Raw genomic sequence first — 60,948 nt, forward strand, 5'->3', positions numbered from 1 at the left:
AACTTGGTCGATCTAAGTAACATGTTTTTACACGTGTGTTTCGCCTTTTTCAAGCTTTTACCTTTCACTGGATGCACTCTTAGGTCATCCGAAGGACAAAAGCCTCAAGTAACTAGCATTGTGATTGGTCACTGGAGTGGAGTGAACTTTACCTGGTCCAATCACAAGAGGTCTAAGTAAACTCAAAACACGAGTCACGCGAAACACCAAGGAGTCAAGTACACGTGACTCCACACGTGTAGTACAACACCTCATTCTCAAGCCACAAACATTCTGCACATACCCAGAAGCGGTTTATTAAGTACGCCAAGTGCCGTTTCACCCGTTTGAGCAATTTGACATGAAATTTTTTTGCAGCAGTTGGCGTTTGTTCAGGTTCAATTTTTTGATTAATTTATTGTTTGAGACACCAGTTATGGTCACACGGCTATGAGGAAAGCCCCGTTACTTCGGAAATCTTACCATTACGAACACCTCGTTAATATGGACACCCCGCAATTATTTCTTCCGCTACGAGGTCTGTTTCACAGGGAGGTCCCGATCGGTCCTACATTGGGCTGGGCCAGTTCGCTGGTCGTTTTCCACTCGGCAGTGTTTTTCATGAGTACACCGCCTAGCAGCTTGATGCTGGCTTGTGAGGTAGTTCCCACAGGACAGGATACGATGAAGACGAAGGTTAGGACAACAGTGATAGTAACCTGCATTTTGCAGGCTGCAATCTAGTCTTCGACTTCCGCAAGGTTATCCTACAGTTACGTAATTACCGTGAGTGCAGCAAGAGAGGACGGCAACCATCAACTTTTTTTTCAAAGTTTTCGACGGAGTTAACGCCGTCTTTATTACGATCGCATCATACAGCTAAAACAGTACCACCAAAAAAAGTTAGGCTAAAAAGATTTTGATGGCATAGACACAGTTTAATCAACCCTTTGTTGTAAGTGTTATCTTCTTATTAAGATTAAATCACCGTTTGATTGCAATTGTTTTCTTGATAAACTATCTATCTTCGTCCTGACCGCAGCAAAGTACTGCTCGGTACGGTCATTCAACAATTACTCCTGCGAAATCGCGCGGAATCATATCGCCTAATGCTTTGCCGGCGAGGCCGTAGGCCGAGTTAGCTAAAATCCGGGGAATATTTCGCAAGATTGAGGCGGGTAATTGTTTTATTATTCATCACATTGATAGCAAAGAAAAGTTTTACTGCAGAAAAGCCGGAGACGATCTTTCTTTTGACATTTTTTTTCCCTGACACACGAAAATACGTATATTGCAGGATATCTGTTGGCTTTGGACGATGAATATTCAGTGCCCCATCACAACATATTTGGGCAGTGTTACAATGTGTTGAATAAACAACATAGAATGGCCACCCTTACGAAATTTATTCATTGACTCAAAAGCTAGAACCACTTTGAACAGCATAATAAACTGTGTCACTGGAAAATACTTTTAGAGTGGTCACTCCAAGGCCACATCATTACCACTGCAAAATACGCCTTAATATAAACAGCTTTCCATTGCATTTTTGCAATAGAGAATTTCGTCAACAGACTAAACAACAGCACGGAAGTACTGCTCTTTAGCTTTCATTTGAGTATTCACACTTTAGGATTTCATCCTATGACTCAAAACGTCAGGGAACCACTTTGAAACAACGTTAGCACCAGGAACGTACACATCGGTAACTTTCATTTAATCGGTCAACAGTTTAGGATATTATCGACATGCTCCGAGTATGTAGAACTACCTTGTACAGTTTAGGGAGCAGTACCACAGGAAAGCATGCTCAGTAGCTTTCATTTAAATGGTCACACTTTAGGATTTCATCCACAGACTCAGAAGTTAGAACTACCTTGTACAGCATAACAAAAGCACCAGAGGACTAGTACTGCTCAGTAGCTTCCATGTAAATGGTCACATTTAAAGATTTCACTGATTCACTGACTCAAAAGTGTTGACCAATGGTCGCACTAATAATTTCATTCAACGACTCAAAATTAAAGTGTCAATGGTCACACGTAAAGATTTCATTCTGACTCAAAAATTACGCACGTAGGATCACACTGTCAGGATAATAAGACAGTATCACAGGAGAGCACTGCTCAGTAGTTTTCATTTGAGTGCTAACTTAAGGGCTTCATTCACATACTCAGAAGTTAAAACTAATCATGCTGACTATAGTGCTGTTATAAAAAATGGGTTTTCAGCTGTAACCAATTAAAGCTAAAATCAGGGGTGTTTTTAATATCTTACACTGTTGCTATCATGGTAGCCTATTGTGTCAAGAATTTACCATAACTTGTTCACCAATGATTAGGCATTTTTTTTGATACCAGTGTTGTTGCATCAACTGATAAAGAGTGGTAATATTGTTCTGTCAAAGTGTAAGTGTTAGAATTTTCTGGAAACAAGGAAGCATGGCAAAAAATGGGAGGGAGCAGGCGTTTTGGAAAACAGTGTTGCTATGATAGCCTATTGTGTCAAGAAATTACCATAACTTGTTCATCAATGATTTGGCATTTGTTTGATACCATCATTGTTGCACCAACAGATAAAGAGTGGTGGAATTGTTCCATTAAAGCATAAGTGCTAGAATGTTCTGGAAACAAGGGGCCCTGGAAAAAACTGGGAGAGAGCGGACGTTTTTGAAAACAAATTTAAGGAAGGACGTTGAGATTTTTTTTTTTTGCTTGAGGGGGGAGGGGGCTGCTGTATTTTTCATATGATTTGTTTTCGGAGGGAGGGAGGGGAGGGGGTGCAAAATAGGGTCAGCTAAGATGTTTGTCAAGACAACAGCAGCTGGACAATTTGGGTGATTTTGCTGATCAGCGGCTAGATGCACGAATCGAAACCCTCTTAAATTTTAACTTAGATGTCTCCTAAATATTGCTTCTTAACAATAGATTATTTGTAAGAAACAAGGCCTAGTTTACACCTTAACTTAGGGGGGTTTTGGTGAATCTCTAGTGGCCCCTGTTTCCCAGGGTTTTCTGTCACTAAAGGAATTATCCCAGAAGAACTGTGTTAGCTGACACGTTAGCTTTTAAAAAGGCCCTTAAACAATGTGGATAGACAGAAAACATATTGTATAAGTATTCTGAAACTTGTTCTTGTGTACCCTTCAACATTTTAGCCTAACTGTTAGGCATAGCAGCATGGAACTGCTACATGAAAAATTGGACTTTTTAAGGGGCAGTGTCACCCATTGTTTGCCAATAGCCAAACAATGTATTTGTATCAAAGGTAAGGTTGACTTAATAGTCCAGTTTGTGTACAACTTCTCTAAGGGATACAGAAACTAGTATAAATCATGTTTGGCTGCAGATGGCTAGGCTGGAAGTGGATTGCAACTTGAACAAATTGGCCAATTTGTTTAAGTTCAATTTATTTCTTCTTTCATCAAGAAATCAACTAATGTTTTCCTCTTACTACTCTAAAAGCAGGTTCATGTTGGAACAAAGTAAAGGTCTTTGTTTAACATTTTGTATAGTTTTGGACAAAATAAAGCAGGTAAAATTCCCCTTCAATGTGCCTATCAGGTTCCTGAGAAATGGATGACCTTTGGATGACCAAAGGTAGAGATACAATTTATTTAAGTGTCAGTTAATTTTTTTTTCATATTTATGTCCTAAAGAAAACCATTATTCCCAGTGTGAGCTAAAGTAAAAAAAAAAGTGTTAATATTAATAGATAAAACGCGCGCAACTGGGGAGCTGAAAACAATATTTTAAAATTTCATCAAGAGGGAATGTGATGCTGTTTGTCTTGAAGGGGGGCATACTTTTCTTGTGGATTTTTACATTTCTTGCCAGCCCTCCCTTCCTCCCCCTCATGTGTTACAAATGAATGGTCCCTTAAAATTTTATTAACAAATTAAAGTTAGAACCACCTTGTACAAGATAATAAACAGCAGCACAGGATTCATTTGAATGTCACACTTTAGGATTTCATCCACTCTAAGCTGTACAAGGTGAAAGGTACCATAGGAAACTTGTACTACTCACAGTTTAGAAACTAGAGCCATCCTGTACCTTGTGGGGCATAAGAAACAGTACAGGATTTAAGCACTCAGTACGCTCAGCACCTTTTATTTGAATGGTCACTCTTCAGATTTTCAAAAGTTAAGACTATCATAAAAGGCATAATCAATAGTACCACAAGAAGGAACTACCCAGTAGCTTTAATTTGAATGGTTATACTGTAGGATGTCAAAAGGTAGGGTTGACTTGCACAGCATATATAATAAACAGCACCACAGGAAAGTACTGCCCAGTACCTTTCATTTGATTGGTCACACTTCAGAATTTCAAAAGTTAGGGTTATCTTGTACAGCATATATGATAAACAGCACCACAGGAAAGTACTGCCCAGTACTTTTCATTTGAATGGTCTCACTTCAGAATTTCAAAAGTTAGGGTTATCTTGTACAGCATATAAAATAAACAGCACCACAGGAGAGTACTGCCCAGTACCTTTCATTTGAATGGTCACACTTCAGAATTTTAAAAGTTAAATCTTATACAGCATCACAGGAAAGTATTACTCAGTAGCTTTCATTTGAATCCACTTTAGGCTTCAAGTTAGAATCGCCCTGTGCAGTATAATATACAACACCACAGGAAAGTACTGCTTAGTATCTTTCATTTGAATGGCCACACTTCAGAATTTCAAAAGTTAGGGTTATCTTTCACAGCATAATAAAAAGGACCACAGGAAAGTATCGCCCAGAACCTTTCATTTGAATGGTCACACTTCAGAATTTTAAAAGTTAAATCCCGCACAGCATAATAAACAGTACCACAGGAATGTACTGGCCAGTACCTTTCATTTGAATGGTCATATTTCAGAATTTCAAAAGTTAGGGTTATCTTGTGCAGCATAATAAATAGTACCACAGGAATGTACTGCCCAGTACCTTTCATTTGAATGGTCCATACTTGAGAATTTCAAAAGTTAAGGCTATATAACTTGCATAGCATAATAAACAGTACCACAGGAAAGTACTGCCCTGTACTTTTAATTTGAATGGTCGCACTTCAGAATTTCAAAAGTTAAATCTTATACAACACCACAAGAAAGTACTGCTCAGTAGCTTTCATTTGAATAGTCACATTTCAGAATTTTAAAAGTTAAAATCTTGTACAGCAAGATAAACAGCATCACAGTAAAGTAGTGCCCAGAACCTTTCACTTGAATGGTCACATTTTAGAATTTTAAAAGTTAAATCTTGCATAGCATAATAAACAGTACCACAGGAAAGTACTGCCCAGTACCTTTCATTTGAATGGTCACATTTTAGGATTTCAAAAGTTAAATCTTGTACAGCATAATAAACAGTACCACAGGAAAGTACTGCCCAGTACCTTTCATTTGAATGGTCACACTTCAGAATTTAATTCGGTTTCAAAAGTCAGAGCCACTTTGTTGAGCATAATAAACAGCACAATCATGTAACGCAGGAAAGTACTACCCAGTAGCTTTCATTTCATTGGTCACACTTTAGGATTTCGTCAACAGTTAGAACCCCCTTCTTCAACATAGAAAATAGCACCACAGAAAAGTACATTTCAGTAGCTTTCACTTGAATGATTCAAAAGATAGAGCCATCTTGTACAGCATAATAAACAGTGGCACAGGAAAATACTGCTCAAAAGATTAACAATACACAAGATATCTCTTACCTTAGGAAGGCTTTGTAAATCTTGCCCCAGGATTTTATCTGCGTCATCAAAAGTTGCAACTACCTTGTGCATCATATAAGCAGGAAAACGGGAAAGTACAGCTCAAAAGCTGTGCCCAAATCGTAATACTTCGGGATTTAATGCCTTAAAAGAAAACATAAACACACTATGCAAATAACAGATTTTTCTGAATGGCCTCAAGTGTCCTCCGGGGCACGAAGAGGATAAGTAAGTAAGTCAGTATACAAGTAACAAGGGCATGTTGAAAACATTTGATTTTTAATCACGTATTAAACAGCCTTTTTCCCAAACGTTTTTTCTATAACAACTATATATTACCTTCTGTTTCATAAATATACCTAATTTTAATGCAATATTTACAAACTTTACAAACTGTACACATGTGTAATGAAACTGTATCTGTGCCCCAGTCATTGACGCCAAGGCCAATATAAACTAAACTGATGGATACTCAGTGATGTTCTTTGTTTGATGTCTTTCTCGTTTATCGATTGTGGTTGTATTTTTTCCTTCACCGCCGTTCTAAAACTCAAAATACCAAATGGATAAAGGGGGTAGTTTTTAAAGAAACTGTGGTGATGCGTCGATGGGGAGTAGAAACGAATGTTTGGTTTATCAACAGAGTTGATAACTAAAGGTAAATTGATCACCGTAAAGAGATTCGAGTGTTGACGTTTCGAGCGTCAGCCCTTTGTCAGAGCGAATGACAAGGGACTAACGCTTAAAACGTCAGCATGCACTCGAATCTTTTTACGGTGGCTAATTTACCTTTAGTTAACAACTCTGTTGATAAGCCAAACAATAACCCGAAATACCGTATGTTTTGCGGAACGTTTTAACGTTTTTTCGCTTGGATGATTTAGTGATGTAGCAATTTCATGATTTGTGGCCTTGGTTTGGGACATATCCCGGATATTCCAAAATCAGAATACCTCGACCAATTAAATATACTCTTTTCTGAAACATTAATTTCGATTCTTTTAGTTTGGCCACTTGGATAGTTTTCGTTACCGGGCAACAGATACAACAGAGATGTTCTAGTGTATTCCTTTTTTTTAAGAATACACAGAATATGCCCCAAAGTGTCCTAAACGCGCCCTGATAGCCAAGTGTTATTACCTAAGTCGTAATATCCATTCGGTAATTTCTGAAGAGGGGAAAATGATTACCAAAAATGTGTATGCGAACAACTTTCCTTTACCTATCGCAAAATATCACTTAGTTAAATAGAATCCTGTTGAAAAAATCTCATCATACGGTTATCATCTTTACGACTGAGTCGAGTTTCGGAAGAAACATATTTTGCAAATACATACAATTTAAATACAAATACATACATAGGTTTTTCATTTACAAAATACAAATATTATACATTTATAACCGGTTTGGAAATACAGCTAGGCTGTGTGCAACGTCGACGTATTCTACAAGCTACTTAACATTGGAAGCTTTCCTTTCTTACGAATGGTTATTCAAAGTGTTACGGGGTATTAGGGGTATAGCCTGGCCATAACTCTTAACAAATGCCAAACAGTTTTGAAACTAAATTTAATTATATCGTATTTTGGTGAAAGGAAACTTAAAAACGTGCGGAAATATAGCCCCACGCAGTGTCCCCGAATACATATTACTTCCAGAGATTTGTTTTAAGGACGGTGCCTCTTAAACAAGAAGTTCCGCTATGAAAGGCTAAGCCTCTCCTTCATCTCACACCTTTGTGGCCGTGAGATGCAAATTTAGACGCCGTTCAGTCGTGGCAGGTGCTGACTGAAGCGTCCTCTGAAAAACTATGCCTCGAAATTTCATAATATCACCACAGCAATATAAGATATCAAGTTCTAATTTGTTTAACAGGGTTTATTCTGAAAACTAAGGCAATTTTATCAATAAGGGCTGTAGACAAAGACACCTGTTGTTTGTCAGTTGGTTACGCTCCGATGGTTGATTGACAACTGAAGGTGAAAGAATGGCCAGGCCAGGCCTCATTTACACCGGAACTTCCTGTTTAAAACCGAGGTATTTTTACATACTTATGACTATGCCAGAAACGCAGGTCTTAGGAAGGGCCATTAGAATCCAAAATGAAAATTGGTGGTAACCACTCGTTTGTCAGAGATAAGGGGGATTACTTTCTGAAGATATTGTGGTGGTACTTCGGTGGGGGAGTGGACACGACTCTGTTGATAAAACCAAACATATAGTTCAGAGATAATTGAGCAAAAACAATTCTACAATACATAAGAATGTATGGTATTTTTCCCAAATCGAAGCTTAATCTTTGAAAAATGCGTGGTTACACCCAATTTTCTCTTTGGATTCCAACAGCCCTTGCCAAGATCTGCTTTCCCTGCATAGTCATAAGCCACACAAAAATACCTTTGTATTAGTTGGCACCGTCCTTCAGTTAGCCGAGAGGCACAGAACGTATGCGCATTAACAAAAGGAGGTACCGTCCTAAAGTGTTTCGACCTGTTGAAAACTGACCACACTAGCCAACCCCGAAAATATACACGTATATGAAGGGCTGTGCACTAGTCTGGCTTTCAAATAAATAAACAAATAAATAAATAAAGGTCCCTAGTTTGCACTTCACCGAAGCGCTTCGCTGTTGCTGGGCTGTGCTATCTCTTGTGACCTTGTACAATGTGTGGAAATCTTGACACGACAGGTTCCTGAGGAAAAAAGTGGGACATTGTTAAATTGCACTGAAAACGTCGCTAGTTCACACTTGCGGTTTTCATCTCCAGCTCAAACGCGACAAAAGGGCGACCAAAATCGCATCTAAAATCGCCAGTGTAAACTGGCCTTTATGATGATATGATTTGCATGTAATGATTTGATAAGATTCTCATATTTTGTGGAAGTAAGATGCTAATCGGATGAGGTCTCTTCTAGAAAAATCAACGACACAAATTTCGACTTACCCGAGTCGAAGAAGACGATCGATAAGCAAAGGTGGACTTGTTGCCGTGGCCCTGTTAGGGAAAAGAAATGGACAGTGAGAAAACGATTCAACAGCCAGTGTAACAAGCATGCTCTAAGACCTAAAATGGGACAAATTTGAAACAGTGAGAACAAGATCTTGGCTACGACTACAAACAATGAGAAAAGAACACGCTTTAAATTTGGTGTCCTAGGGCAAATAAGAATATTTTAAAGTTTTCTTTTGTTCCAAGAACAATTTCTGAATTGAACAATCTCTCTGTATAACTCATAGGCATAATTTCCAACATGATAGCATGGTATTCCACTATCCGTGGTAAAACGACAATGTATCAAGATTGCAAAAAAAAAGGAGGGGGGGGGGGGGTTGTGGAGACGGTGCGTATGCGTATCTTCAAAGCATTTTGAGATTGTGAGAACTAAAAGTTGAAAGAACACATAATATGTTCGGGCAAATGACAAGTTTAACTTGATAACAAAAACAAAATATGACAGGGAAGGAAAGGGTCATTTGATACCTTTTGGTTTTGTGCCTGGTTTGTTAGCCATGATGACTGCATGTTGATAGCTGGTGTCTTAAGCCTTTCTGGTGTTTCAATCTAAAAAAAAAAACATTGTTAAACGTGTTAGCGGGTCCATAAACTGAACTGTTAACTGACTGACTGATAAACAAACAGACAGACAAACAGAATGACTGACTGCCGGACTGACTGACAAGGGAATCAGTTTCTAAAGAAACTGTGGTGCCGGACTGACTGTCTGACTGACTGACTGACTGTCTGACTGACTATCTGTCTGTCTGTCTGTCTGTCTGTCTGTCTGTCTGACTGACTGACTGACTGGCTGGCTGGCTGGCTGACTGACTGACTGACTGACTGACTGACTGACTGACTGACTGACTGACTGACTGACTGACTGACTGACTGACTGACTGACTGACGGAAGGACGGACAGACTGACGGAAGAGGGAATCAGTTTCGAAAGAAACTGGTGTTGTATCGGTGGGGAAGTGGAAACAAATGCTTCGTTTATCAACAGTGTTGAAAAGGTAATTTGGAGGTATCTACTTTATGGCTGAAATCCATATAGCGACTATACGGCTTTCAGCCATGAAGTATATAACAATTTGGCCATCGCAAAGAGATTCGAGTATTGACGCTTCGAGCATTAGCTTTTCGCCACAGCGAATCCAAGACAGACACAATGTCTAAACAACTTACTAGCTGACAAACGGGCTGATTGACGCGCAGATGCATTATTTACAGAAGGTAAAGACCACTGCCAACTAATCACTCTAGAAACCTGGTTTACTAACTTAGAACAACACCTCTGAACCGTTACCTGACGACTTCAATTGACAACATCAAAAAGATAGGCAAACAAAAGACAAACTTACTTCTTTTGCTAAGAATAGACCTAACAGACATTTGACTGACAAAGGACGGATCGAAACGCACTAATCACTTTTTGCAGTCTTCGTAGCCAATAACAACACCGCTTAAACTGATAGACGAACAATAACATTGTGACGTCAGTCAATGTCACCCCAGACAGTCCTTCTCAGGACTACACTCACCCGGACGATCATACTTTACGGACTTACGAACCGATCTACTGACAAACGTACTGACTGGCTGGCTGGCTGGCTGGCTGGCTTAATTAATTATGGAGTAACGAAATCAAAAAACCAAATCTGAGTATCTGCAGTTCCGTAATCCGTAATCTAAACATCTTTACTCTGATATATCTTTTGAAGCTTTGAAACGATGGTAGCGTTTTTGATGTGACTCTTTTCTTTTTAAATCTATTTGGCTCATGTTTAAAGCTTTTCTTTTGTCAAAAATTGTAAAAACACATTGATAGCCTGAACTGGACTTTGGCTGACCATGTTAACCGGAAATGCTCTGTGCCTAAGTACCCACCCTGTAAACCGGAAGTGCTCTATACACCGCTCCAGTATCTGGCGATCCTGAGCTCGTGCTCTCCAGGTGAGAGTTGTAATGCTGAAAAAAGATAACAGTAATGGTGAGTATTCCGTGATACCATCTAACCACTTTCAAATCTCTGGGCATCCACGCATTATTGTGTCATTTACTAAAAAAAAAACAATTTTCGACGATTTTATCGAATCTTTCGAACTATTTCCGAATTCTATACCGAATACTGACCCAAGAACATACAAACTTCTCCGATCATTTTCCCAGAATTTTTCGAAGTAAGCAGAAGTTTACCAATATTTTCACCATTTCACTTACCTTTGGTTTTGACAACGAATCAAAGAATTTCTTGTTGTCGCCTTTGGGTTTTGTTTCTTTTTGAGCAGAGTGACGAAAGGGTAACCACCTGTTGATCAATAAAACGCTTTTATTTTAACTCTAAAACATGGCGTCAAAGCAGCTATATTGATGTACCAAAAAAATACAATCCAACCGACCGAAAAAGATGGCGACTGGATATATTTACCGATAATTCGTAGCGTTCCAAAACCCTAAAAACGCACAGAAAAGCTCTACAACCTTCAAACCTAGCATACAAAATGTTGTTAGCAGAGGGACGAATTTCGCAAAAAATATTACTTTCTGTGTGCTCATTGGCTGCGTTAGGTTCGCAAGGTATTGTGGTAAAATGTACAGCCAACATCTTTTCATTTTACGGTGGATTGTTCTCCTTTTAGAAATAAAAACTTTTTTAAACGGGTCACCGGTTACTTTGTAGTACACAAACAAGAATAGGTAGGAGCCCGTGAGCTAGAGCCTCTCTCTCTCTCTCTCTGTCATACTAAGCCTTGGAATTAACCGTTTCCCGAGTAGATTAATTCTTAGAACGGGTCTCGGGGGACCTTTGGAACGTCAACAGTTCAAATACCCAATCAAAGAAGAGCAATGATAATTCAATTGTCATACTTCATGTCTTTTCGCGGGAAAAGCTGTTCTAAAAATAAATCTACTCGGGAAAGGGTTGACTCAAGGAATTAATACAGATAGAGGCTCCTAATCTTAAGTTCCTGGAATAGAATTTTTCGGCTCCCCGATACATTGGCTGTTAGTTCTTACCAGGCTGGCCTCAGTAATTTGTGGTAATTTGTGATGGTTTGCCGGTACCAATTTATACAACTCGGTATGGGTAGTTGAAACCGCATACAAGCCACAGGTGGCCCATCACTTGGCTTGCACTAAACCCAGTCTGATATGATATGATATGATATGATATGATATGATATGATATGATATGACATGATATGATATGATATGATATGATATGATATGATATGATATGATATGATATGATATGATATGATATGATATGATAATCTTTATTTATCCACGGTACAAAATTCGTCAGCTTTAAAAATGCCTAATACTAATCTACTCGGGAAAGGGTTGACTCAAGGTTGACTGTAGGATGAAGGAACTGCGAGTGTTACTACTCCCCCCTGGTTGGGATGCTAGTCCATCACAGGATAACCAGCATGAAGTGACAGCGTAGAGCAAAGTTCTTGCCTAAAAGGAAGCTAGACTATGGCAGAGGCTCAGTCCTCGAGCCACACATCGTCCAACGCGCTAACCACTACATCGCCACGCCCCCACAACTGGGTGGTGAGACCGTAAATTGAAGTAACGTTTCTTTAAATAAAACAATAACAACAACAACAATAAAACTACCTTGTGTCATCGAACATCAGTGGACAGTCTACACCACTATCAGTTGTTTTCTGTACCGCCTTTGTGGCAACGTTTTTTAAAGTTTTTATCGGACCCTGTAAAAAATGCAATACACAAGAGTAAAAAAAAAAATGAACATTTTCTTTTTAAACACGGCAGTCTTGGTTACGAAAGAAACCACTACAGTAGACTGCCGCTATCTTGAACAGACACTAGTTTCCCTTGGATTGTTTTTCTTTGATTACTACCTTTACTAACGCGTCAACATAAATACAGGATCTTGAAATTTAGGATGTGTGTTCAGAGTTTACTTCTTCTAATTCAGAAGCATTATTGTTGTAAAACTACACGTTTTGCTAAGGGGACAGGGGGGGGGGGGGGGGTCTCTCTCCGTGTGCCCTGTGGTCGGGAATATGTTCTCAAGTACCAGAAAATTATCGCAAGTCCCCCAAGGGACCGGGAGGTTGGTAACAAGAAGACGTCAATCCTGCATTTGAGAAAGAGAGAGAGTTAACTGTGCAACTGAGGTTTATGCGTTTCCTACTAGACTAGTGGGAAAGCATCTAAAACTGTTAGGAATCATTCTACATACCTCGGAGATATCATACGGTCTGACAGGCGTGGAAGGAACAGACTTGGCCGAGGGCAGGTGCCACAGGCGAGGCTGGCTAAAGAATCCAATGAAATGACCCGTGTCACGGTACCACACCCTGAAAAGGAAACAAAGAAATAGCAACTTAAACATTGCTAAGTCGGACAACGGATCTTGCTTCATTAAATAGAAGTATTTCCCCGCAGTTGTTTAATAAAGCACTACCACACCAGATAACGAGAGATCAACTTTCGTGGTCAAATTTAAATCCACCCTTTCAATAGACTTGCTCACAAGTCGAGCTCAGGGAGCGCGAAGCGCGATCGTCAGAGCAGAAGCGAGTGAGCGTGAGCTCGCCAGGTCCATTCAAAGAGACGCGAGCGAGCGACTTTGGGAAAGTCTACCCTTTCAAGTACACTCACCCTAATAGGGTGGCATTTCCAACACCATACAGCCTCAATGTGAGCGGAATTCAAATTTGCAAAACACAGTTTTTCTTAATTTTGGCGGGAAGTGCAGAGAATCGATAAAGAAGCTGAACTGTTAAAAAAATAAGGGTCACCGACCATCCAAGAAAAATGGATTCAAGAAAAGTAATCACAACGGCTACCAGCCCTATGTGTGTTTAGATTTCTTTGGCGCGCGCCCTCGGGTGACATGAATTGCGTGCGCAGAAAGGATGCACAAGAACAAGTAATGTGAATGTTTTTAAAGTCAATCCAGTTACCTGACAGAACAGTCCGTTGAGGCAGACACAATGACATCAGAGCTTTGCACGTGCTCTAGTCCAACAACTCGCGTGAGATGACCCCGCCAACAAACAACCTGCTTGATTACATTCTGAAAGAAAGAGAATTTTTGTAAAGATTAATTATATTATTATCCTAAACTCCCACGCGAACAACAAATACGCTAAAAATCGGCAAAATTGTCTTGTCATACGACAACGTTGCGCTCTTTTTAGTAAAAGTAAATCCGAAATTTATGGTTGATAAAGCTATTTTCCTTTTTAATTATGTACAGTAGGTATGAAGAAATGAATCTTTGATCATGGCTATAGATTGAACAATAGTCATACGGGAATTATCTTTCGTAGCCTGCTTTAGCCTTTACCAAAGCATAAGAATCCTCGAATCCACTATAAGAATCCACTATCAGCGGCCAAGATATGAGCATTACATGTAACCAGACGGTACGAACCATCACGTGCGCTGTAATGGGACAGTTGCACTTGAATGGGCTGGGTTTTTTTGGTTTCTACATCCTCCCCCCCTCCAAAAAAACAAAAAACTACCGTTTTCTCATTCTTCGAACATGTTTCTTACTGTTTAGTCAAATGTGATTATAGATATAATTAATTGGTGTCGTCCAATTTGGTCTGTAATCACATTCGCACATGTACACTCTGAGCATTTTCACGGGGATTTTGCCGCGTTTTGGTCAATACTAACTGCAACAAATATTGATCAAAGGATTTTTGCTCAAACATGAAAATGCGCTTAAAGTTCTGTGAGGAAAATATCAAGCGATTTCTCAAAGGAACGACAAATTATAATCGATTTTGTTAGCGATTTTTCCAGGACGCATTGGAAGAACTTGAAACAATTGTTCAAATGTTTTCAATCCACTTTCATCCGAGCCACCCCCGCTAAACGTAATTAACCTTAGCTTCTGTGAATAAGATTCAACAAAAGTGCACCAATTTCATTAACGTTTTCATTGTTACAAATATGTCTTAAAGCTATTCAAAGTAATACTACAAATAGAGGACACTGCCCCTTTAATTAAAATTGTTCCACTTTTCAAGTCCGAACTGCAAAAAAACTATCTCCTATTTCAGACCACAAAATGCTCAAAACGTCTGACCGTAACAAGCATACATACACCCATGTTACCCCCACAGGGGGAACCCCCTTGGGGTGGGGGAGGGGTGGGGTGATCTTCGCTCACCTTGGGTTCTTTTCTTATTTCATCCCTACTGCCCTCCTGGTCCTCCTCTTGATGTTCTCCGCTGTTGCTTTCAGTTGGAGGATGAAGAAGAAAGTTACCCACATCCCATACCGTGATGTACCCCCCTGATGATGATAACAAATAATAAAAATAAATAAATCACTTTACTTAAATGTCAACGTATTTAGCATAGAGCACTAATTGGGGACACTTTCTGGATCGAATTGGAATTTAGAATTGTTGGTCTTTGAGAAGGGGGGAAAACCGGAGTACCCGAAGTAAAACCTCTTGGAGCAAGGATGAGAACCAACAACAAACTCAACCCACGTATGACGCCGAGTCCGGGAATCGAACCGGGGCCACATTGGTTAAAGGCGAGTGCTCTCACCACTGTGCCATCCCTGCTCCGCATGGTGATCAGTGGCTAATTCAGGTCAACGTATGATGATGCTTCAACGCAAATCTTTTTCCACGCCACTTACTTATATATTAGCGTTTAGTACTTTACAGTGTATTTATTCTCGTATAAAGCTGGATTTATATTATGAGCAAAATCTGCTGTGTACCGGCAGATTTTGATAGCTGCTGTTTCAGATGCATGGGAATCGTCAGACTCTTACGACTGCAATATGTCAATAAACGTTTCCAATCAAATTTTGTACGATATCAAGATCCTTTTCTATTGGAATAAACTTGTTTGGTTGTGATGTATTATCCTGCTCTATTGAGAGAAAAATGTCTTCAGTTGATACGGTTGGTCACCTAATTTCAGCCGCCAAGTAATTCGAGTGAAACGGCTGAGCATGTTGTGAAACATGTATCAACCGTTTCAGCTAAAAAAATTATGCTTGAACACTACAACCAAATCAATAAAAACCAGTCGAGGTTGAAACGGTCAGTATAGTAGAATACGAACCAAGTAACTTTTAATATGCAAGGTTGTCAATAGCTTGGGACTGCAAAGAATTGATCATGACAAATTGAATATTTGGAAAATGACACATTTATAAGTTGAATAAGCAAATCAGGTAATTATCCCTAAAAGTTGTGTGCACTGAAACTGTCATTAAGACAGAATACCAATACCGCTTGCACGAACAACGTTGACACTACAATCTTAATTTATCTTACTTTTTACGATATCTATGAGAACAATGAGCATAGCTACAGTTGTGTGCATAGCGACCTGGCCTTTTGGGTGGAAGCGAGGCTGAAGTTGACTTTACAAACTCAGAGTTTTTCATATGTAAATGCAAACTAGTTAGCAGAAGAACAACAGGATTTCTATCCGAAAAGAAGTGAGGTTTGTATCAAAACAAGGTCAACTCCAGCCTCGCGTATAATCCAAGGCCAGGTCACTAAGCACAGGACAACAACAACAATAATAATGATAATAATAATAATAATAATAATAATAATAACATTTATTAATTATATTGTGCATTTTCTATAACATAATCAAATGCGCATTACAACAATGTCTAATAAAGGAATTTCTACAGCAAAACGAGTTATAAACTGTCCAATTCCATAACATTCTAAATATGAAAGGGCTAATACTTAGTCAATTCAATTCAATTCAATTTCATTGTTCTATTGTTCTATTTACCAATATTGGAGTTACATCATTAATTAAATTCATCAATCAATAACAGTAATCTCACTTTACCAATTAAAGACACACAGGACTGTAAAATAGGATTTGCTAGACGTAGTGTTCATTATAGAAGGCCCCTAAACTTCTGTTTTTCTTACTTGCATCTCCACTGATGATAAAATTGCAGTCTGCATCTGTGCACAAGGAAGTTACCGCTGACGCCTGTCTCCTGGTAACGGCCCGTACCTCTGACAACAGAGTTCCCTAAGACCAAAGCCATCAATTCCTTATTAGAGCGGTTTTCAATTGAGTGTCGAAGGTAATTTCGCGTTTGCTTTGACTTCCATTACTACGCTCTGTGATTGGTTAACAAAACTCGCGCCATTTTCTCAATCAATGGGAATCCAAACCAGAACCAATCGTGTTTTCGCCGCACGCGTTTTCCCGCGCTTGGCGCCAGTTTCATGTATTTGCTTCGAGTTCTGATTGGCTCGTTGTGTTGTTTACACCTGTTGCGATTGGCCAGAGTAATTACTTTGGTTTTGGTTTCACGACACTCAATTGAAAACCGCTCTAAGTGCATTATAAAATATTTATCAGCACGTGTTTGTTGCCCTCAGTGGAGGCCGCTGTATAAATTTCTCCTCATTCTCTTGCGACGGTATTGCGTTATTACCGTAAACAAAAAACATCGGCGCAAAAATATGCAGAAGGGCGCAGCCGTTTGAGTTATCATTTTCAGATTATTCCACCTTGCCAAATGAACATCCCTGATATTTAGACTTAAGCGCAGGGACAAATGAACTCACCGATAAATTCCAGAATCGAAGATACCCATCGTGGTGCGAGGAAACCAAAGCAGGTTCGCTGACTTGTAAAAACGCACTAACAATAGCTTCTTTATTGACTCCACTCTCTTCGCCCTCATTCAAATTCTCCTTATTATTCTCATCCTCGGATCCTTCTCTCGGTTCCTGCACCTCCGTTCCTCTAGTTTCGTCCTCTTCTTTGTCTTTTCTATCCTCTTCATTTTTCTCCTCGTTTGTTTCTGTTTTCCGTTCTCTTTCTTCATCATCGAGTACTTCATCTTGTCCCTCACTCTGATTGTCATTAGGTTTTGCCGTGTTGATACTCTCTTGATCTGGTTCGCGGCTCGGGGCCTCAATTTTTACCTCGTTACTGCGAGACGAAGAAAAGAGCAAAATAACAACTAGAATCGTCTTTCGGCCCCAATTCCCCAGACTGAAAATTACAATGATAGATTGACTTCTGTTTTCTAGGCCCTATTCACTTTAACTCGTTACCGTAGGAAAACCAACAACACAAAAATGATCGACATCACTGAATAAACCGAGCCTTTTACACTAATGAAAAGGAGGACTCAGCTTCGAAGCCAACGAACGCATTTCACGCCGGCGAGTACCGTACTCCTATTGGTTCTTTTACGTCCCCAAACTGGAGACAGGACCGTTATTTCTACGCGTTCATGCTACCCACGTGAAGGTCTCACCATCAGCAGATGTCAGAGCAAAGTCAGCATCTTTTCCTTTTAAGCTGCACCTTTTATTAAAGACCCCGAGAGTTGGCCAGTTGGAATAGACCCTTATCCAAAATGGCGGCCGAAAATTCAAATAAGTTAAAATTAAAAACTTATACCAGCACTAGAAAGAGCACTTTCACTGTAGTAACCCTGCAAAGTTTCAGCATATCAGGTTTAATGTCAGCTGAGAAAATGTAAGTTGAAAAATCAAAAATTTACAGTCGTTTGTATGACTGGGGGTATGATGAATACCCCAAGCCATACAAACGTCTGTAAATTTGTCAAATTTCATCTTACATTTCCTAAGCTGATATAACATCTAATATGCTGAAACTTTGCAAGGTTACTAAAGTAAAGGTGCTCTTTCAGCTGTTGGTATCAGTTTTTCATTCAGTTCAATTTTGACTCATTCAAATCTGTTGCCGTCATTTTGGAGAAGGGTCTATTCGACCCACGGCCTCCACCTCTGCAGACCCGACGGGGGTGGGGCGGGGGATCAAGTGAAACTAGAGCTTAGAACAGGTGCTGGACCTGCTGGACCGGTCTGCGGTAGTTTTTTCTTCTAACTTTTGTCCCAGTCTTGTCGCGAGACAAATTTCACGAAATATTGCCTGCTATAACACCGTGTTACAAAAATGTTACAACTAAAGCATGAAATTGTAAGAATCAATAAAGGGCGAAAGAGTTTGTATCCAATGTATAAATTCGTTTACCCTTTGCCATATATTATTGGTTTCCTAACTCGGTGAACAAGGTAGAGGCATCTGTAAACCAGCTGGTCATCTCTGTGATGGCGTCTATTGCTTGCACTCCTGGATTTTGGCGGCTCACACCTGAGGACAGCAATAGAAAAGATAACCGTTGTTTAAACAACACAGATACTTGACAATTATTCCACTCACGCTTGTTGGATATAAGGTGATAGATAGCAAACGAGGCGCGTAGCGCCGAGTTGGCTGTAATCATCTCATATCCAACAAGCGTGAGTGGAATAATTGTTTTATTAAAAACCATTACGAAATAAAACTAATTCTTGCTGATTTCGCTTTGCGGGAATAACCAGAAGACAATTTAATGGTCTATTTCTCGGGCATGGTATAATGGCTCATATACCATGGCCGCTAAGCCAATCAAATTACTGGTATTACATTATGCAATGATCCAGTTTTAATAAATACATATATACATGCTTTATTCAAAATGCAGATATGACACTATACCAATGAACAAATAAAGCATGAGAATTAAAAAAAAAGAAGGCATCTTGAAAAGGAAGTTAGGAGGTTAAACTCATGTAAGAACTGCCTAATTTGAGCTTGGATTTAAATAGCTGAAGGCTATCGGCTTCCACTATATCTCTTGGTAGATTATTCCATAGCTTAACTATCCTAATGAAAAATGAATGTCTTTAACTGTTTAGTCTAACAGGGTTTGACATAAAGTTTATACGAATGGTTAGCTCTTGTAGACTTGGTTAAATAAATAAGCTTCTTTCCGAGACGCCGCTAAATTCACTGGTTGTCTAAAGACCAGTTCAGACACCGAACTTTTCATAAGCCGAGCCTAATACCTTGAATTAAGTACATGAAAAGTTCGGCGTCTGAATCAGTTGAGAACGGCTGCTTCAATTTGGAACGGCTCAGCCGTTCTACCCGCCTAGCTCAGCAGGGAATTTCGGCTTTGATTCAGACGCCCAACTTTTCATGAACCGAACCTAATGCATAAATTATTATAACGTTTCAGATGCTGTCTCTCGTAGAGAGCATGTTTTGCTTCAAGTAAATTAAGTTCGGCTAATTAAGTTCGGCGTCGGAATCAAAAGGCGGGATTTTCGTGATTTGGGCCGACCTTAAGTTCGGCGTCTGAACTGGGTCTAAGTACATACAACAGCTTCAAAAACAGAACTGCAGCTTTTAAAGTGAAAAATTTACTAACATTAAGACAATCTTCTCCGTTTCCAGGTTCCACAAGATGATGGATCCACTTGTTGTGCCAGCAAAGAGCAACGGAGACACGTGCTCCAAGCACGTCACATCACAGTGAGATAGAACATGCTCCTGAAATGGAAACAGAAAGCCGTCCAGTTAACACCGTTACTTACAAGCGCGTTAATTTTGAAAGATAAGGTGAAAATAACAGCATTTCTGGAAAGTACAACTCAAGAGCTTTCATTTGAATGGTCATAAATTTTGATTTCGCCGACAGACCAGGGCTCAAAGTTAGCGACCAGCTGGTCGCATATGCGACTAGATTTTTTATTTTGCGCCTAAAAAATTATGTGGTCGCACTCATGCGCCTAAAAACGCCCAAGTTCAGTGCGCCTGAATCGGGGCCACTTTGATTCCATACCTGACAATTCTTGTGTACTCTGCCTGATTAACACGAAACAGAAGATTGAAATAATAAATTCAAATGTGGATGTAACACAATTAGGTTCCACATAAGAAAGTTACATCGTTTTTCTTACATCAGTGTGTGTTTTACTTGCTGTTTCCCCAAGTTAATTTCTTGTCCGTGTTTCATCCCACCCCAGACTTTACCCCAGACTCTTCTACGTTATGTTACCGCACCGCTGACACGTACGTACGAGTGAAGGCAACCTTCTGAAACATGTGCTTCTCGCGCAATTTAGTTCGCTTTGTCGATAATGTTTAAACAATCTGGCTTAAGAGACTTTTTTTCTTCAATGTAAGAACAAGTGTTACGTATTTCCTGTGAAACAATGAGTTAAGTCAATGCGCTGTCAACAATGTAATTTATTCTCGTTTTCAAAATGCTCATTTACAAAAAGAAAATTTGTTCTCAAACAGCCGGCCGCTGCCTTCCAACACATTTGACCAAACTCCAGCAGTTGTGAAGTGGTTAAACAGTGGACAGAAATCAAGGCGACCTAACCTTGACTACAGAAATTAGCCAAATGAATCACTTTCAGTCGGGTGATCCGTGTAATATTCAAAAAAATGTACCAGTATTATTGCTATCTCAAACGTACAGTAAGAGACTGAAAGAAACAAACACACGATTGAAATAAAAGATTACCGTGCTGATTAACAATCGGCAAGCGAAAATAAGAAAAAGAAATTAACAACGTGTTGGTGTCGTCATGACACCATTATCAACAATCACTAATAAAATGTCTGAAGCTTCTGATTTTTCTTTTTGGTGCTACCGGTATTTTAAGTTGTGCTCCTAAAAGTTTTAGCTGTGCGCCTAAAAATTTCGTCAGTGCGCCTAGAAATTTATATCTGGTTGCACAGGTGCTCCCAAAGCCAAAAATAAACTTTGAGCCCTGCAGACTCAAAAGTTATATATTGGAACCAACCTATTCAGCATAACAAAAAGAAGCCTGACCACAGAAAACTACCGCAATGAATGTTACCATTTTAGGGTTTTATCAACAGTCTCAATTGGTGCAGCACAATAAACAGCATCACAGGAACGTATTGTTCAATAGCTTTCATTTGAATGGTCACACTTTACGATTTCATCCAGTCTCAAAATTTGAAACGGTCTTGTATAGTAAAATAAACAACACCACAGGAAAGTACTGCTCAGTAGCTTTCATTTAAATGGTCACACCTTAGGATTCCATCTACAGACTCAAAAGTTAGAACCACCTTTTACAGCATAATAAACAGCACCACAGGAAAGTACTGTTCAGTAGCTGTCATGTGAATGGTCACACCTTAGGATTCCATCCACAGACTCAAAAGTTAGAACCACCTTGTACAGCATAATAAGCAGCACCACAGGAAAGTTCTGCTCAGTAGCTGTCATGTGAATAGTCACATTATAATTGTCACGCTTTAGGATTTCATTCAGACTCAAAAGTTAAAGCCTTATTACATGATTCGCTCAAAGTCTGACCCTGAAAGTAGTTCACTGCAAAACAGCCTGTATATTGGTACGTGGTGACCGTGGGGGGTTCGTACGCTTTACACCTCGATTAATCCCGCCTCTGACGATTTGCCCTCCGTAGATTTCACGACAGAGGATTAAAAAAAAAACTATTTATGCGGTCTAATTTTTCTAGCAGTTTCTTCCCACAGATACCGGAGCTCAAGACCGGTGCCATTCTGTTGGACTGGAAATCAACCATACTTTCCCTGTCACATGCCTCAAGATTTTCAAAAAAGGAAATACATGTCAGGCAATCTGTTAAGGAAAGCTAACTGTACCTCATTGCAAAAAAAAAAAAAAAAAAAAAAAAAAAAAAAAAAAACCAAACAAACAAAAAATAAAAACAAAACAAAACAAAACTGTACCTCATTGCTTGACGTGACTTCTTGGGATTCTCCGATAGTCGGAAGGGTAGCTCTTGAAACGAAAGGACCTTGATCATCTGGAATTATCATACAAAAACATTTCAGTTCACTAGATAGTAAACTAGATTTCGTTATAAAAGGCAGAGCACCAGGCCTTAAAAAGGATCAGAACAAATCGATTAGAGGGGTAATCGCTCACATGGTCCGCCATTTTGAATTTCTTGTCAATTGGAAGTTAGTGGGAGGAGCCTTCAGTCTGTATGCCCTTTCAAAGCGCGCCTTCGGGGCTTAAGGCAGTTTAATATTTATATAATAATATAATAATAAAAGTCTTTATTTCCTCACAAGATAAATAATACTTATCTCATGTCACAATATTTGAGTAAAAAGTACATACATCTAAGTTATTTACAATTAAAATACGCTCACATAGCTGAATCGTATTTAAAAATTAGGCGATTAACGTAAGAGTTCTTGAATCTATCTGTATTAACTTTCGGATACTGACTTGTTTGATTCCTTAAATTTTACGTCGATACTTTCTTCTTGGATAATAGTCACCTTAGAGGGAGTCGGTCTATGCCAGATACCTTACTAAATACTTTTCTAAATCCTTCATCCTCCCACCTCTCCTAGTTTTTAGATTGTTCCTCTGGCACTCAAACTGTATCCCCTATCCACTCCTCGCCTACTTTATTAATCTCAAATAGAAACGCTGTGCAACTGGAGCCGGTTGTTCAAAAGCCGATTAACGCTAATCAACGATTTAAAGTTAACCAAGGTTTTCAGCCCTCTCGTTAAACATGTTTTAAAAGGTAATCACCGTCAAGCTAATGGTACAGAAAAGTCTTGGCCAAAACGGAGGGACAAAATTCTTTTGGAAAAAGCTTAATTGATTTGTAATTAAACTTGAATCAAGGTTCCCGTCAACCCAGGGCCCAGTTGTTCAAAGGCCGATTAAGCTAATCCTGGGTTACCTTGAACTTTCAGTCGAGTTTAATTACTAATCAATAAAGACTCTTCAAAAAAAGATTTTTGTTCCTCAGTTTTAACTTAGACTTTTTTTTTACCACTAGCTTAAAATTAGCTTTTAAAAACATTTTTTAATGAGCGAGATGAAAACCTCGGTTAATTTTTAATAGCGGATTAGCATTAATCGGCTTTCGAACAACCGGGCCTAGCAGGATTAGCTAGCTTGATAGGGCTTTGAACAACTGAGTCCTGAATTGTATTATCATTAGTATTGGTATTTACCTTTATCACTCTTGAAGGACGGTACCGGTGGAATAAACAGATCTGATAAAACCTTCAGTTCAACAAGGGTGGCTACGTCAGCTGGGTCCTGTGGGACATTAAGAGAAACTGAAACATTTGCCGGAAATGAATACGGAACTGTAGCTGGGTCTGTGGGTCTCTGGGTCTGTGGCTGACTCTGGCTACAAAGTTCGTACTCTTTTGGGCTTTTAAAAATCCATGATTTTCCATGATCTTTTCAAGTTTTTCATGACAAAGCGTACACATTTTACAGTGTCAAAACGCGCAGTGCTTATTCCTATTGAGTGAAAACGTGTTTCTTGGTTCTTTTTGTTTTATTTTTGTTGTTGTTTTTTTAGTTGTTTATCTCCTTTTTTATTCCCTAAAAGAATACTTTCTTAGTGATTTTTCCATAACACCATTTTTAATGACTTTCCCTGACCCACAATTAAAATCCATGACTTTCTAGGCCTGGGAAACGAAATTACAACATTCCATGACTTTCCAGGTTTTTCATGACCGGTACGAACCCTACATGGGGTAGGAAGGCAATATTTAATTTTCCACCTGAGTTCAGGGCAAAATTCTTCATTTTGTGACACTGTTAAAAACAGTCATGGCACAGCGCTGCAGTCGCAATTTATTCCATTGCCAACCTTTTACTGTGACTTTACCGAGATTTGAAGTGCGTACAATTTTTAATACACCTTTAATTTAGCTTTGTCTCCTACAGCACCTAAATGCAACCTGACAAAACAGAACAAGACAAATTGCTAACCTCCATAATTCTAATCTTCCTGCCCCAGGAGGACACCAGTAGACATCTCTTGTTGTACATTGTGTGATAAGCCAATCCTGTAATGGTGTCCTCGCGTCTCTTCTTGGTGGTTTCATCTGGAAACGTTTTATACAACTGGCCACTACCGAAATCCCACACTTTTATAGAACCTGATTCAAGAACAAAATTGGTTTTAGTACAAGTAGCTGTGTTCTTTTGTTCATTTTTATCCGTCTTTTAGTTTGATTAGTACGTTAATTTCTTCCTTTTTTTACCCTCCTCCATTAGCAATAGCCCATTTTACAGTTGTGTGCTTAGTGACCAGGCCTTGGATTGTAAGCGAGGCTGGAGTTGACCTTGTTTTGATACAAACCTCATTGCTTTTCATATGTAGAACACGTTGTTCTTATGCTAACCAGTTTGCATTTACATATGAAAGGTAGTGAGGTTTGTATCAAAACAAGGTCAACCCCAGCCTCGCTTCTAATTCAAGGCCAGGTCACTAAGCACACAACTGTAAAATGGGCTATTGGCGCTATTTGCTGGTAGCAGTAATAATTTTAGGCAGAATTTACAAATAAAGTTGAAGTAGTGGACTCGCATGTGGCGAATGACGAGGTCAATACGGCAATGGGCCCTTTGCAGCTAACGGTCACACGGTACAGAATCCGCCATGATGGAGAGCAAGCTGCGAACTGGGACAACCAAAACAACGCGACTTCGTTCAGTCAAACTTGACCGCCTTAACCCTTTTTTTATTTCCACGCACAAAAAAATGGCTCCTCTTTCATCTACTTGAAAGGCCAACAGAGCCTGTTCACGAAAGACAATAAATGAAACTGAAATCGATCCTGTGTGTGATCACAGTTAGCACCGATCAAGAAAGTCCTGTGATACCAGATTGCTATAAAGTACTAACCGTTGTAAGCCCCTGTTGCAAGTCTGTAACCTGAGCTGTCAACTGTCAGTGCAGTGATCTCAGTAGATGGACCATGCGCACCGGACACCTGGTGCACAAACTGACCTGTCTCCATTTCCCAAACCTGTTACAATAAAAGCAATTTATGCATTTTGGTAACACTTGAAATCTTGGATCTTGGCATTTGCTGGTTACTGTGTCAACAGAAGGTAAAACTGTATATACACTCTTAGTTTTCAAATTAAAGGGAGGGGTTCACGGTTCTGCGCATGTCCATGAATCAAAATGCTTTTTTGCCTTTGCTCGCTATGACCCAAGCCTGTTTAATTTAATTCGTTGTTTATGAACCATTCGGAAGGGAATAGGTAACTCGGGTGGTAATTTTTTCATATGATTGCGTTCTTTTGCATGTAAATAACTGTAAACACATCAACCGTGGAATAAATTCTACGGGTCAAGGCTACATTCAATATCGACAATATGAGTACAATCCACTAGCATTTTCTGTGAATTTTGGTCATCAGTCATTTTGCTTGGACTAATTATAGAATGTGATTACTGAAGTACATGTGAGTGGGATTTTTAAGGTGATAAAGTTGATAAGAAAGAGAAAAAAGCATTCAGATTCATGCACATGCGCTGAAATGTGAACCCCTCCCTTTAAAGTAATAAAGAGCGATAAAAAAAAAAGCCGAAATTGACTGGAACAATGAACGAGAAACACTCAGAGCTAACAAAAAACCGAGACCAGTAAGTCATAAGTTTCACCACCAACATTGATCATTGCAAAACGACCAATTGCTATCATGGTTAATCATGAATGAAGTCAAGTATTTATTACACACTGTAAGTTAATTATTTTTTTAATCTTTTACTAACATGAAACGTTGGCGACAGTCGCCGTACCTTTAGTATTCCTTCAGTACAGCCACTAATTACCTGGTTCATCTGGGGATTGTATAACAGCTGGAAAATAAAAGTGTAAGTCATAAATAAACGCACATATAGAAGCCTTCAAAATCAGGTTTGATCTTTGTTATTACCTGGTATTCTAGAAATAAATTGTTTGCTCAAAATTTTCTATTTAAGATTCTCGAAAAATTAGGTTGACTCGGGACTTTCACTCTACACTTGACTGCTACTGTAATGCATTCTATGTCAATTCTGCTACTCTTGGGTATAAAGAGACTCCAAGAAGACAAAAAGACAGGCGGAATCTCACCTGACATATGGGTCTGTCATGTGTGTGTGGCACTTGAAGCGCGTCTTGAATGGCTCTAGTAAGTGGCCAGGTGTCAATCACACTACAACCTACAAAGGCAAAATGACAAAGCAATGTTTGATGTCGCTACCACCTTGTTAGCAAAACACCTCCATTGTTTTTTTGACGACTGGTAACATTGTTCTGTTGTTCGCTCTTTTGTCCTCTCGACCAACCATGTAAGACGTTGCAAACGGTGCAGGGGCTAGACCCCTTTAGGAATTTATAACAATAACAGTGTAGAATGATGTATTATTCAGTGAGTGACACGGGCAAACTCGGAAAAAAAATCTAAGTGCTCCTATCAGGAGTCGAACCTAAGACCTTCCGATTACTAGTTCGGATGCTCAACTACTGAGTTACAGGAGACTCGTGGGAGCGAAGGCCATTAAACTAGCTAGGTTTATTCCAATAATGCAGTTTTCAAATCGAGTGTTGAAGGCGCTAATTCGCTTTTACTCCAGTTCAATTTACTTCGCACTGTGATTCGTTTACAAACTCAAAAAAAACTCGCACCTTTCTCAACCAATTGGAAGTAAGAATTACAGCGGTTACCAATAACACGCGCCTACCGCCTTCAAAAGAGACGGATAACGTTATGTTTTGTTCAGCGGAAATTATTTCGAATTCTGAGAAGATTTCAAGGCAACGGAGCCACAAAATTGACAATTTTGCCCACTTAGAGAAGGTAAAACCTTGTTAAAACTGATTTCCGAGCCAGTTCAAATAGAGGATATCCTATTTTTGTCTGCACGTGATAATTTGCTAACTCGAACTCATTTTGCAAAACATAACGTCCGGTGAAATTTTTAAGTTTCCAAAGACGCCCTAATTCTTTTAATTTAAACTGGCTTCGCTTGGCATTGAAACCACGAGCCTGCGGCTCGTGGTTCCACTTGAGTTTTGAACATTTTATGACGTGATTTTATGGTCTATAAGAGTATGGAGCATAGCAAACTGCCGTCGATTTGTTGAATAAGGAGCGCTATGTCTTCATACCTGTTATCATTCGGTCATGCTTGGCGTCAAAGAGCATACAAGAAATCCGTTTTTCTCCCGGTCTGATTTCGTTGTCTGTGAAGACCTTAACAAGAAAACATCACAAAGTTACATAACATGTGACTTAGTTTCCTCTGGTACAACATGTATTTCATTTTAACAGTCATAAAATGAATATCACCATAAGGTAACAGTCAGATGTCTTGGTTTGCATTAGACCTTTATCACGATGATATTAAATAATATCGCCTGATTCTTAGCCGACGAGTACGTAGGCCAAGTAGGCTAAAATCAGGGGATATTCCGCAAGATTAAGCAGGATAATTGTTTTATTATTCAACAAATTGATAACAAAGCACTGTTTTATCGTAGAAAAGCTGGAGACGACCTTTATTTTGTCATTTTTCTCCCCGACACACGAAATAACGTATATCGCAGGATATCTGTTGACTAAGGACGACGAATATTCAGCGCACCATGGCCATATTTCGGCAGTGTTACAATCTGCTGAAAAATAAGGTCTATTATTTCTCTTTGTGAGAGCGAATAATTGTCAACTACAGAACAACGTACTTGTAGGCAAGTCAGGGTCTGGATGTCCCATACTCTGAAAACCTGGAAAAAGTCAGGAAATGTAATTATTAAGGCAACCGTATATGTAATTCATAAGCAGTGAATTATTGACGGAAAACTCCACTCTTACAGAAAAATTGACGTGAAAACGATGGAAACAATGTCCAACTTTACATGTTTGGTTTAATAAGAGGAAAGAACGTTTTAGTAAACGAAAATTAGAATAACAATCGTCAATATTTTATTGTAAATTTTCCCGGTCGCAGCCATTTTAAAATTTATAGCGTCATAACGCTTTACCGCTTTCATAAGGAAGCGCGAATTTCTTTTCCGTGAAATATTTGGGCTACATACGACGTCACGAAATCCAAAATGGTGGCGCGCGGGAAAATTGAGAGCGAAGCAGGCAATTATAAATCCGTTTGCACATGGACAGGTTTCTGTTAATTCCGTGGAAACAAGTTTAAAGGTTCAGAAACTAACAGATGGAAAATTTACTCTGTTTCTGTGGAAAAAAAAAACACGTTTTTCCACGTTAACAAACCAAAACGTGCGTTCTCTTCCTACACGTAAATGTTGTTTAATTAAATTTCTAGATGAGCATGTGACACTTAAAGAACTTTTGCTGCGTATTTATGTTAATTCTATTGGAACGCGTTAAAAAGTTCAGAAAATTAATAGCATATGGAAAATTTAACGTGTTTCTGTAGAGTAAACAAAACACGTTTTTCAAGTTTAACAAATCAAAACGCGTGTGCGTTTCACACACACGTTCGCATACATACATGTACATCCTTTCTGCTGGCATATTTTTACCTCTTGCACATCGAGCGTTGAAAATGAAAAACTTGTATTAGTGTATCTCTTTATTCTATACGAACACGTTGTAATGTTCAAAAAGTAACATACTGGAAATTTACTGTATTTCTGTGGACTAAAACAAACACGTTTTTCGAAGACAATTTTTCAATCAAAACGTGTGTGAGTTTCCTACATTGTAAATGCTATTTTCGAAATATTTTCAGCTCTTGCAGATGGACAGGTGAAATCTAAGAAAAACGTGAATCCGTGGATGCTAAATTTTTAAAACACACAATATGACAATTATGTTTCTTTTCAAATGTGTATGCTGGAAGCCTTAACGTGAGTGACTGAGTGAACGTTACCATAAAATATAACCAGTACATTGTTCTCTGCAAACAGATGGCTGCGTTTCTCACCCGTGCTGTTGACAAACTTATGAGTTGCTGATCCTTTTCATTGACTGCAACGTCAACGATTGTGAACAGATGACCAAGCAGCTTTCCTGTAAATGGACATGACCTCAAGTTTAAAGAAGGAAGGCAATTGATACCTTAAGAGCATTATTTTGAAAATAAGCATGACATGACATTTTTATGAGTTCTAATTTTTGCGATCATTTTCACAAGTTGTTAAGTCATACATGAAAGTTCGATTCCTGTTGGCAGAACTCGGATTTCCTTTTTCAAAGTATACCAGTATCACTGACTGAAAAAGTCATCTATCATATATTCACCAGGGCCCGGTTGTTCGAAAGCCGATTAACGCTAATCCACGATAACAGTTAACCGAGGTTTTCATCTCGTTCATTAAAGATGATTTTAAAGGCTCACTTTGAGCTAAAGGTAAAGGAAAATGATAGGCAAAACAAAGGGACAAAAATCTTTTGGACGAATCCTTACGGATTAGTAAATATACTCGAATCAAAGTTCACGTTAATCCAGGATTAGCTTAATCGGGCTTTGAACAACTGGGCCCACGCTTAAAATATAACATCTCTATTCTTCCTAAAATACGTTTCTATGAAAAAAATACTTTCTCTTAATTTTTTTCCGTTTGTTTTTGTTTTCCTTTTTTTTTTTTTTTTTGCTGCAAAAATTAAACACTGCATGTTTATAAACACCTGTCGGCCTTGTGAAAATCAGGGGATGCCAGACCCTAATCACCTTGTCTGCTCCTGGTAATATCAAAAAAATTTATGAAAGAATTAGCAATAGTATGTTTATATGAACCATGTCAGGCCCTTGATCAGGGGTTTCATTAAGTTTTGAAGTAGCGGGGGGGGGGGGGGGGGGCACCTATAGGAGAGTAGCTGGGCAGAAAATTACACTTGAAGTGAATTTCCTTATCTTCAGTTTGAAAGTAGGTAGGTGCTGACTCTTGTGTATCCTGATACTGGTATCCGGGTCCCACCTTCTAATGAGAACCCTGCCTTGATGATGAAAGTCTAACCTGGAGATGCAGTTCACCTGGTACTACTTTCAGATATGGACTTAGGGAGAGTACTATTTAGAGATGACTGAGTTAACCGTTTTAATAAGCTCTTTCATCGACATACATTTTCTCCTCCTTCTCCTCCATATTTTTCTTTTGGTACAAGTTGGGAGAATCAATTTAAAAATCAAGACAATTGATTACGTTTATTCTCACAACCTAAATTCTTGATCCTGCAGTGAGATTGTGAGGAGCAATGAGATTCTGGTCACTGTTTGGGCTTAAGGATTAAAATTCATTGACAACAACCTTAGTCGATGTGCGTTTCAAATCTTGGGTAAATTATCTTGCAGGCAACAGAACTGTGATCCTACAGTTTTATTTGAATTTTGAAGTACACCAAGTGGCATGAGAAATGGGCGGATTTTCCATCAACAGTAAAAGCTACACTTCATGTAGAGTACATTGTGCAGTTGCAGAAAAAATCCCATAGCCACTCCACGGAAGGTCATCGGAAATTCCTAGGGGCAGGGGGGGTCTTAAAAGTCAGACTTTTAGAAGCAAAGTATGAAGCTAAACTAGAATTTCCTGGGGGGAGCAGGGCTGCAAAACAAAAGACCTTCCGTGGGGGGAAGTATGGATATTTTCTGGAACTGCACATTGTACACTGTATATATATAAAAGATGTATTTACCAGCAGTGATAATGACGTTTGCTTTAGTACAGTAATCAAAGCAGTTGACCCCCTTAGGAACGCCAAGCTCTCTAACAGGGCTGAAAACCAAAAGAGAATAAAATTGTACAGTCTGGTTAGTATTTAAGAAACATTTTAAGTGACCAGCCATTATTAAGCAGGGGGACACGGGAGATGGCCCCTAAGTGTAAAAAAAAAAAAAAAAGAATTGCCAAGAAATCATGGCCCTCCCTCTGTTTATAATGGAAAAGCTCCTCCCCCTCCCCCCCAAAAAATTGAGAACCTCCCCCCCACACACACATGAACAAAAAATCTTTTAAACTGTAGAACATGGACTATACTGTTACTAGCTAATTGAAAGAATCAGGATGGCCATTATGTGGCCGCACGCCATATCTTACTTATAATTATTGAAAATGTAGCTCTCCCTTGGTCTACACCTCTCAGGACAAGTTTGCGATCGTTGAAATAAAATCGCACTAGAAAACAAACTGAACAAAATAAAGCCAAAGAACAAACAAACGACAATCACAAATATACTATTATGCCATGCAGCCATATGGATTGTGGATGGCAGGAAGATCCAAACCCAGCATTCAATCTAGGCCGCATTTTTGCGTCACTGACGCAGAATATTCTAGTCTGACGCAAAATAAAATATCGCGGAGTCATATTGACACAAAAAAAGTTACCTCATATATAAGTACTTCCAAAGCAGCAGGCAATGATAAAAGTTAATTTAACAAAAAATAGGTGTGCTTACTAGCCTGAAATGAGCACACTGGCATTTCAGACTACATGCTTACGATTGGTTTTTGTGTCAGGCGCTCAACACAGAATTCTGAGAGAGACTGGAGCATACATTTTGGAGTTCTGCATACGTTGCTTTGTGACAATTGCCGATCAATTCACTCTTTGTTTGTTGACTTTGTTCTTTTGTTCTTTTCATTATGAAACGACAACAAAAGCTAAGTTCATTTTTTGTGCAAAAGAGAATGGCAGTTGAACCTGAAAAGCATAAAGATGGGATGGATACATGTATGTAAGTGTTCAAGCTGGAGAAGTCTGTTTGATAAGTCAGTTGTTCAATGTTTCAGTATCATAGTTTGACCCACATAATTTTTGAACTGACCCAATTTAAAATGCCATGTGGGACATATGACCCACTTTGACTTATTTCTAGATTGAACACTACAATAATCCATTCTGTTTTGAGAACAAAGAAGGACATGCATGTGAAGATCGCCCCTGGCCTAAACATGGGCTCTTTTTGTCGGCTTTTGTGCTAATTAAAATAATAATCATAATCATAATCATAATAATAATGAAAAATTAAGTTACAAAAATTAACCATTTCTAGTTAAAAGCATGGGAGACTAAAGATGGACAAGGTGCTTACTCAACAGCTATCCCAATTGAAAAAAAAAGTGTACATTGTGAAGTTCCAGAAATAATCCACACCTCCCCTCCCCCCTCCCCACCCAAAAGGTCATAGGAGATTCCAAGGGGAGGGGTACTCAAAACCCAGAGTTTTTTAAGGAAAGTATGAAGGAAAATTGGTATTTCTATTTCCATGAGAGGGGTACGGATATTTCCTGGAACAACACATTGTTCAGTCACACAAGTTACCTGTTATCCAGTACTCTTTCAATGCTGCCCAAGATAAATGAACAAGTGCTACTTGGTGAACAGGAACCAAACATCTCAAGTTGAGGAAAATACTTAATCTAAAATTGCAGAATGAAAATAAAATTAAATTACTTTTTCAAAAATATTTCTTAAACATTGTACAATGTTAATTTAGAACATAGCAAGAAATACATGTTACTTAAATTTATACTCTAATTCTTTAATAATTCAAAAGACAAAGACAAAAAAAATAAAGAAAATCATGCACTGTGAAGTGTTTGGATATCTGATGAAAAACTCCTCGTTTTAATGCAATTAGCTTAATTCCTCCTTCAAATCAGTTTGTTTGAGAAGTTATATCAAACACTCGTCACAGTGTTTCATCACAATATCAAAATCCTTGAAGTTTGTCAAAAATACTCCGCTATTTGTCATATTTTCAACTCTCTTCTCTGTGTTTGATATATCCGTGATCTATATCATAATAAAAAGATGCCATACCTTGATTACCCAATCATCGTGAAATTTTCTTCTTTGTATTGGACTAATAAGAAGGCAAATGAAAAGACAACACAAAATAATTATTAGCCCAGTGCTTTCAGAAGTAAAGAATAGCATTAAATACATGTATTGCAACCATGGTAATTATTCTAAGGTATTGCCAAATACCAACTCATGAACCCATTATGAAGGATTTGAGTGGATCATTTGAGCAAAATCTAGAGCAATGCCTGGAGGAAATGTGTAGAATTTAAAGGATCAGTAAATGTTCCATTTTTATTAATTACACATGACAGATGTTTCAGGGAATTTAGGACAGTAGTGAGGTGGGTGTTTACTTTCCACCAGTGACTGGCGCAGTTTTAAACTGTTCTAAAGGTTTATTCCAGGTTTAGTTCTTGATAGGTTTAGTTTGATAATGAAGTACAGCTGCTGCAATTGTAACTGTAAAATGTTACACAAAAATGTACTATTTGGTTTCCAACGCCATGGCAACAAGTGCGTTCCTTGCCCCTTAAAATCTGGATCTGGGGTCTTAAGATTATCAATATTATCAAAATCAAAATGAAAATGTCAAAGAGTTAACCCTCATTAAATTTACATGTAAACAGCACTACGGCCCTAATAACGTTGACAATCTAACATAAGATTAATGCTGAGAAGTGTTTTATCATAGTTAATACTAATGTTCTCAGTAGTGCTGTACAGGGTGTATGGCATCATGTCATACTTACTAGCTTAGCTTGCTTGGTTCAATAGTTACAATCTGGGAATCTGCTTTTCCAGTTGAGTTCTTCATGTGAAGATCTTTTGAGGATACTGTCATCATATTAACATAACCTGCCGAACAAGAAATACGTGGACATGGTAAGGTAAAGTTGCACTTCAAGAGCCTCTTGGTGGCCAACATGGCCAGAGCTTAAGCCGATTGTTGTATCATACTTCCCCATGGGTGGAATACTTGTCCATCACAGGGTTAGTCTGTTAACAGTGACTCACCCCTGTACCCATACAGAGAGAGAATATGGAGCAAAGATCCTTGTCTTAAGGACAGCGCCTAGTTTATGACTATGCGGGAAAAGCAGATCTTAGCAAGGGCTATTGAAATCCAAAAAGAAAATTGGGCACAACCATGCATTTTTTAGAGATAAATAAGCAACAGTTATTCTTAAAAGCAGTAAAATACAAAGCAATGTATGGCATTTTTTCAATATTGAAGCTTTATTATCTCTGAAAAATATGTGGTTACACTGGGCAATTTTCTTTTTCCATACCAAGAGCACTGTCTTGCTAATTTTTGCTTTCTCTGCATAGTTTTAAACTGCACAAAAATATCCCTGTATTAGTAGGCACCACCCATAGGAAACCTTAGTATCTCGTGCAAGATGCGCAGAACGTTTGAACAGTAACAAAAGTAGGCACCATCCTTAAAAGAGACAACACAGTAATGCAGAGACCAACCTTGCCTTAACCTACCAACCCTCCGATCCTCTAACTATCCAATAGAAAGTCAAAAACACTATTCAGTACTACATCATCATCATCATCATCATCATCAATCTTTATTTACCCTCGGATTGTAGAGTAGCTTAATGCAGCTAATGTCTCCGAGCATTTTCCCACCCAACCATGATAATATACGCACAAAGACCAGACCACAACACCGGGAACTACGTCCCCTACTCTTTGCGAACAGTGAGTGGGTTCTTTAACGTCCCACAGAGTTATTTACAAACAAGGATTGTGAGACGGGGCCTACCTCCACAAATACATGTACATGTACAAATGAGAAATTTCTAACAGAAGGTTAAATGCTGCAGTTGCAATCTCATAATCCAGAATCAACAGCATGTAGTTGAAATATACAGTTTTATTAATTTGTTTACAATCATGATGATGATGACAATGGTGACAATGATGATCATACGTGTACAATTAACATAATTACTGTTTATAATCTTGAAAAACAACGATGATGATGATGATGATGATGATGATATATTATACCTGGCAACTTTTTCTGAGTCAAATGTGTGAGATTTTTGTCTCGTCATGACTGGGATTTCGGAAAACGTCTGAACCACTTCCAAAGATTTCCGACTATTTTCCAAAGACTTCCCAGTGTTGCTGAAAATGTCTGAAGATATTCCGACGACCTTTCAGCACTTACGATTCAAATGGATTGTAGACATTTGAAAGCTTTTGCAATAAATATTATTGTTATAAAGAGCAAAGAAATTATAATACATGTACATTTAACAAATCTGAAATGATAAGAAGTTTTTTAGAACTCGTCCGGATTTGTCCTCAATGCATGAGATCAATGTCTTTAGTCCGCAGGCATGCAAGTCGCACACGTTTCCAAAAAATATCCATACCATACCACGGACGGCTTTTAGGATTTCCGAAGGGGAGGGGGGGTTCACAATTATGGAATTCTGAGGGCATGGGGGGGGGGGGGGTGTATTTACGATTGGATATCCGAAGGCACTGGTGAATTCCACAGGTGGGATTTCTGGAGTAGAAAGTGTAAAGTGAGTTCCTTGAAAAAGCTATTGTAGTGGCCTTTTGTAGTTCGTAAATAAAATTATCCACGAACGTATAACCGCAGAAGCAGAAGACAAACATCAATAGATCATGATACATTTCATGTACACTACATAAGACATATGGGTTGAGAACACTTTTCGTGCACACTACATGACGTATAAAAGGACGCAACAAGACTCGACGGTATATTTGACCGCTGAAAGATTTTAACTGTCTGAATTTGAGCTATTCTGCTTTGTAAACGTCAAGACCAAATTCGACTTAAAAAGAAGTTTTCACAGCCTGGCCACTAGCGGTAGGTTTTTCTTGTCGCTGAAGAGTTAAAAGCTTGTCGCCTAGCGCCGCTAGATCACAGCCCTGAGGAGGCATAAATTCATGTTCCTTTGTTCATATAGGTGTTGCTAAAGTCGAAAATGTACTTCCCAGAAAAACCGGAAATTCTGAAGGGGAGGGGGGCTTCACAATTATGGAATTCTGAGGGCATGGGGGGGTAACGCATTTTGGAATTTTCGAAGGCAAGGGGGGGTTAAAACATGGAAGTCGTCCCTTGTTGGGTATGGATATTTTCTGGAATTGCGCAATGCATGAGAGTTGGCAGGTACAATATGTGTTTCGCCCCTACTTTGCAACAAAGGATCTTAAAATCCAGAGTGAGGGTCATCAAACTTACCTTGGTCATCTCCAAACAGTATTGTGTCTTCATTCAGGGAGTCAGTCTTCCAAGGAATGTAACTCATGCACTGAGGTGAATTTTCCATTGGCTTGATCTGGTAAATGGTCTTTAACAAAACAAATAGAAATGGATGAATCAAACTGATTGTAACAAACTATATGGATTTCTACAAGATGCCAGGATTGTACCTTGATCACAGGCAATTTGACAATATTAAACACTGATTACAGAAGTAGAGGGTACAGTGTATGCAAAGCAAGTTTAATTTCATCACTACAGGTTATCTCAAACATCTGAGGGACATTTTGACCTTAAAATCGTGACTGCTTGTCTTCACAAAACTGATCAAAACTAATCAAAGTGTGAAACAGTCTGCACATTAAGTGACCAGCTCCCAGTTGGTTTGATAGCTCAATATTATTGGTAGAGCACAGCAGTAGTAGATCACAGAATTCATGTTTCAAACCCCATTCAACATTGAATTTTTTCAAGTTTAATTCTTTTTGCAATGGTTTAATAAGTTGAACTGATTTCATAACTGGGTTGTTATCTCATAGAAGAGCAGAATTCTATCCCAGTGCTGACCACAAGGCATACACTGTAAACAAAAGCTTTTAGAGAGCAGAATTGTCAGGCAGAATCCAACACGAGGCATAATAACCTTTTTAATAACCAAAGAATTAAAGAGAGCAGACCTATGCAAAAACTAACCACATGCAAGGCATTAACTGAAACAAAAGCATTTAGAAAGCAGAATTCTTTACCAAACCTGATGAGCAGGCATACTAAAAAGAAACGTGTTAACGAGAGCAGAATTGGACTGTCTCCAGAAACCAATGATCCGCGAAATATAGAAGATAATTTGCACAACTGCTTGGTACCAAAATTTCAATGACAAATCCTAGAGTCTCTGTGATTGGATTTACATTAAATGATAGCCACCAACATTAGTGAGCACGACTTATGTGTATGGCTTGACTGTTGCAAACTACAGGTATAGTCAAAGACTAAAATAATATACTGTCTTTATGACTTGAAACTTTACAAAAGGTTGGCCACAAAGTTGATAGAAAAACTTTTTAGACAAAAAATTTTAGACAAAAGAACAATCACTTTGTGAAATGGAAAAGTTTACTCAAGAAAGATGATTGAATCTGAAACTTCATTGAATAGAATAGTGAATAAAAGGTCAGTATAGTGTTATACTGACTATATACTGGTTGTATTCTCAGGGTTCTGAAAACTGACCACTCAAAATAGGGTGGTTATTTAAAAGGAGAGTACTTTCAATAGAGAAAGATATTGCAAGATAGTTTGTAAAGAAACATCCGTGGGGGACTGAAAACAAATTGTTTATCAGCCAAGCTGATAAGATAGTACATGTAACTTGGCCACCAGAGATGCAGTGGAGGGAGGAGGGGGGTACGCTCCTATACAAGCTATATCAGTACTGTTTTTACTGAAACAGGTACATATACATTGCAACATGTATCCATTCCAGATCTAGAGACCATGTCTGAAAATGGGTATGAATTCTAGAGGCCTGGGGCCTATTTCTCGAAAGTCCCGGTAACTTACTGGGCCCGATAATTATATTTTTAAATGTTTTTTCACCAATTACACAGCAATTACAGACATGGTACTTGCCCAATGTTTCCATAGAATAAAAGATTTTAAAAATTAGTCTTCAAGGCTAACAAAAATTGACTTCAGTTAAGAAACATTTATCACCAAAGACACTTACATTGTATCAGGCCCACTAAGCTACCAGGACTTTCAAGAAACAGGCGGCAGGTTCACAAAGGGGTACTAGAAAATTACATTGTTTTGGTCTGAAAAAGAGTTAGGGTTTGGAGAAACGAGCCACACACTCAACACACCAAAACCTCTGGGAAACACCGCCCCACCCCACCCCCGGATATAGCCACTCTACAGGTGGGATTAAAATCTAATTAAACTTAAACAATATTTAATACTTACCAACTGCTTTCTTTTTGCTCTGTAGTCCCATAAAGATAATGCCCTCTCAGATGTTACCTGATGTAATAAACGTCAAGTCGATTGATTGAATGTCGATTTATTTGTGCCTATATTACACCTTTGAACCTAAACCTAGAACCTAGAACTTGTTTTATCGCTCGCGTTGAATGTGTTCCTACCGATATCGAGTCATGCACAGTACTGATCATGTGTATTGTTACATAATTGGTTTCAAATGTCAATCTTGAAAACTATACAAACAAAACATTATTGCATAACATGTCCAAAAAACATGACTGTCCTTGTATGCCTCGTGACACAAGTATAAAGAATCTGACACTCCCCAAAGTTTTCCACGCAGTGACAAACTTTCACCGTCCTGATTTATCGAAATTATTTACAATGATTATACAATGTTCATTTGTCGACGACCGATCTCCCCGATCACCGCCGCTGTTCGTCGAGGTCGAGCAGCATCCGCAAGTTGACTTGAAACATCCGCAACATGACGTGTATCCACATTGTTTGTACTAGACTTGACCTCAATTGGAATCAAATGTTGAATGACTCTCCGTAAATAACTTGGTCGCTTGTCGCTGTTTCCGACTTTGACGATCGCAGCACGAACCTTTCCATCAGCTCCAGGAATTAGTTCCTCAACTCTTGCAATCTTCCAGTGAATCCTATTTGTAGAATCGTTTTTGAGCAGCACAATATCTCCAACTGAGATTTCTTGAACGGAAATTCCTTTGTTTCTCGGACTTGATTGTTCACGTAAGCTGGTGAGATATTCCTTTCTCCACTGTTTCGTGACTTGCTGTAGTAAATTCTTGTGGTGCTTAGCTCTTCTTGTCAACGATTGATGAGTGCTGACAATTTCGTAATGTGCGTCATTTGGGGTCAATGTGACACGTCGTCCATAAACAAGGTCAGAAGGCGACAATGGATAAGAGATTGAATTCGCGTCGTCGTACACGTAAGTGATCGGCCTCGCGTTGATCACTGACTCGATTTCTACCATCAAAGTTCGCAATTGTTCAAAACTCAGAGATGATCGACCGAGCACTTTCTTCAATGGTAGCTTGACACTTCTGACTAATTGCTCCCAGAAACCTCCCCACCAGGGAGCCTTTTCAACAATAAAGTTCCAGGTGACTCTCTGGTTGACAAGGTAACGCAACACTTCGTTAGATCTTGTGATCCTCCTGATTTCCTTGCTCGAAGACTTGAAAGTTTTCGCGTTGTCTGAATTAATGGTAGCTGGTAGCCCTCGGCGACTGGCAAATCGTCTGAATGCCAACAGAAAATCTTGAACATCGAGGCTTCCCAGGTGGAAATCTTATTAAGATCTTGTAAGATCTTGCAAGATCTTGTAAGAATCTTGTAAGAATGAAAATAACACTAAGATCTTAATAAGATATTGTTAAGATTTGTTAAGATTTCAGATCTTAGTAAGATCTTAGGACACTTCTCTACAAAATCTTAATACAAACTATACAATCTTCAGCATTTTAAGATCTTAAAAGTTCTTACAAGATCTTACTAAATTCTTGTAAGATACTTGTAAGAATCTTGAAAAAATCCTCAACCTAACAATCAATAAGATCTTAAAAAATTTTAATAAGATCTTATCCATTTCTTAATATTTTCTTATTCAGATCTTATCAAAATTTGTGACAAGATCTAATTAGAATTCTTGTTAAGATCTTCAGAATTAACTTACAAGAATCTTGTTAAGATCTTACTATGAGTTAAAAATAAGATCTTAAACAGATTTTGATAAGATCTTACCCATTTCTTAATGTTTTCTTAATGAGATCTTAATCAAAATTTGTGCCAAAATGTTACAACCATTCTGATTAAGATCTTACTACCTTACAATTATCTTGGTAAGATCTTAGCACGAATACTGGTAATTAAGAAAAAGATCTTTTAAAAACAGTTTTTATGAAAACCTAGTAAAAAAAAAAACCTTCTGTTATCTCAATTCTTTATTAAGACCTCATAATATCTTACAAGAATCTTCACAGGATCTAAGAATAAATGCCAGCAAGACTCTCTGTGATAATATCTTTCTTCAGTGTCCTAAGTTGATAAACGCTATGTAGACATGTGTGTTTCTAAAAAAAAGGCTTAAAATATATGACTGTCAAGACTTACAGTTTGCAGTTTACAGATTGTATTCGCATAAAAAAAAAAAAAAAACTTAATGCACCGTCCAACACTGAAACGCATTTGTGAAAACACTAATACCTACAAACCTTCTTTGATGAATCTAAACTCCATTTAATGCCAAAAAGAACAACACTGCTTTGAATCATAATTCCTACGATTTTCATGTACAATGCTAGCTTTTAAAATGAGCAAGAAAACGTGGATAAACGTGGGCGGGAATCACACTGAATCACAGCAACAACACCGGCAGCCATCTTTGATTTCATTCAGACTGGGAAGACTGGGCACCATTTTGGTCAGCAGATATGCCACTGCAGGCTCGGAGAAAGACCGTTTCATGTTAGATTTTAGGCGGAATTCAAGTTTTCAGCACACATTTCCTCTGGATTTTACCTCTGTTAAAGCTAAAAAATGATGGCTTCAAGCAGCAAACTGTGGACAATCACTTTTTAGAAAGAGGTAAGTTTCGACACCAATCATTTTGTGAAAGACTGCATGAAAATGTGTGATCATCCACGCAAATTACAGACAACATGGATCCATACAGACAACGAGCATGCATATGTGCTTCTTGAAGATTGTTGAGGTGGTCATTCCCCATTTAGTTTTTATACGAAGCCTTTGAAAACGTTTTTATGGAGTAATTTGTAGCCGGGTTAATATCATGACAGTCTTGGTATAAGCTGAAAACGTGAGTGATCGATCTTGATTTGGCGTGAAGATCAGTTTATGATCTTTGTGGAGTGTATGGCTCATTTTACTCAGATCAGAAACTAACAAGATTGTTACGGGTGAAAATCTCACTGCAACATTGTCTAAAAAGTTAATGACAGCCTAGCCATTTACTGTGATCACTCAGAAGAACTGACTTAAAGTGCACAATTTTCGGTTTTACTGTAGATTTTCAACTCCATTTTGTAATGTCAAGGTCGAGACTCAAGACTGCAGCTTCAGAGTCAAGTCACCAAATCCTGCTCAATAAAGTCACTTATATTTATGACTGTTGGAGTCTATTTTAACTGATTTAATTTTGTTGTAAATCGTGACTTCTGCTACTTCTACTCAGGAACTATAATACTAAATAAAATTTTGTAACTTGCATAATGACATTATTTGATCAGTACTTGATACCATAGTTCATTAGTTGAAAATAGCAAGCAAAATAAAGGGAACACTAAGTAACAATCCTTTTGATCAATGCAATCATGTTTTCTTATAAAGAGTGACCTATTTCACTGCAGGCACAACTACAATGTAAGTTGCACTGCCCAGACATACATCTGTACAGTTAACAATAAAATAATCATTATAATAATCTTTTTGTATTTGAGCATGGAATTTTCTTTTTACATCAAAGCCACATGTAAATTTAGACTTGGGTTTCCTATGAACAAGGCAGCCAGTGCTGAGTTGTCTGCATGTGCTACTACAAAACATTGTGAGAATGCTGACTGAAGTAAGAGAGTGAGATAACACTGTGTACTCTGGTCAGGACATAGTTAACATGATTTTTTTATTTTCCTGTACAGGTCCCTCTAGCCCTGGAGGTGCAGCTGAATGAAATGTGGAAGAAGATTAATTTTTCAATATTTTATTAATTTTATAAGTTGGAGCTGGCAAGCAACACTTGCAAAGTAAAAGCATCCGTGGTATTTTTCTGAGCCACCACAAATTATGAAAGTGCATGTTTAGAGCCAGTTGAACTGAGTGAGCATCTGTGAGTTAAATGCAGACCTTGTGAGAAAAAAAGGGTTTATTTTTATTTTTTAATGTAAATTTACTTATTTTAGCTCTTTTTTTTTTACTCAAGATTCACTTCATTTCTTGAAGTCAAAAATCAACGAAGTGCTAGTATTTTAAAGGTAGTGAATTTTGACCCAAAATTGTGGTACCCTAATGACTCTGCCTCTTTGATCTCTGTGTAAATTTTCTGGGACACAATCAAACCAAATTGAGTTTAATAGGTTCACTTATTAATTTTTGAGTAAAACTCAGTTTCCAGTTCAGTTTATTGCATGATTTGCAAATAAAGGGGACAAAAAATTATCATTAAATGAAATAACAGGTTTTCTATAGATCATATAAACGGTTTTTTGAAGTCTTTGTTATAGTAATTTCACAGTTTTATGGTGTGAGACCCTCTAATAAACTGTTGGTCAAATCTTGATTTTGTGTCCTATAATACCTCTTATGATGTCTTAAGCTTGAGATTGATTATTATATCTTGACTATCGACTTTAAGTTCCTTACTAAGATTCTTATCAGATTTTGCTAAGATCTTGTAAGATCTTACTGTAATCTTACCAAGATCTTGTAAGAATCTTACAAGAATCTTGTAAGAATCTTGTAAGAATCTTACAAGATCTTGTAAGAATCTTGTAAGAATCTTAACTAAGACAAGATCTTGTTAAGAAACTTAATAAGAATCTTACCAAGATCTTGTAAGAAACCTGTAAGAATCTTACAAGGTCTTGTAAGATCTTGACTGTCAACTGCAAGTTCCTTACTAAGATTCTTATCACATTTTACTAAGATCTTGTAAGATCTTACTGTAATCTTACCAAGATCTTGTAAGAATCTTACAAGAATCTTGTAAGAATCTTGTAAGAATCTTACAAGATCTTGTAAGAATCTTGTAAGAATCTTAACTAAGAAGTAAGATAAGATCTTGTTAAGAAACTTAATAAGAATCTTAATAAGATCTTTATAAGATTTCCACCTGGGTTTTGCATAGCTCTAAGTGTACAGCCCTGGTCGACGCACATGTGAATAAACACACGTAAACCTTGCTTGATTCATTCGCATGTTCATTGACAATGTTTAGTGGTCCCGCAAAATCCAACCCTACATGTGTGAAGGGCGGGTCGTCTGAAACTCGTTCACTCGGAAGATCAGGAGTCCACTGAGCTTTGTACGGCATTCCATTGATTCGCAAACAAATCACGCATTTCTTGATTACTCTTTTTACTGCTTCGCGACCCCTCAAGATCCAAAAGCGCTCTCTTAGCGTGGTAAGAGTGTCCCTTAATCCGCAGTGTTTCACTGATTCATGTCCTTTCTTGATAATCAATTGAACAAATTCGTGTTTAGCTGGCAGAAGAATTGGGTTTCTTGTACTCCCCGGTAGATTGGCATTGTTCATTCGACCCTTGCATTTCACAATACCTTCTTGAATGTACAACCCGAATTGCGTGACATATGTTGGCGGAGTCGATTTCTGATCCTTACGCTTGAGGAATTCAATTTCCTTGGCGAACGAAGTTGCTTGAACTGACTTGATCCAGAGATTCTCGGCTTCCTTTATATCAGCGGCGTTTAAACTCGTTTCTTCTCCCCTTGTACCCTCGTTTCGAATTCGATTCTTCCACTTCCTTGCAATCTTGACAACAAGAGCTGTTACGCGGAGCAGATCTGTCAAGTCGTGAAATCGCTTTATGTCGATTATCTGATCGATTCTCTTCTCTGGCACTGAGTTGTCATCTGAATTATTCACAAGAGAATGAGTGATAGCTAGTGGATTCTTTACAGCTTCTTCAAGGGCAACCTTGTCTTCGGCTTGTGTCAATCGGTTTTCGGGCCATTCAGATTCTGGCTGATAAAGGAATGCTGCGCCATTCCACCAAGTCGTTTTAGTGGAAAGTTCCTTTGCAGACAAACCACGAGACGGTATATCAGCCGGGTTCAACTCTCCAGGGCAATGCCTCCAATCATCCTTGGAGGTCAAATTTCGAATTTCTTCCACACGATGCTGAACGTACTGTTTCCAAGTTCGCTCGTTCTTGATCCAACACAGCGTAGTCATCGAATCGGTCCAGCAGATGGTCTTAACATTACTTCCGGTCATATTAAGACTGTTCATGAGACGGGCGAGAATAAGAGCACCTAACAATTCCAGGCGTGGAATGGTCTGTCTCTTTAGCGGCGCAACTCTTGTTTTCGAGGCAACGAGACGAACATCGATTTCACCATTTTCATACAAAGATCGAACGTAAACAACTCCAGCATACGCGCGGTGAGAGGCGTTGCTAAATCCATGAAGCTCGAATTGCACAGGCCTTGATCGGAAATAGCAGCGGGGTATTTTGACATCGTTTAAACACTTCAATTCGTTCAGTAATGAATTCCAAGTTCCAAGAAGGTTTTCAGGCAGGTTACTATCCCAGTCAATCTTGTCGAGACAGAGTTCCTGGAAGAGAATTTTCATCTCTACAGTGCACGGGGTGAGAAATCCAATCGGGTCAAATACCATCGCTGTCAACTTCAAAACAGATCGCTTTGTTGCCGGAAGTGACATTCCATAGTTGTACAAATCAGTAAAGTTGAAGAAAAACTCGTCTTCAACAGTGTCCCAGTTCATTCCAAGAACCTTGACCACAGTGTCGCTTTTCGTTTCTGAGTTTCCTGGTGTGATTGACGATTTTGCGTACGACTCGTCATCCTCTGCAGTGATTTCTTGTTTCGATTTTGCTTCGTTTGAAGCAAGTGTGAGAGTTTGAGTTCCATTTCCTAAGGTTGAATCCGCCATCGGCCATGATTTGTTTGGATTTCTTGTAGACATCAATAGCCTCTTCGTCAGTTTCTGTTCCAGTGATCAGGTCGTCGACGTACAAGGACTTCTCTAGCATTTCCGCCATCTCAGGCTCGCTTTGCTTGTACAAATGCAAATGATGCTTTATCGTCGCGCCCAGGATCGAAGGCAACGGGCGCAGACCAAAGACAAGTCGGTTGAATCGAAACTCTGCAATCTCTGGTTTCTTCGCAAACGGATCTTCGAACCACAGAAATCTGAGCATGTCCCGTTCTCTTTTTTTGATGCTCACCATTAAGAATGCCTTCTCGATATCTGCAGTAATTCCGACGGCGTTCCTGCGAAACTTAGTTAACATGTCGAAGATGTGTGGGATGTGATTGTCTCCAACTTCAAGACAATCGTTCAGAGAGCTTTCTTCCTTAGAATTCTTGGCCGATCCATCGTAAACGATGCGCACCTTTGTCGTTTCTCGATCCTTTCGTACAACAGCGTGGTGAGGTGAATAGTAAATCCCCTTCGTGTTAAGTTTGTTCGCATCGTTCAATTTTGGCACCCTTTCGACGATTTCCGTTCGAGCTTGTTCCTGAATAATCTTGTCATACTCGTGAAGTAAGTTCGGCTCGCCTTTCAATTTGTGATGTAAAGATCGCAGTCGGGTTTAACACATTCGATAGTTATTAGTACGTGGTAAGCAGTCTTCCTTCCATGGCAGTGAAACTTCGTAATGACGGCCATCAAAAGAGATTTCTTCGTTTCGCTTGGCTTCAATTGGCGAGTGATTTGCAGAATTCAGATCACCTTTAATTCCGATGCTTTCGGTTTCCCAGAACTGTTTCAGCAGATTCGTGATCTCGTCAACTTGATTCGCTTCGTTTAACACCGGTTCACCAGAGATGACAAGATTTGAGACGACATTAGAATTTGCGTGTACATGTTGCTCGCCGGTAGGGCCTGACAGAAGCCAACCAAACTTGCTGTTGATGGCTGTGGGACCGAATTCACCTCGAATCGATTCTCCAGTGACAATGTCCCAGTAATAATCCGATCCAATGAGAATGTCAATAGAGTCATGTTCGTTCGCTGGACTGTCAGCCAGATCTAAATCAGTTAAATGCGGGTATTTCGTGACATCTATTCTCTTTGGAAGTGGCGAACAAATGACAGGAAAATTGAGGGCGGAAATCTCCACGAACTCGTCTTTACTGCTTCGTAGCGGTAAAGTAAATACTTGACATTTTTGTTTTCGATAGGCGTTTTCACCAAACGTGTTTAGGTGAAGGGTCTCAGTCGACGTCGCAGTTAATCCAAGCCTTGCCTTGATGCGGTCGGTCACATATGAGCGTTGACTACCATTGTCGAACAAAATTCGGACGGGAATAGACTTGGATCCGTCTTCGCTTGTTGCTATCGCTGTGGCGGTTTGTAACAATATGCTACCCTTGGTTTCTTTCGTACTTGAAGTTGCGGTGGTAGTGGCGCTCCCCAAACCAGATGCTTCTTCGTTATTTCGATTCGAGAATCCTTGTTCTTCAGTGGGCGTATAAGAATTCGGTGGGTCACAGGGCGATTTTTCTCGACAGACCGATTGATGATGCCTTCGCTTGCAGATCCTACAACTCTTGTCGCAGTGTTCAACTAAATGTCCCCTTTTCAAGCGCATAAAACATCTTTTGTCGCGTCTTAGTATGTCTCTCCTGGCGTTAATATCTGTAACCTTGTCGCACGACGCTGAGTAATGCCTTCCAGAGCAGTAAACACATTTTGGAACATTCGCCTCTGGTTTTGAAGTGGCACCAAAAAATGTTCCAGCTGTCGGTAATCGAGGTTTCGGGGGCGGTGCTGGTGGACGTTTCTGATTTCGATCGTCGGTGATTTTGACATTCTCGCTAACTTCTATTGCTTCAACTTCTCGTTTGATTACATCCATTAGTTCTTCAATTTTCCAAACAGCACTTGTCGTTTCTCTAGCGATTCTAACACGAATTTCATTGGGAAGCTTAGACATAACCACTGGAATCAATAAACCGCCGTATTGATCAGATGCAACGCCCAATGAAGACAGGCCGCGAATGTGGACGCTGATTTTGTCGTACACAAGTCTCAAGGAATTGGAACGTTCCGAGGTCGAGCAGCTTGGTAATTTCAACAGTTCCTCCATGTGCGCGGAAATGATTTGCTGCGTTTTTCCGAACCTCTCATGTAGTATTTCGATCGCAGAATTGTAATTCACTTCGGTCAAAGATAAACCTTGAATTGATCGAGATGCGGGGCCTTCGAGAAGGGAATTGAGATAATTGAATTTATCGATAGTAGAAATTGCCTTGCTTTCGTGCACTGCTGTCTTGTATGAGTCCAAGAAGCTAGTCCACTTAGTTACATCCCCTCTAAACCTAGGCAAGATCAACTTAGGTAATTTGGCTTTCGCTTGTTGTGCCACGCCAGGTGAACCTTGGCTGGGGTTGATTTGGCTTTCTTGCGCGCTAGATTCATTGTTCCTTTTTGTTAAGGCATCCTGAATACTTTTCTGGCATGCAACCACCCTTTCTAGAACCCTCTCTGAATCTTCTATTTCAGCTTGAATTGTTTCGACTTCGCATAATGACAAAATGCTTTCATCAAGGCTCTCAACCAGTTTCAACTTGCTTTCGAGTAAACGATGTAATACATCTAACTGTTTAGCCTGTTCGTTATTAAGCGTACCTTCAGGTTCGAGTATCGTGTTTGCTTCTCCAATCCTCTTTGTAATTACACCTCTATGGGCTCCTCGAGAAGCTTTAAGCCTGTCCAGTTTCTCCTTCAGTTCCTTTTCACTCATGACGTCCCTTGCTCAGATCCTTCGTCCTGTTCGTCTTCTTCAGTCGATTCGTTTAGCCAGTGAGTCCTGCCCCACGTTGGGCGCCATGTAATAAACGTCGAGTCGATTGATTGAATGTCGATTTATTTGTGCCTATATTACACCTTTGAACCTAAACCTAGAACCTAGAACTTGTTTTATCGCTCGCGTTGAATGTGTTCCTACCGATATCGAGTCATGCACAGTACTGATCATGTGTATTGTTACATAATTGGTTTCAAATGTCAATCTTGAAAACTATACAAACAAAACATTATTGCATAACATGTCCAAAAAACATGACTGTCCTTGTATGCCTCGTGACACAAGTATAAAGAATCTGACACCTGATGAAGCCATTGAATGGAATAATAAAACAATATGTAATTGTGAACACTATAGGCTTCATAGTTACATGTACGAACGGGATTAACTCATTAATACTTCTTCTACTGAAGGACCACATCCATCTGCATTTCATACAGTTTTCTTTTTCCACATCCATTTCAACTAATGTTCTAGGAACATGGAAAGAATTTAAAAGTTCACTAACATTAACAGAAGGGCAAATCTAACTGCACTCACTCATTCTAAAAGTGTTAATTAAAACATTCTTACTGATTGACCTCCCTGCCTCAAATGAAATAATTTATACACTCAGTTGATTAAATTGTAAATCTTAGCAACTTCATGTTAGTACTTACAGCTATTCTCCTGAGGCTAGGTAAAAAGCCACACCCAGTAACCCAAGAAGATTCCTGTCCGACAAGTACAAAAACCAATAAAACTTATTAAATAAACAATAATTTTGAAGGGCTTGGCAGTAAAATGGGCATAACTGCAGACATTAACACTATTTGGCTTCGAACCCAAATACATACATGTATCTCCAATTTACAGTAGTACATGTGTGTAAGTCTAATTTGGCAGGCAGACTTTAAAGCCATTATGTGAGAAACCTAGTCCCATACTCCTACACCTGTAAGTTTTTTTTTTTACGTGGCTAATAAGACAATTGTACAATTGTATGGTCAATGATCTAACACAAAGGAGAATATGATGTTTGGTTGATTTCCTCTTGGTTTGGTTCAAACAGAGAATAAAAGAAATAATTCATGCTTGAGTTGAGTTACTTCATTTAAATATCCCCCGTCTCCACCCCAGATTTTTTTATAAGCACCCTCCCCCACCCCTTTCCCTTGTTTGAAAATCATAAATAAACTCTTCAAAACTCAGGCACACAAATGGCTAAAAAATATCAGGCATTTTGTCCATGGAAACAAGTGTAGAACTAGTATGTTTAAATTGTGTACTTTTTACTTTTCAACATCATCGATTCATCTTGTAATCAACATGTTGTAATCGAAAGTAACAAATTATGGAATAAATTCAATGTGATCTCCTTTACCTTGTTTTCATTTGTGAGCAGTAGTGGTCATTTTTCAGTTTTAATGAAAGAAAAAGGGAGTTTAAAGGGGCTTCTTAATCAAATACATTGTACTTACATTCAAGTCAACACAGGACTGCAGACGAAACTGTATGGGAAAACAATAACAAGGAACAAAGATGAACACTTGCAGTACATAAATTAAAAATCAATATAGAAGGGGATGGGCAGGGGGGGGGGGGGATTCCTATAAGAGTTTTTTATGGTTGTGTACAGTCCAAAGAGTTCACAACTTCTATAATAAGTAACTTTTTAAAATGTTTTGCTACCTTTTTGCATACTATGAAGATGAGGAGGATACCCTTTTGGGCAGAGCCCTCCACTCCCCCCCAACAAGCTAGAGATCTGAGTCCTGCGTGTACTACATTGTGTTTTGTCCCACCAATTTCTACTTCTTAAAAACAGCAGGCTCAAGATAACTTGAGCCATAATGGGGGACATAAAACAGTTTGCAGAAACAAAATTTACTGTAAATTTCCAGTGCTTAATTTAAGCAGAGCAAGTTACAGCCTTCTGCTACTGAGAGGTGCAACTTATTGACATGCAAACTGTACAATTAAACATAAAGTGTACTGTACATGTGCATAAGCTTGAGTACAATTAAAACAAACCAAGAATATTATTTGTAAAATTTGGATTTTGAAGGTCAGATATTAAGTACCTTGCTGCTCCACTGACAAATGATACCCTTCTGTGAGGCAATGATGTAAAAATCATACTTGGGAACATGAACAATGCACTGTACAACATCACGTCTTTTCTTATCACCTGGTAAAACAATGAATGTAATTAAAACAGAATAATCGTGGAAGTTAAAGAGTTCAACTGCAACGATTTACTCAATAACAGTGAGATGACATTTACACCATATTTTTTGTAATACGATTTTATTAGGCATGTATTTTTCTTTCTTGGCACTGCACTTCTAATACTTAAGATGCAAAAATAAATGAAAAGAAATAAATAAATCAGTCTAAAATTTCACAATGGTTATGCTCAAACTACCAACAGAGCAATAAAGTCACTCATTTATGAATTCTTTCATCTGCAGTTCAAATGCTTGAATTTTGTATATTTTACTAAATAACCCCTAAAACCAATATACATACATACAGTATGTACATGTACATTTTCCTGATTGTCTTCTAAACATTTCTTACACTGTCTACCGGTTGAGAGAATTTGTTTATAGTATTTTTTTATAAAGACATTTCATCTGTGTCGATCATTTTCTTCCTTCTCGTGACTGGTATTGCGGCTAATAATTACTATGAAAATTCTGGGCTTTCAAGCAATCTTGAAAGTGATAAGGTTGTTACAATACCTCCGGCCTCTCCAACAGATCTTCTTTTGCTTGTTGTTATAACTGACGAGGTGTCTTCATTTAACAATAAATCTGGAACTTCATCAGTTGAGCCACCAATACCAAACAGCTAGCAGTTCAAGAACAGCAATCACGCAAATTAATATTAGAAAATCAAACAATCTATGGTCACTTGTACACAGAGAAGTCACTTGTACACAGATAAGATTTGACATACAGCACACATTCTCGCATGCGCTTGTAACATAGTGGTTTGTCGAGTTTTTCCTCCTTGCTGAATAACTATTGTTTCAGTTTTTTAACAATTTCAACTAAAAACTTGTTTACCCTTTCAACACAAACAAGTCAAACTTGTCACAAAACTGGTCAAGATAAACTTGCTTGTGTAGGACAAGCCTATAAAGGCTTCATCCAACTTAATGCTCCTATCAAAAGTATCTTTTCAGTTCTGTCTTCAATCAAAGGGGTATACTTTTCACCCCGTTTTATATTAACATGTGAATCAAACTTCTTTGGAATACACATACGTAACCCATATTTGTCTAATTGCAGGTTGATCATGGTCAAATGTCACAATTTGCTGATAGAATAAATTCAGTAGCAGACCTTCAGGAAGGGTCGGGGGGAGGGGGGGGGGTTAATTTTCGCGTTTGATGCCTGATCACCCTCAAAATTTCCAATGACCTTCCATGAAGGAGCTACAGCGTATCGATATTTTCTGGAAGAAGAACATCTACGGTTGCAAGATTGCATATATTTATTAATTGCAAATGATTTGCAGAACCCCCAAGCATGGTTCTTTGGAAAGTCCATCTGTGATAGTGCAATTGCAGGTTCACATGATTGCAAGTGATCCAGAAATTGGTAAATTCATTTAATCAATTAATTGTTGGTGGTTGATTTGGCTATTGTCTGAGATTGTTTGTGATCACAAGTATAAAGCTGGGCTTGAGGCGTAAATTGGTATCTTGTATCAACGTTCTTCTATTCAAAATGTTGATCACAACTTAAACTGATGTTGAGACTGTGTATTCATCAAGATGCATACCTGTTTATAAATAAACAATTACTGTATTATTGTGCAACAAATTTGTACTAGTGACAACTGTCCATATACAGTAACCGATTTCCAAATCCTGATATACGCTCATCTAATTAAGCGAATTAATTAAACGTTTACCTCGCTCCAGTCAACTTGGGCATCTGGGTTAAGCGCAATCTTCCTAAACAGGGCTTTGAGATCTTGAGTGCTTACATCGTTACCAAATAATTTGCGAATGGCATCGCAAAAAGGCTCGTAACCTACAAGACCACAAGGCACAGCGACAGATTAAATAGTTGTAAATCCAACGCAAGTGAAGTGTGGGGTGCTTCGTAAACAAATTACTCTCCTTCGATTTGTTCCGCGAGATTTCCGTTGAAAAAATTGAATCACGCGGAAAACCACGACAAAACTTAAGTGCACAATCTCTTGGAAACTTGCCATTTGTCAAACGTGCTTGTAAAATCTGCTGTCGTTCTTCAGGATTTAGTTCTTCGTCTACGTAGGTAAATTCCTGAATGAACTGCTCGAAAAGAGTGAGTTTCATTCGAAAGCTCCCGACGGTATAAGGCCGGGAACTTTGCCTCGAAAACATTTTCTCGGCGCAATTACTTCAGCTGTCGCCGTTGTTATCCCGCTGTATTCTCAACAAAACAGCTTCGATGAACTCCTTTTGTGTGAAACATTTTAGCACCCGGGCTACAAACCGAAGTTCAATGGCCTCATTACCACAGCAACACGAAAACTGACAACCAACCAATGAAATATATTCTTTTGTCGGGAGGACGTCGCAGCAACCAATCACAACACCGCTTATAAGAGGGCTAATTCGGCGGGAAAGAAGAGCGAAGGTGTCAGAATGTAGCATTTGTGATGCAAATGTTTGCATGGTTTTTAATTTTGGTGTTTTTATCGGCACAAAGTTGTTTTTCCGGAATTCAGAGGCACCCGGAACTCTTTCAGGTAATTAATTTTGTTTACGTAACAACGGGTTGTGCGAAAATTGACCAGAATTTCCCAGAACAGACGCGACAGTTGTAATCTTGTTAAAGCTAAAATTCTTGGAAATCGAAGACATCGAATCTGAAACGCGGCTTCACTGCTAAACTGACTAACTTTATCTCGATATTTTCTGTAAAACACTTTGCAAACTTGTTCAGGTTTTGGTTCTCAGAATCTGTTCATGATTTATATGCGAAAATATATATAAAAAACTTAATTGTTTTGCCCGAATACTCATATTAAAAAAAATGGTAGGGGAGTGCAAAGGATCCGTTTTGGGGGGAGGGGGAAGGGGAATCGGCTTTTGAAGACGAGTATTTCATTACTTTTGACGTGTTTCCTTCCATTCGTTTCCACGGCAGAATAACAGCTGTATTTAAGTCTGTATCAGGGTTCGCACGGGTCATGGAAAGCCTGGAAAGTCGTGGCATTTTGTAATTTCATTTTCCAGGCCTGGAAAGGTGTGGAATTCATCAAGAGTATGAACGTTTCATTTTGTTTTATAATAACTCAGCTAGTACAGAGTTGGGTCAAAAAAAAAATGGCCTAATTTATGTCCTGCGGAAATAAAGCAATGTCAGGATGACAAGATTGACTTCCACATTGACCCTTGAATCACCACAGAATAATGACAATTTTGTTATTTAAAGGCCAATTAACATTCAGTTTGTTATAGACTACAAAGAAACAATTCTGACTCCCCAACATAATGTGAACCCATGATCCTCTGGATACATGTGATTTCACCAAGTGCTGAGTAACAAGAGCAGCAGCAGAACTAGGGGAGTGGCCTAGGGCTCCCCTTCCTAGTTTTTTTAGGTAAAAATGGGACTGAGGCATCAAGATATTTCATTTCACAAGGAGAAGCAGGTCAAGCATTAGTATGTAGTAGTCAGTAGCTTTTACTTATCATTTCCTGTTTTCAACTTTAAAATCATTGTACTTATAAATTACGGTTTCTTCTTTTAGTATTAGACAATTAGCGTGAAATAATTTAAATCGGTATTTACTAGAGTGTCTTAGCATATGTACTCGCCATTTTCTTGCTCTTCCTTGACTACCTGTAACTATTTGCAGGACAAGCAAGCCACTACTCATGTTATCATTCTTTTACTAAAATAAACATTGCATTCAAGAGTGGGCCCCCCACTGGATCCGCTACCAAAGAGAGTCAAGGGCTAGGTGGAGTGCCGTGAATGATCCAGTACATGCCTGCCTACTTTCTAATGAGCAGCTGGCTTACAACAGGTATTTTGGGAGTGGGGATGGTGCAGTGGTAAGAGCATTTGCCTCCCACCATTGTGGCCTGGGTTCAATTCCCGGACTCGGCGTCATGTGTGGGTTGAGTTTGTTGTTGGTTCTTGTCCCTGCTCTGAGGGTTTTTTCTGGGTACTCTGGTTTTCCTCCCTCCAAGAAAACCAATTCAACCTGGAAACAGAGAATAGAAGAGCCACTCTGTGGAATCCACTGAAATTCCCATTATTTATTTTATTATTATTTATTGTGAACTGATAAATTCCCTTCTCTAATAGATGTCCCATACCTAATAAAATGCGCATCAGTTCAAGAAGTGATGACACCAGCAACCAGTCATAATAGTCCATGTCATTAGAAGGTGTCTGTCCCAATTCAAAACGTTATTGTTTGACAATTCTTTTCTGACATAGCTGCCCTTGTCACCTGGATTACTCTGCTGCTGCTTCTAGGTTCTTGGCTTTTTCTTCCTTTATTTTAAACAGTGAAATGTTTGACATTTGACTTGCTGTATCTGCACAGCAAGTTTTGTCCGTCACTCTCTAAAAAAACAAAACCCTCAACAAACCAAATAAGTTAATTGCACACCAGCTTTTTATAAAGTCATTCACAATAGTTTTTTTACTAGGTTGATATGTGACCTTCCTTATGTTAAACGGACTCCCTTGATATGTGACGATTACCCTGCATTGTGCAATGCTGTAGCTAGCACTAGGTAAATGAAGTTTTCCCGCAGAGGGCATCTTTTTTTTATCAACTTACAAATTTCAAAAACTTCAAATAATAAAGTAAATCGCCCCCTGCCCCCTCCCCCTTCTACCACCCCTGCCCTCCCGGTATGTGAAATCAGATGATGAAACTATACCTGAAATAAGTTAGTAGTAGCTACCCCCACCCCTTAGGCCTCTGAACCTTCAACTTCATGTACTCCTTACTAATAGTTCCTGCACCTTCCTTGGAGGCCCCTGCCTCCTTGCATTTTCTGTTACAACATGTGATGCATGATTGCAAAATTTCCCCATTTGAATGAGAAAAAATTAAACGTCTCTAATAGCAGTATAGAAACATGGTATAAGGTATTCAGCCTCTTGAGATTAAAAGAGTAAGAAAATGAAACCATTCTGTGACTATGCATACATTCCATTGACACAAATGATCACGCAATTATAAACCCAGGTAAAAAGGCCCCCAGTTCTTTTTTAAAAGGCTGAGGAAAAAGTACCAAAAATGCTTTTCTTTGATTAATGGAGCACATTGTATGAAACTTAGGATTGGGGACTGGGGGTTGCTATTATACCTCTAAAATGAACTAGAAGCGGAGCACAGACCTAGCATAATGATCCTTTCAGCCAGTTTATAATGACTAGCATTTGATATATTCTCATATCTTGTTAGGAGTAAAAAGTAGACAATAAGGTATTTTTCTGTGAACAATGGGCCACTCCACGATATAATGCTGTTCACCTCTTTGAACTGGTCAGTGCTGCTATTAAAGTTTTTTCGGTGTTATTGCACCGAGGCGATGTCTAAAAGGAATCCGACAAACGATGACTCAGTGCTCATTTGAAAGGAGGTTACTCGTAACTTATTTGTTTACCCATTATAAATTATAATAATTTAGTATAATTGTTTCTAATCTATCAGGGGCCTCAAATTGATTAATTTATTTTTCCCTTCTATTGTTCCTTTTGTATTTGTCTCTTGCTTTCATTTGTGGTTTTGGTGGCCTTTGGTGTTTGCCTTAGAACAGTTTTCACGTAAAGTGAAGGAAAGTGAGGCTTTTTAGAGCTTTTTTTTCTCTTTATGAAAACTGTCGATAATAGAGATGGTGACGTTTTCTTCGATCTTCCCAGGAAAAAATGCGTTGGTTTGTTGTGGGTATTGACAGCCTCTCATGCTCATTTATGCAACGTGTTTATCCGTTGTTCATCTTTATGAGTTGATTATAAGAAATATTTGATGTTAGCAATGATGACGTCACAAGCGGTACATGGACAACCGTCCCCTCAAGGGCGGTTTTGACCGTTGTAGGAGTGTGGGTTTATTTCATTGCATTCCGGCGATCTCGACTGCGCGTTATTCGCAACATTTTTTGGGTATGACTCGAAGTGTATTAAATATTCACAATTAGATCTACAAACATGGCTAGTTGGAAAGAAATGCACGTCAGTTGTAATTTATACAAACAGGACAACTACTTAGCCTGTGTCACCACAGTTTTAAATGAGTTAAATGTCTAGTTAGTTGTATTTTAAGTCTATTAGTATATTTAGATGTAGTTAGATCTTTTTATCATTTTATATTCATTGCATGCCAAACGGTTTACCGTGTCTAAATAAAGTCCGTGCTCTCTGGAGGTCTTCCTTTTAGTTTTACTCCAGTAGGTGTAAAAGGAAGTGCGCGTGAGTGATTCATATCCCCAGACGAATTGTATAAGTCAATATTTTGTTATTCTGCAAGTGAGATCTCGTCGGCTGCAATTCCTGGGCCATGTGCTTAAACTACCGAAGACGCCCGGAGCGGAAACTTGTAAACAGCTATCATGATGCCCTCTACATTCAACCATGCTAAAGAAAGGACACAGGGACAGCGCACGTCATAAGTAGAAGCCAAGATAAGCAGGATAGGTAGAGGCTATCCCAGCTTCTAGACCCGGCTTGCTTAGTTATACCATGACTTCGATTTGTGTCCACCAACGGATACATGATGATGATGATGATGATGATGATGATGATGATGATGATGATGACAAGGAGGGGGAGGAGAACGACGACGACGTCGATGACACCGGACAACGCTTTGGATGAACCAGCTGCTCAAGAATCTGGTTTATCTTTTACCATTTGTAACGGCACGTACGGAAAAAAGCTGCCAGTCTCCCTCACTTGAATTAAAAATAGAATTTAGTAAGTAAATGGTCAAGACGCGAGTCGGCTGAAAGTCGTAACTAGTATCGCGTCAAAACGTAGTGGAAAATACTTTAAAATCTGTAGAGAGTTCTCTTTTTGGCAGTAATATTCCTTTACTTATCCTTCGTGATAGAGATAAATAGTGATAAAGCAGTGAAGGATATATTTTCTTCCTATCATCGCACGGAAGTAGAACGAATAGTTCGGAATTACTACTGCGATTGTTCCAGTATAGTCTGCATTTCCTCTTGTGTTTGGAAGGAAGATATGCAATAGCTGCAATATCGTCCACAAATAGGCAGACACACAGCAATGCATAACCAGTTCATAACAGAGTTCTTTGGTGATGGAGTAAACTATTTAGCGCCGTTTTCTAGTTTATCTCCCGACTGAAAGAGACTGTTACACAACTCTAAAGAATCTCAAACACATTCCGTGGGCCTGGAAGTAAAGTATTTAGCCCAGATCTGTAGTTTATCTCCCGACTGGGAGAGAGTGTTACCCAACTCTAAAGAATCTCAAACAGATTCCGTGGGCCTGAAAGTAAAATATTTGGCTCAGTTCTCTAGTTTATCTCCCGATTGAGAGAGAGTTACACAACCAACTCTAAAGAATCTCAAACACATTCCGTGAGCCTGGAAGTAAAATATTTGGCCCAGTTCTCTAGTTTATCTCCCGATTGAGAGAGAGTTACACAACCCTAAAGAATCTCAAACACATTCCGTGAGCCTGCAAGTAAAATATTTGGCCCAGTTCTCTAATTTATCTCCCGATTGAGATTGAGTTGCACAACTCTAAAGAATCTCAAACGCTTTCCGTGGGCCTGGAAGTAAAATATTTGGCCCAGTTCTCTAGATTATCTCCTGACTGGGAAAGAGTGTTACACAACTCTAAAGAATCTCAAACACATTTCGTGGGCCTGGAAGTAAAATATTTAGCCCAGTTCTCTCGTTTATCTTCCGATTGGGAGAGGGAAAGTGTTAAACAGCTCTAAGGAATCTCAAACACATTCCGTGGGCCTGGAAGCAAAATATTTGGCCCAGTTCTCTAGATTATTTCCCATTTGGGAGAGAGTGCTACATAACTCTAAAGAGTCTCAAAAACATTCCGAGGGCCTGGAAGTAAAATATTTGGCCCCGTTGTCTGGATTATCTCCCGATTGGGAGAGAGAGAGAGTGTGTGTCACACAACTCTAAAGAATCTCAAGCACATTCCGTGGGCCTGCAAGTAAAATATTTGGTCCAGTTCTCTGGGTTATCTCCCAATTGGGAGAGAGAGAGTGTGTCACACAACTCTAAAGAATCTCAAGCACATTCCGTGGGCCTGGAAGTAAAATATTTGGCCCAGTCCTCTAGTTTATCTCCCGATTGAGAGGTTTACACAACTCTAAAAAATCTCAAACACATTCCGTGAGCCTGGAAGTAAAATATTTGGCCCGTTCTCTAGATTATCTCCCGACTGGGAGAGAGTGTTACACAACTCTAAAGAATCTCAAGCACATTCCGTGGGCCTGGAAGCGAAATATTTGGTCCAGTTCTCTAGATGCTACACAACTCTAAAGAATCTCAAACACATTCCGTGGGCCTGGAAGTAAACTATTTTGCCCAGTTCTGTAGTCTCTATTTGGCTCAGTCTCCTCCCTAACCCAAAGGAAAACAGCGAATAGCGAAAAGGGATGTACAATTACTTCTGACTAACAAATTCACAAACGGATTCCGTGGGCCTGGTAGTAACATATTTGGCCCAGTTTCCTGGCTCATCAATATGATAAGCCTATAATTATCATGCCAAGTATGGGCATGTCAGGGTTTGGCTCTGGAGTAAGAAACGCTTGCTTGGTTGCTTACTTTCTTAGGCTAAGTCACCCCGTGCGGTACCTAGGGCTATCAAGAACCTTAAGTACGCCACCACACTCAGATCCGAGCCTTTCTTCCACTGTCACTCCAAGACAGGCTATAGCTGGACAGTTCCTTTCTCATGTGTCTTGCCAGCCTTGTTTTTGTCCTCTTTTTTTTACAATGGAATGCCATGTTTGAGCCTGTGGGGTGATATTATTTGCAGGCTTTCTCATGATGTGCCCTATCCAACACCACGCCCTTCGAGTCTTTGGCAGAAGGACGATTGGGCGTACAGCTATTGCTTGTTATTTTCACTGCGTTGCGTATATCGTCTGTTGTTGTTGTTGTTGTTGTGAAGTTCTCGATGTCGCGGTAACGGTTTGTTTTTGCAGATAGGGTTTTGTCCCTAAGCAAACCGCTACTCAGGGCCAGATGGTCCACAATTAGTCAGGCCTCCACCCTCTGACTTTTCCAGCTGAACACCCGTCCCCTGGATGCTACGCTAGTCCCACCTTCTCGATCGTCTTTGGATGTCAGGCTTGGATGGGATTAATCCCACCCTCCCCTCTCCGTGATCTTAATTACGTGCAACGCAAATCAAGCAACTGGCATAGTGAAATTCTAGGGGTCAAAGAGGTACACAAGCAACCTTACCACGACAAGTAGTGGACACACCCCGGGGTATTGCACTCACTAGTTATCGAATCCGACTACTTATCTCATGTAGGAGAAAGTGGAAACGAGAAATGCCAAATAGGAAGGTTATTCTATTGGGGGAATGTTTTAAGGTGTCAAGATTGAGGACTAGCGAATCAGATTCCATTGGATTAGAAGTATGATATCTGACCTAGTTTCCTAATTTACCTTAAAGAATAACCCGAAGTTAAAGAGCGAGTGAAAGACAACGCCAACGAATATCGCAGAGCACATGGTTCGATTCTCATTCAAGCCTGGATAAGAGTTATTGATACTGACAGCTTTGGCCTAGAAGAAAGAATTTGGCCCAGTTTTTTTAGTTAATCCCCAGGAATAACCTGAGGAGGAATGATCGATACGTGACTTTAATGAGCACAAACAGATCCCGTGAACCTGGAAGTAAAATATTTGGCTTAGTCTGGCAGTCTATCCTAAGAAAAACAGCAGATAGATGTTAGCGATACGCACATATTCCTTGGGCCTGGAAGAAAAAATATATTTGGCCCAGTTACCTAGTTTATAGCAAGCCTGAAAAAACTATTCGAGAGTCATTAGACTCAAACCAGATTGTCAGGACACTGTTGGGTCTTCTTGTTCAAACTAGTTGCCCAACGACAGTCGGAGAAGGTTCAGTTAGTTTGGTAGGCTATTTTATGTTTAACTGGAGCGTTTTAAGGGTTTGATGCCTGGTGCCAAGAATGTGAAAGAAACCACTCCTCAAGGGATTGCGAAGAGGCTTGAAATAGTTCACTGATGATATAAATGGAAAGTAATAGTCATATGAACGTGATTTGTCAAGATATCAATTAAAATCCCCCGCTGTTAACGTTTGAGGCCTTAATGAACAATTAAGACCCTTCCTTCTATCTGATCAAAATCTACCTTACGTTTGGTTGAGTTTAATTTAAGGAAATCCTGAAGTGTGGATAATGTCGCACAAGGTGGCTCTAAGTTTAACGTATGTGTCAATCCCAATGTGTCGAATACTAAACCGTGATGAACTACTTTTTTATATTTTGCAAAGCGGTTTTTTCGATTTTATCAAAGTGCAAGTGAAAAGGATGAAGGATCTAATCAGTTTACGTTACAGGTGTAATTGCACAGAGTCTTACATCCGCTTTCTCGCTTTTAACAGTTCGGTTCGGTTTTTGCATAAATTACTTAAGAATTCTTAGCCTTTGGTTACTGACCACAACATGTAGGAGGGTTCTTTACCTGAATTATCAACTCAGAGATAAGAGACAATTAAGAAATGCTTTGTTTAAGTAGTTATGACGGTTAGAACTGCAATTATGCGACAGTGCTTTCATATTTGAACGCAGACGATCGACACACCAATGGGCCAGTTTACAAGGAGAAATATCTGGTGTTAAATCATTAAAAGGCATCCTGCTGTCTTGGATTTAGACCAGAATGAGGCGAATGACAAACCTTATACACTTCAACATAGGTCAAAAGCTTTCGGAAGACAGTAGGCCCTTGGGGCAATCTATCTATAAATTAAGTGATGACACCCAAAGCTTATAAATAACAGAAACTGAAGGAAAATCGTTGGTTGATTTCGTTCTTGTCTGGTTTTAGTTATTTGAAACTCAGA

The 60,948-nt window shown here is 39.0% G+C and overlaps 2 protein-coding genes and 2 long non-coding RNA genes across 5 annotated transcripts in view; 2 read left to right on the forward strand and 2 right to left on the reverse strand.

The window, feature by feature from the left end:
- The window catches only part of LOC146450597 (nuclear receptor subfamily 2 group F member 1-B-like), a 10,634-nt gene extending 10,513 nt beyond the window's left edge, over positions 1-121 (reverse strand). The window contains exon 1 of the mRNA XM_085100166.1: positions 1-121. This exon is cut by the window's left edge and continues 159 nt beyond it. The gene's annotated coding sequence lies outside the window, so the exon portion shown is untranslated.
- A 5,821-nt stretch (positions 122-5,942) lies between these two features.
- LOC146450598 (WD repeat-containing protein 64-like) lies at positions 5,943-52,392 on the reverse strand. Its single transcript, XM_085100191.1, has 35 exons — positions 52,094-52,392; positions 51,791-51,912; positions 50,611-50,719; positions 49,948-50,054; positions 49,345-49,374; positions 48,544-48,597; positions 38,301-38,357; positions 36,318-36,426; positions 33,832-33,937; positions 33,098-33,140; positions 32,597-32,694; positions 30,968-31,047; positions 29,963-30,016; positions 29,259-29,344; positions 28,039-28,080; positions 27,466-27,550; positions 26,428-26,516; positions 26,112-26,171; positions 25,206-25,329; positions 24,287-24,456; positions 23,509-23,596; positions 22,255-22,331; positions 19,925-20,046; positions 18,703-18,822; positions 17,259-17,628; positions 16,608-16,713; positions 14,853-14,977; positions 13,630-13,742; positions 12,903-13,020; positions 12,311-12,405; positions 10,904-10,991; positions 10,571-10,651; positions 9,167-9,247; positions 8,630-8,680; positions 5,943-8,377 (listed from the first exon to the last, which is right to left on the reverse strand). The coding sequence occupies exons 1-35, from the start codon at positions 52,245-52,247 to the stop codon at positions 8,327-8,329; spliced, it is 3,465 nt and encodes a 1,154-aa protein (XP_084956317.1). The 5' UTR covers positions 52,248-52,392; the 3' UTR covers positions 5,943-8,326.
- On the forward strand, positions 40,144-42,642 carry LOC146450599 (uncharacterized). 2 transcript variants are annotated; one of them, XR_014860265.1, is made up of 3 exons: positions 40,144-40,934; positions 42,005-42,304; positions 42,338-42,642. It is a non-coding gene; the product is annotated as an uncharacterized LOC146450599 (long non-coding RNA). The 2 variants fall into 2 exon arrangements; XR_014860264.1 differs by having other exon boundaries at positions 42,005-42,642.
- Positions 52,393-57,896: 5,504 nt separating the features above from the next.
- On the forward strand, positions 57,897-58,650 carry LOC146450600 (uncharacterized). The gene is made up of 3 exons (XR_014860254.1): positions 57,897-58,070; positions 58,264-58,285; positions 58,360-58,650. It is a non-coding gene; the product is annotated as an uncharacterized LOC146450600 (long non-coding RNA).
- The last annotated feature ends 2,298 nt before the right edge of the window (positions 58,651-60,948 follow it).

Source organism: Pavona decussata, unplaced genomic scaffold, assembly GCF_977016875.1.
Source record: "Pavona decussata unplaced genomic scaffold, jaPavDecu1.1 SCAFFOLD_438, whole genome shotgun sequence".
Classification (NCBI taxonomy): domain Eukaryota; kingdom Metazoa; phylum Cnidaria; class Anthozoa; order Scleractinia; family Agariciidae; genus Pavona; species Pavona decussata.

Coding starts and splice junctions, on each gene's coding strand:
- LOC146450598 (XM_085100191.1), bottom strand. CDS start 52,247: ATGTTTTCGAGGCAAAGTTCCCGGCCTTATACCGTCGGGAGCTTTCGA. Junction 26,517..27,465: donor GCATGACCGAATGATAACAG/GTATGAAGACAT, acceptor TTGCCTTTGTAG/GTTGTAGTGTGATTGACACC. Junction 26,172..26,427: donor ATGACAGACCCATATGTCAG/GTGAGATTCCGC, acceptor TTTATTTTCCAG/CTGTTATACAATCCCCAGAT.